Source organism: Triticum urartu, chromosome 4A (genome assembly GCF_056163025.1).
Source record: "Triticum urartu cultivar PI428250 chromosome 4A, HENAU_Tu73, whole genome shotgun sequence".
Classification (NCBI taxonomy): Eukaryota; Viridiplantae; Streptophyta; class Magnoliopsida; order Poales; family Poaceae; genus Triticum; species Triticum urartu.
In genome coordinates this window covers 544599486-544671574 of record NC_141876.1, presented here as the reverse complement: position 1 = coordinate 544671574, position 72089 = coordinate 544599486, and the positions used below count along the sequence as shown (strand labels likewise).

At 45.9% G+C, this 72089-nt stretch overlaps 1 protein-coding gene across 1 annotated transcript; it reads left to right on the top strand.

Annotated features, from left to right (window-relative positions):
- The first annotated feature begins 27843 nt into the window (after positions 1–27843).
- LOC147976516 (serine carboxypeptidase 1-like) lies at positions 27844–29961 on the top strand. The gene is made up of 6 exons (XM_087518838.1): positions 27844–28220; positions 28361–28468; positions 28555–28829; positions 28903–29154; positions 29240–29454; positions 29529–29961. The coding sequence occupies exons 1-6, from the start codon at positions 27944–27946 to the stop codon at positions 29797–29799; spliced, it is 1398 nt and encodes a 465-aa protein (XP_087374964.1). The 5' UTR covers positions 27844–27943; the 3' UTR covers positions 29800–29961.
- Positions 29962–72089: the final 42128 nt, after the last annotated feature.

The following is a 72089-nucleotide window of genomic DNA, read 5'->3' as shown; positions in this document are numbered from 1 at the left end:
ACTCTAAAACTCGCAAGATAAGTGTGAGTGCTATGGATGGCCTTCTCGTAGGGAGACGGGAGCGGTTCCATAGTGGTGTATTGAATGGTGAATATGTGGACTCGTGTGCGCCACCTCAAAAGAGTTGCTTGCAGTCGTAGTTCAGGTTAGCCACTAAGTCAAAGATTGCTTGCTGCAGTTAAACTCCACCACCCCCCCTTGTTGATACCGATGCATATGTAGCTAGTTCTGATGTATGTCTTGCTGAGTACCTTTGTACTCACGTTTGCTTAATTTATGTTTTGCAGAGAGAGACTTCAGTCTCGCTAGTAGTTCCGCATGGACTTCGACGTTAGCTTGATACCTCAGCTACGATCTTGTGCCCTCGGACTGCTTGATTTGTATGCTGTGATTGTTGGGTCATGAGACCCATGTTTGTAATATCTCGCTCCTCGGAGCCTAAGGAATAAATACTTGAGTTGTTGAGTTATGTTGTGATGCCATGTTGTATTTACACATATCGAGCATATTGTGTGTATGATTGAAATGCTTGGTATGTGTGGGATCCGACAATCTAGTTCTTTATCCTTGGCAGCCTCTCTTATGGGGAAATGTAGTCTAGTGCTTCCATGAGCCATAGTAGTCCGCTACAGCCCAGTTCACCGGAGTCCTGCTAGCCCAGCACTACTGCTCAGGACACTTGATTAGTCCCTGATCTTAGATTAGCCATAACTTTTTAACCGTAGATCCAAACTCGATGAAACCAACGGCAAATTCTTCGTATTGTTTAGATCTATCTAGTAGCATAGTTTTTGCAAACTTTTGTCAGATTCAAATTTGAATTTATTCAGATTTGAATTCAAACTCCAAATAGTCATATCTCCCAAACCGTAGCTCCGATTAAGTTGATTCCTTTTGCATGCTGTCACCGTAGCAAAGCCCTATCACGTGGACCTTTGTCACAATAATTTTCACACACTAGAATCTGCCCTTTAATATTTTTACTAGTATGCATAGTATGCACTATATTTCACATCGATCTTTGAACCATAGGCCTATGTTGTTTTGCACTTTGAATATTTCTGTAGTAGCTTAGTGTGTTGTATGTTCATTTGGTTTTTCCGAGACTTTTTGTTGTGTATGTTCTTTTGGTTCTATGGAATGTTTGCTTACGTTTGTTTATCTTCTTTGCGATAGATTGCCCGGAGTGCGAAGCAGAATATTATCAGTCTTTAGAATTCAACCAGCAGTACCAAGGCAAGTTGCATCTTGATCATGTTTCATTACCTATGTTTTTATTATGCACTTAGTTCTTTGCGGTAGGACTGCATGGTAGGAAACTGGTGCCGCATGACTTTGCTTTTCACCCAGTAGTTCATTGAGCTAGGTCTGAACCATATAACTTTGTCACCATCGTTTTACTTTATGTTGCTATGCTAAGTAGACGTGGATTGGCGAGTGATCATTGTAAAGTTTGAGTGACAATGTAGTAAATAGGACCTAAGTTAAATAATGAACTACCTGGGCGGAAACTTGTGGGAATGGTGGCGAAGTACAGTGGGGCACGCATGGGAAATCCATGGTGGTGCACCACTAGTAGACCGTCCGCTCAGGCTCAAAGAGATCAATCGTATTCCCATGTCTAGAAGCTTACGTGTGCAGCCACAAGCCAATATGGGCTCTGGCTTAGTTCAGTAGTTAGTGTGACCCCTTCCGGGATGGGCTAGCAGATGTAGAATGATGTAGGTGTACCGGCCTATCCGTGGGTTAAGGGGGAACATTTTCGAAAGGCTATGTCTCGATATTCCGATCATGGAGGTGGTCGAGTCTTATGGGTAAAAGTGCGCAACCTCTGTAGAGTTTCAACCTAATCGATTAGCCGTGTCCCCGGTTACGGACAACTTGAGCATCTAGTAGTGGAAATGCCGGGAGATCTCCTCACCTTTAAATTAAACAGTTGGGTTTTAAATGAAACTTGGGAATGGATGGAGTTGGGTTTGCCAACTCATTCTATGCAAATGTGTAGTAGTAGAATAACATCTTCTATACCTACTAATAAAGCAATGTGCGTTTCGCCAATTTTTTCATCCGTTCACCGCTGAAATTAATTTTTTTTCCTATCTGAGCTGGTACTAAATTTATATATGTTTGTCTGGTCGAAAAAGAATTTTGTATGTGAGCCGCATGCTATGGCCCAGCAAAGGTAGCCCACGTATTTTTCTGCCCAAACACTTGGGAAAATTCTATTTTCCGCACAGGGCGAGAAATAGTTGAGCTTCAAACAGGGCACCAATATTGGGCTGGCAAATTTTTCTTTTTTCTATGTTTTACTTCTATTTTTATTCTTATTTAAGTATGTCTTTTTCCCTTCCAATTTATTTTTATTTTATAATTTATTTCTTAAATTTAAAATCCTGAAAAAACGTTTAGAATTATTTTTTCGGAAAATGTTCAAAATTCTATAATGTTGTTGCTATCTCAAAAAATATTCCGAACTTGCAAAGAGTTTCCCATTTTTCAAAAAATATTGTTTTCAAAATTTTTCAAGATGTCTAAAAATCAAATAGCATTTAAAAAATGCTCCAAATTCAAAAAATATTCTTGTTTTAGTGAAATTTTCACAATAAAAATAATTTTCATTTAAAAAAGATGCACATTTTATATATTTTTTGAATTTTCAACACATGTTCCTGTTTTTAAAAATGTTCACAAATTTAAATAGTTTTCATGTTTTTAGTTGGAGTTTCGCACATGACAACCAATAATGGGCTGGCCCAGTTTTCTTTTTTTCTGTGTTTTACTTTTATTTTTATTCTCCTTTCTTATCTCTTTTTTCCCTTCCAAGTTTATTTTTCTTTTAGAATTTATTTCATAAATTAAAATTCTCAAAAAAAGTTCAGTCTTAAGATATGTTTTTTTGAAAATGTTAAGAATTCCATTTTTTGCTATTTTTCAAAAAATATTCGGAACTTCCAAAAAGGTTCCCATTTTTCAAAAACAATTGTTGTTTTTGAAAATAGTTTGAGATGTCTAAAAATAAAATAGCATTTAAAAAATGCTCCAAATTCGAAAAATATTCTGTTTTACTGAAATTTTCATAATTAAAAATAATGTTTTGTATAAAAGCTACACATTTTCTAAAAATCTGTTCCCTTTTTGAATCTGTTTTACTGAATTTTGAACATATGTTCCCTTTTTAAAAAATGTTCACAAACTCAAATAATGTTAATGTTTTATAAACAAATGGTGTTTTCAGAAAATATTTGTGAATTGAAAAAGATGTTTCCTTTAATATTTTGTTTGCGTTTTAAAAAGTGAACATTATTTTCAAAAAACTATTCCAGATTTAAAATATTGTTCATGTTTCCTAGAATATTTAGAAACTTCACACCTTAAAGTCCCCTTGATTGGAAGGATTGAAAGAAAAAGTAGATTGAATAACTCATGGGTCTTCCCCGACGTAAGATGACATAACAAAACTCTTAAACACCATCGATCAATGAATGGAAAAAATAGCGGATTGATTCATCCACACGCTGCGAAACCGAAAAGCTAATTGTTTCTTTTATTCGTGTGCACATAGGGTTTTGCTTGCATATATAATTCTCACTGGCTTTAAATGCATATTATTTTATCTTCCGTTGCAACGCACGGGCATATGTGAAATCTAAATATGATGTTAATTTTACCTGTTAAATATTTTTAAAATGTTGTTATGGAAGCAAACTTATAATTTATAGCGCAAGATCCGTTTTTTTCATACCGGCGGTGATCCAGTTTGCAAATAAACACCCCACTATAACCATATAGGGAAAATAAAACATCAATAACTACACCTGCATACCTCAGGGGAAAACAACAGATTTCTCATTGCGCGCGCGAGAGAGAGAGAGACAGAGAGAGAGAGAGAGAGAGAGATGGAGAGAGAGACGCCTTAGGATTAACCATATTCAACACACGTTGTTTGTTGTTTTGGGTGAACACCGAGGCCATCGCCTGCGAGGGTGAGAAGGAGGATAAGCGGCAACACAAATATGATGCCTCGCAAAAATAAAGGAGATGGACCTATTGTCGTCTTGAGCGATGGTTGTTGAGTTAAGAGCGTGTGTTATGTTTTCTCTCCCGTTGCAATGCACGGGCTCTTTTACTAGTCTTTCTAATAGGGAAAAACTAGCTTTATGCAAAAACTAAACTTAGAGCTTTCCACCAGCCAAATTGCATGTAAAAGTAGGTTCATTACACTATGATGTGACTTGCCAGTACATTCAATGTACTGACCCATTTGGCTGCAACTTGTCACGTTGCAAATATATCCGACGAGGATTAAGGTGCGATAGGTCGATGTTCTACACTCAACCTTGCTCGTGGAGTTGGACTCATTTACTTCTTTGCTTCCGTAGTATTTGCTTATTGGCTCTATGCCCTATTTTGTAATAATGTATTGCTCCTGGACTATCGATGTAATAAAGAGATGTGTGTTATTTCTGTTATTTCATCGAGTACTGTGTGTGCTAGCAAGTCGATCCAGGGACTAGCACGGTAAGCACAGAGACTTCGACTCTTACCGAGTCGGGTCGCTACACATACCGAGGATGAAGCCACCTGGAAACGAGAGGATGATCTTCGTAAAGACCACCCACACCTATTTTCTAGCCAACCCGAATCTCGAGGGCGAGATTCATCTTAAGGGGGTAGGTTTCTAACATCCCAAATTCTCAATTTGGAATGTTATACATAGATCATTCTTGCATATCATATTTTAATGCATTTCGTCTTGCGATCATCGAAATCCTAAGCAACTCAAGGACCCTCAGAGAGAGTTGGGGATTTCCCCGGTTTTCAAATTTGATTTTATCAAATTTTGGAACGAGGATTTTGGTTTTAATTATTTTCTCTCCGAACAATATTTCATATTAAAATATATGAGAGGAGATAATATGACTTCTCCAAAATAAATGAAATATGGGAGGAAAAATATTAAAATCAAATATTTGTTTTTATTTGGATTTTATTGCAATTTTATTTGCATTAGAAAAATTGTAAGTTTTTCAAAGTTGCATTTTAGGGCCAAGAAAATGTCCATCTCGTTCTAAATATTTTATTTAGACGGTGAAAATTTGTTTTGGCATTTTAGATTTTTATTTTATAATTTAGGATTTTTTTTGTTCGGTGGAATTGTTTTAAAAAAAATCGCGCAGTGGCCAGCTGGGCCGAAGCCCAGCCGTCAGCCCGCCTCCCCGCGCGCCGTCTCCCCAAGGAGACCGAGCTGCTGCCGCCTCGGACGAGGAGTCCGGCTGGGACTCCTCCTCCTCGCCGCCGCCTTGGCCCCTCCCCCAAGCCGCTGCCCCCCTCCTTTAAATACCCCGCCACCGCCACCACCACCCACCCCGCCGCCGCGCCTCGCGGCCGCCGCTGCTGCACCTCGCCGCCGCGCCGCCGCCGCCCCGCCCCGCGCCGGAGCCGCCCATCGCGCCGGACTTCGCCGAAGGTAGAACCATTCGGTTTTTTCTGAAAAACCCGGTTCAGTTTTTTTAGAAACCTTAGTTTTTTGGATAGATCGGCTCGCCAGTTTTTCTCGATTCTTCTCTCTAGCGGACGTTCGTCCGTACGTTCGTTTTAACGAACGGTATTCGCCCGTTAGTAACAGACAACGAACGCTCGTTCGTTAGCCTGTTCGTCAGTTTTCTTTTATCGGATTTTTCCGTGATTATTTATGTTCACGATTTCTGATCCTATCATCGTTCTAGTTTATCTTTTCGCTCGTTTGTCGGAATCAGGCGATTCAAGCGCCTAGATCTTCGTCTCGAGTCCCTTTTTCTGTTTAACCAACTTGAACAAGCTTTTGCTACTGTAAAATTTGACCTTAGTCCAGATTAGTAAACAAATCTTGTTTCTTTCGCAGTTTGAGTTTCGTTGCTCCGTTTGATTTGATTCTTTTTGCTAAACGGAGTTCTTAAGTTGAACTTTCTGGTAGATCTTCTTATTTGAGTTTTTCCCGCGTTTCTTTTCTTGTTTGCTTATGTATGCTATTTTTTTTGCGATAGAATTCCCGGAGTGCGAAGCGTGTTATTTGGAGTCCCTAGGTTTCGCGGATCGTCAGCAAGGCAAGTAACACTTTGATCATATCCTTCTATCACCCAGTTTTTATGCATTAGTTCCAATCCTCAAACATTGCATGGTTAGGATGTCATTAACCTGTGGGTTGGGAAGTAGTTGATGAGGTAGAACCTATTGCCCTGTTATATTCAAACCTTGGGAGTTACTTATACGAATTGCTTATACTGCTATGCTATGCTCGTAGACTTGGTTTGGGTGAGTGAAATCCATGACAGATGTGAGATTGTTAAATAATGGTTTAACTTAAGGTGGCAACTTGAATACACATCTGGGTGGATTCAGGCACCTGGAGTACCAAGTGTTGCCTATATTTTTGGAGATCCCGGGGTTCTGTGTGATTTTCCTATGGACCGCCACCCAGGCTCAAAGGGAACTGAGATGATTCATGCTAGAAACTTCCGTGTGCAGCCACAAGCTATTATGGCCTCTAGCATAGTTGAGTAAGTTGCGTGTAGCTCTTGAAGAGGTGGATCAGCAGGTAGTGGGTTGTAGGTTTCGTATGGTCTGCCTGGAGTAGAGAGTTAATGTTTCTGAAAGACTGTGTCTCGGTCATCCATTTCTCAAACATCATGTAGTGCGAGAAATTTAACGAAGGCGATCGAGTCTTGTGGGGAAAATTGCGCAAACCTCTGCAGAGTGTACAATCTAATCATGGTTAGCCGTGTCCCCGGTTATGGACATCATGAGTATCTAGTACTTGGAGTATCTTAAGTATCTCATCACTTTTAACTTAATACTGTTGGGTTGATAACTACTCTAATTGGGATTGAGTTGGAGGAACCTTCTCAATGATGTTTCAACTACCATGATAGTTAAATTATAATCTATTCCTTTTTTGTAGGAAAAAATGGCTTTTCAGGAAAACTATAACCATAGAACTTTCCACCAGCCAAATATGCATGTAGTGATAGCATTATTCTGTTCTTGCTCTACTGTGTTACTTTGCCAGCATATTCCATGTGCTGACCCGTTTTCGGGCTGCAACGTATTATGTTGCAGACTTTTCAGACAAGGAGTAAGGTTCGTTAGGTCGTTGCCGTGCAGCTCAGCTATGCTGTTGGAGTTGATGGGCTCACTTTATCTTCCAAGCCTTCCGCTGTTATCGTATTAGATGGCCTTAAGCCATATTTATTGTAATAAGTTCTCTTTGGAGACATTCGATGTAATAAGTGTGTGATTGCTACTCTGTTATAAATCCTCGAGTATTGTGTGTGTCAGCATTACCGATCCAGGGATGACACTGAAGCACAGAGGCTTGATCGTTTGAGGTCGGGTCGCTACACAGGAAGACCGGCTAGTAACATGAAGTTGTTGCAACAATGTGTGAAAGCAGTTTGTGCGGGTCCCAACATCCATTTGTTGCGTTAAAGCAGAGTACAATATCCACAAGTGCAACAATGCGTGAGAAGCATTCTTGTTAGTGAGCCCGGGAGTGGGAATCATAAATAAATGAGTAGGATTTTGATGGCATAGCCGTGTAAGTTTCTTATTATGAATGTTCGATGAACATGAATTCTATATTGGTGCCAATTTTTTTATGTTGAATTCCTAATTTCTCAAGTTCATTCTGCGATTTCCATTTAGAGCAGATGGCTACTGTTGAGTCATTTGCATCATGCACTTGGACCGACACCAAAGCTCCATGCTTCTTGGCTATAATACAAACCGTGCAGGCTACATGTAAGTCAAGTAAAAAAATTGAGATGTAATTCATTTTTGTGAAACGCGAGGACGAAGGTGGGGACAACGCAAGGACAAGTCGTGGACGAATTGGAGCCGATGATAGCCGGTGGAAGTGAGTCCGAGACTTGACAGGTGCGCAGGGGGGAGGGGGTCACCAGAGCTATTCATCCTAGGAGGCTTAGAGAGATGGCCAAGGCGGCGACCAACACGATGGTGACGGTAGGTCGAGGGGAGGGTGAGGCGGTCCTGGAAGCGCCGCCGGCCGCAGGTGGCGGATGCCGATGGTTAGGGAGGCGGTGCGGGAGGAAGACGACTGAGGAAGAAGATGAACAGAAGCCCCAAAAAAGAGACTTATAGACCACAAAATTACTTACTGATAGTTGGTCCCAAACAAAACAACATACACACTACATGTGAAAATTGTAAAAGCCTCTATTTTTTTTCTCGAAAAGAGATAAAGGTGAAAGAACCCTACTAATAGTTTTGCTCGAATCTTTAGAGGTTAACGAGCAATCATCAACATTCTGAAAGGGAAACATTAAAGCACCCGACAGTCCCCCCTTCTACGCAAAAAGGACACGGCGAAGCAATGCCGGAGCAAATTGTTTTCGATGCGTTCTTCTATGATTCTATCGCATTTACTTTTCATCCTTGTTATTGCTTGACGACACGGGCCCATGGCAAAGTGCAACACCCACACACTGACCCACGGCATGAAATTTAGTCCATCGACGAAAAAAACAACACCCGGCGATTTGTGTGGACTGAACCTACAAAACCAGCTCATAACTTTTTTCTTCATGGTAATACGTGCCTCATTTATATTATAAGAATTATAGTACAAGTCATATATAACCGATCTGACAAAAACTAAAAAGACACCAGAACGTTAGTATTTACACAGAAAAACACCAACTAAGAAAGAAAATTACAATCAAGACCGAACAATCCTATGGGCTTCACACCAACAACCATCACCTGCCTCTGGTGCCACCATAGCAGTCATCAAAGAAAAAAAATGACGGTCACCTTCTCACCGACCTCGAGGCAACTCCATCGCTGATATGCATCTTTGCGGACCTTTGAGCTGGCTCACCAAAGGCGAAACCGTTACCGTTGAACGAATCAGACCGGGGCATAACTTCGGACATGTCATCGAACTCCAGATCTGACACCCCCACACGACTAAGACATCGGAGGAGGTAACCATACCCGCCATCCACGAATCATGAACCCAGCACACCAACCATCATCTTCTTAATGTTGTTGATGCGGATCACAATCTGCATCCGCTCCTGAACTACCTCCCAAGCTCACTGCAGCAAACACCGTCGCGACTGCGGAGCTCGAGGACACAGGTCCACCACGTGGATGCCGTCGCTACGCCATCCTTGCTTGCACATACTGGTTCTCAAATCCATCCCCAACCATAGGACCGATCGGCTCATGGGGGAAGGATCTGAAAAATCTTTATTCAACACCGCCATCGCCACCGCCGAAGCAAGACGACGGACAGCCTAAAAACCTAGACTATGAAGGCCTAAAAATATCCACACGCATGGATCCAGTGACCCTCCTCACCACCAACGAAGCTACGTTGTGGCTGAATGGGCCATGGCCTGCCTAATTTTCAAGCAAAATTATAGAAATTTACATAGGCCCCAGCCCATGAATACACAATGCTATAACGGAGCAGCCTAGATTTCGCATCAAATTCAGTCGGACCTTCCCATTTTTTTAGCTCCGCCACTGCCACGAATGACCGAGGTCTTCGACGGAGGAGAGCCGCAAAAGGACGACAGCGGTTGGTGATGCACTGGCTGTTGCCGCGAGATCGTCTGGTCTTTCTTCTTGCAGATATAGAATTGTTTCATGGAAAAAGAGTTTTTTTTAGCTCGGAACATTTCATTCCATTAAGCAGTGTGCCAGGCAGAGTTGCCGGCAACAAAAGACTGGGCAAAGGTAGGGGCAAGGCTGATAACCCACAAGTATAGGGGATCGCAACAGTTTTCGGGGGTAGAGTATTCAACAAAAAATTATTGATTCAACACAAGGGGAGCCAAAGAATATTCTCAAGTATTAGCAGCTGAGTTGTCAATTCAACCACACCCAGAAACTTAATATCTGCAGCAAAGCATTTAGTAGTAAAGTAATATGATAGTAGTGGTAATGGTAGAAAAAGGTAACGGTAGCAAAAGTAATATTTTTGCTGTTTTGTGGTGATGATAACAATAAGCAGACCAGGTGGTGATGTCAATGACATTTTCCTCTTTAATGAGATCATTGGCCATTTCGGTTTGCTGGAATTGCCATTAAATGGCATAAGTCTTACTTGGTCCAATATGCAAGCGCAGCCATTGCTCGAACATCTTGATTGGTTTTTTACCACCTCAGACTAGATTTCTATCTATCCCAACATTGTCATTCTACCCCTGGCAAAAACGTCGTCTGATCATGTCCCCTGCGTGGTTTCAATTGACACCAATATACCTAAATCCAGAGTCTTCAGGTTTGAGAATTACTGGGTGGACATGCCAGGGTTTTTGGACTGTGTCAAGCTTTCTTAGAACCAGCCAGTGTTTGCTGATTTGTCTCCTTCTGCGGTCCTGACAACCAAGTTTAAGCGCTTGCGTTCTGCCCTCAAGGCTTGGAGCAAGAACCTGTCGTTCCTTAAACGACTGACAATGGATTGTTCTCGAGTAATCTTATTCTTTGATAACCTGGAAGAGTTGAGGCCTCTCACCACACCTGAATTGAACTTTCAGAAGATTGTTAAATTACACCATGAGAATCTGCTTAGAATCCACCACATTTATTGGAAGCAGAGGTGTACAATCCGTTATATTAAGGTGGGAGAGGAGAATTCTAAGTTTTTTCATGCAATGGCTTCTGAACGTCTACACAGAAATACGATTGCTAGCCTCTCTATTGCAGGTGCTGACCCAGTTTCTGATCACTCCCAAATGGCGGGAATCCTTCGGTCCTCTTTTAAAAATAGAATGGGCCAGGCCCAAGGTATTAATATGGGATTTGATTTGCCCACTCTTATTCAACCTGTTGATGGCCTGAGCAGTCTGTCTGAACCGTTTTCTGCTGAGGAAATCAACACTGTCCTTAGAGAATTGCCGACTGATCGAGCTCCAGGGCCGGATGGTTTTAATGGTCTTTTTGTTAAGAAGTGTTGGCCCATCATTGAGAAGGATTTTTTGGCTCTCATTCAGGGATTTTATGATGGGAGGCTATCTTTGGAAAATATTAATGGATCCCTTATTACCTTAATTCCAAAGATGTTGTCTCCTGAAGGACCTGATGATTTTAGACCAATCTCTCTCAGTAACACATGCCTCAAGTTCCTTACTAAGCTTTTGGCAAATAGGCTTCAGAAGGTCATTCTGCAATGCATCCATAAGAATCAATATGGGTTTCTAAAGAGCAGAGCCATTCAGGACTGCCTGGCTTGGGCTTTTGAATATATACATCAATGCAATCAATCAAAAAGGCCAATTGTAATTTTGAAATTGGATTTTTCCAAAGCTTTTGACACAGTGGAGCATGATCTCATCTTGCAAGTTCTTCAGCACAAAGGTTTTAATGCCAAATGGATTTCTTGGATTAAAGAGATTCTCTCCTTAGGATCATCATCTATTTTGCTTAATGGGGTGCCTGGCAAATAGTTCAAATGTAAATGTGGGGTCGGGCAGGGGGATCCACTATCCCCTCTTTTATTTGTCATAGCTGTTGATCTACTTCAAACAGTGGTCAATGACATGCTGACTAAGGGAGTTCTAAAACTTCCAATCCCATCTCAGGACCCTGATTTTCCTATCATTCAGTATGAAGATGACACAATAATTATCCTTTCTGCAGTAGAGGACTAGTTGGTGGCTCTCAAGAACATGCTCCATATTTTCCAACAGTCTACTGGCCTAAAGGTAAATTTTGGAAAGTCTTCAATGGTGCCACTAAATGTTGATCCCACAGAGGCACAGAGGTTGTCTACCATCCTGGGATGTAATCTGGAGCAGTTACCTTTCACATATTTGGGTTTGCCTCTTGGTACAACAAGACCTAGAATCATTGATTTCATGCCTCTAGTGGATAGTGTTGAAGAAGACTGTCTGTTAGCTCTGCCATGCTCAACCAAGGATCCATGTTGCAATTGCTCACATCTATCCTTACTTCAATGCCCATATACTTCCTCTGCAGCTTTCATATCCCACCTGGTATTATCAAACAGTTGGATAGGATTTTCAGGCAGTGTTTGTGGAGAGGGAATTCTGATGTGCCTAAGCAATCCCTAGCTGCCTGGGATTTAGTTTGTAGACCAAAGTATAAGGGAGGTCTTGGCATCCTAAACCTCAATGTTCAGAACCAAGGTCTGCTTCCCAAACAAATGCATAAGTTCTATAACAACAGCAGGTTCCTTGGGTCCAGTTGATTTGGGATAGTTATTATCATGAAATTGGTGATGGAGAAAGGTTGATGATGACGATGGTGACGGACTTCCCTCTCCAGAGCCCCGAACGGACTCTAGATCAGCCCTCCTGAGAGAGTTTAGGGCTTGGCGGCGGCTCCATATCGTAAAACGCGATGAATCCTTCTTCCTGGCTTTTTTCTCCCCGAAAGTGAATATATGGAGTCAGGGTTGAGGTCGGTGGAGCATCAGGGGGCCCACGAGGCAGGGGGCGCGCCCAGGGGGGTAGGGCGCGCCCCACCCTCGTGGACAGGTGGAGGCCCCCCTGACGTGGATCTTCCTTCTAGTATTTTTATATATTCCAAAATAATTCTCCGTTGATTTTCAGGTCATTCCGAGAACTTTTATTTCTGCACAAAAATAACACCATGACAATTCTGCTGAAAACAGCGTCAGTATGGGTTAGTTCCATTCAAATCATGCAAGTTAGAGTCCAAAACAAGGGCAAAAGTATTTGGAAAAGTAGATACGACCGAGACGTATCAACTCCCCCAAGCTTAAACCTTTGCTTGTCCTCAAGAAATTCAGTTAATAAACTGAAAGTGGTAAAGAAAAACTTTTACAAACTCTGTTTGCTCTTGTTGTTATAAATATGTAAAGCCAGCATTCAAGTTTTCAGCAAAGATTATGTACTAACGATATTCACAGTAACATTTAGGTCTCATGTTTAATCATATGAATGACATAATAAACTAGCGAGCAATAATAATAAATCTCGGATGACAATACTTTCTCAAAACAATCATGATATGATATAACAGGATGGTATCTTGCTAGCCCTTTCTGAGACCGCAAAACATAAATGCAGAGCACCTTTAAAGATCAAGGACTGACTAGACATTGTAATTCATGGTAAAAGAGATCCAGTCAAGTCATACTCAATGTAAACTAATTGTAATGGATGCAAATGCGGTGCTCTCCAACTGGTGCTTTTTAATAAGAGGATGATGACTCAACATAAAAGTAAATAGATAGGCCCTTCGCTGAGGGAAGCATGGATTTGTAGAGGTGCCAGAGCTCGGTTTTGAAATGGATGTGAATAATATTTTGAGCGGTATACTTTCATTGTCAACATAACAACCAAGAGATGGTGATATCTTCCATGCTACACACATTATAGGCGGTTCCCAAACAGAATGGTAAAGTTTATAGTCCCCCTCCACCAACAAGCATCAATCCATGGCTTGCTCGAAACAACGAGTGCCTCCAACTAACAACAGTCTCGAGAGAGTTTTGTTTGCAATTATTTTGATTTGATTTGCATAAAGCATGGGACTGGGCATCCCGGTGACCAACCATTTTCTCATGAGTGAGGAGCGGAGTCCACTCCTCTTGAGAATAACCCGCCTAACATGGAAGATACGGACAACCCTAGTTGATACACGAGCTATTCGAGCATACAAAACATAATGTTTATTTGAAGGTTTAGAGTTTGGCACATACAAATTTACTTGGAACAGCAGGTAGATACCGTATATAGGTAGGTATGGTGGACTCATATGGAACAACTTTGGGGTTTATGGAATTGGATGCACAAGCAGTATTCCCGCTTAGTACATGTGAAGGCTAGCAAAAGACTGGGAAGCAACCAGCTAGAGAGCGACAATAGTCATGAACGTGCATTAAAAATTAATCAACACCGAATGCAAGCATGAGTAGGATATAATGCACCATGAACATAAATATCGTAGAGGCTATGTTGATTTTGTTTCAACTACATGCATGAACATGTGCCAAGTCAAGCCACTCGAACCGTTCAAAAGAGGATACCACCTTATCATACCACATCACAACCATTTTAATAGCATGTTGGCACGCAAGGTAAACCATTATAAGCTCCTAGCTAATTAAGCATGGCATAAGCAACTATAATCTCTAATTGTCATTGCAAACATGTTTATTCATAATAGGCTGAATGAGGAACGATGAACTAATCATATTTACAAAAACAAGAGAGGTCGAGTTCATACCAGATTTTCTCATCTCAATAAGTTCATCATATAATCATCATTATTGCCTTTCACTTGCACGACTGAATAGTGTGGATAATAATAACAGTGCACGTGCATTGGACTAAGATGGAATCTGCAAGCATTCAATTCAAGAGAGAAGACAAGGTTGATCAGGTCTTATTAACAAAATCATTCCGAATAACATGAAACCGGAGAATTTTCGAATAACACTAGGTTACCTCAATGGGGATATGCACATCCCCAACAATAAGAATATCATATTTCTTCTTGAAAGTAGGAAGAGGAAATTCAAAACCTCCAATAGTAATTGTTGAAATTTTTCCAATAGAATTGATACTGTGGACTTGAGGTTGTTTCCTTAGAAAGTGTACCGTATGCTCATTACCATTAACATGAAAAGTGACATTGCCTTTGGTGCAATCAATAACGGCCCCTACAGTATTCAAAAAGGATCTTCCAAGAATAATAGACATACTATCGTCCTCGGGAATATCAAGAATAAACAAAGTCCATTAAAATAGTAATGTTTGCAACCACAACTGGCACATCCTCACAAATACTAACAGGTATAGCAGTTGATTTATCAGCCATTTGTAAAGATATTTCAGTAGGTGTCAACTTATTCAAATCAAGTCAACGATATAAAGAGAGAGGCATAACACTAACACCGGCTCCAAGATCACATAAAGCAGTTTTAACATAGTTTCTTTTAATGGAGCATGGTATAGTTGGTACTCCGAGATCTCCTACTTTCTTAGGTGTTCGACCCTTAAAAGTATAATTAGCAAGCATGGTGGAAATTTCAGCTTCCAATATCTTTCTTTTATTCGTAACAATATCTTTCATATACTTAGCATAAGGATTCATTTTAAGCATATCAGTCAAACGCATACGCAAAAAGATAGGTCTAATCATTTCAGCAAAGCGCTCAAAATCCTCATCATCCTTTTTCTTGGATGGTTTAGGAGGAAAAGGCATGGGTTTCTGAACCCATGGTTCTCTTTCTTTACCGTGCTTCCTAGCAACAAAGTCTCTCTTATCATAACATTGATTCTTTGATTGTGGGTTATCAAGATCAACAACAGGTTCAATCTCTACTTCATTGTCATTACTAGGTTGAGCATCAACATGAACATCATTATTAACATTATCACTAGGTTCATGCTCATTACCAGATTGTGTTTCAGCATCAGAAATAGAGATATCATTAGGATTCTCAGGTGTGTCAATAGTAGTATCACCTGAAGCATGCAAAGTCCTATTATTTTTCATTTTCTTCCTTTTAGACGGACTAGGTGCATCAATATTAGTTCTCTGAGAATCTTGCTCAATTCTCTTAGGATGGCCCTCAGGATACAAAGGTTCCTAAGTCATTTTACCACCTCTAGTCATAACTCTAACAGCATTATCATTCTCCTTACTATTTAATTCATTGAGCAAATCATTCTGAGCTTTAAGCACTTGTTCTTCTTGAGTGGTAACCATAGAAGCATGTTTTCTAATAAGTTTTAGTTCACCTTTAACATTAGCCATATAATCACCCAAGTGTTCAAGCATATCAGCATTGCGTTTTAATTCCCTACCAAAATAAGCATTGAAGTTTTCTTGTTTAACCATAAAGTCATCAAACTCATCCAAGCATGGGCTAGCAAACTTAGTAAATGGGATTTCAGCTTTATCATATCTATAGAGAGAATTTACCTTTACTACCTGTGCCGTGTTATCAAGACCATGTATTTCTTCAATAGGAGGTAAATTCTTAACATCTTCAGCTTTAATACCTTTTTCTTTCATAGATTTCTTTGCCTCTTGCATATCTTCAAGACTGAGAAATAGAATACCCCTTTTCTTCGGAGTTGGCTCAGGAGTTGGTTCAGGAATTGGATCAGGGATTGGATCAGGAAGTGTCCAATTATTTTCATTAGTAAACATATTATTCAAGAGAATTTCAGGTTCATCTGGTGTTCTTCCCTGAAAACACAACTAGCACAACTATCCAGGTGGTCTCTGGAAGCATCGGTTAGTCCATTATAAAAGATATCAAGTATTTAATTTTTCTTAAGAGGATGATCAGGCAACGCATTAAGTAATTGGAGAAGCCTCCCCCAAGCTTGTGGGAGACTCTCTTCTTCAATTTTCACAAAATTATATATTTCCCTTGAAGCAGCTTGTTTCTTATAAGCGGAGAAATATTTAGCAGAGAAAAAATAAATCATATCCTCGGGACTACGCACACAACCAGGATCAAGAGAATTAAACCATATCTTAGCATCACCCTTTAATGAGAACGGAAATAATTTAAGGATATAATAATAGCGAGTTTTCTCATCATTAGTGAATAGGGTGGCTATATCATTTAATTTAGTAAGATGTGCCACAACAGTTTCAGATTCATAGCCATAGAAAGGATCAGATTCAACCAAAGTAATTATGTCAAGGTCGACAGAGAATTCATAATCCTTATTGAAGGAAATATGCCCTAGAGGCAATAATAAAGTTATTATTTATTTCCTTATATCATGATAAAAGTTTATTATTCATGCTAAGAATTGTATTAACCGGAAACATAATACATGTGTGAATACATAGACAAACAGAGTGTCACTAGTATGCCTCTACTTGACTAGCTCGTTAATCAAAGATGGTTATGTTTCCTAACCATGGACAAAGAGTTGTCATTTGATTAACGGGATCACATCATTAGTTGAATGATCTGACTGACATGACCCATTCCATTAGCTTAGCACCCGATCATTTAGTATGTTGCTATTGCTTTCTTCATGACTTATACATGTTCCTATGACTATGAGATTATGTAACTCCCATGTGCCGGAGGAACACTTTGTGTGCTACCAAACGTCACAACGTAACTGGGTGATTATAAAGGTGCTCTACAGGTGTCTCCAAAGGTACATGTTGGGTTGACGTATTTCGAGATTAGGATTTGTCACTCCGATTGTCGGAGAGGTATCTCTGGGCCCTCTCGGTAATGCACATCGCTTAAGCCTTGAAAGCATTGCAACTAATGAGTTAGTTGCGGGATGATGTATTACGGAACGAGTAAAGAGACTTGCCGGTAACGAGACTGAACTAGGTATTGGATACCGACGATCGAATCTCGGGTAAGTAACATACCGATGACAAAGGGAACAACGTATGTTGTTATGCGGTCTGACCGATAAAAGATCTTCGTAGAATATGTAGGAACCAATATGGGCATCCAGGTCCCGCTGTTGGTTATTGACCGGAGACGTGTCTCGGTCATGTCTACATTGTTCTCGAACCCGTAGGGTCCGCACGCTTAAGGTTTCGATGACAGTTATATTATGAGTTTATGCGTTTTGATGTACCGAAGGTTGTTCGGAGTCCCGGATGTGATCACGGACATGACGAGGAGTCTCGAAATGGTCGAGACATGAATATTGATATATTGGAAGCCTATGTTTGGATATCGGAAGTGTTCCGGGTGAAATCGGGATTTTACCGGAGTACCGGGAGGTTACCGGAACCCCCCCGGGAGATATATGGGCCTTAGTGGGCCTTAGTGGAAGAGAGGAGAGGTAGCCAGAGATGGGCCGCGCGCCCCTCCCCTCCCTTGGTCCGAATAGGACAAGGAGAGGGGGCCGGCCCCCCTTCCTCCTCTCTCTCCTCCGCGAATCCTATTCCAACTAGGAAAGGGGGGGGGAGTCCTACTCCCGGAGGGAGTAGGACTCCTCCTGGCGCGCCTCCTCTTGGCCGGCCGCCCCCCCCCCCTTTGAGCCTTTATAGGCAGGGGCACCCCCTAGAGACACAAGTTGATCCACGTGATCATATTCTTAGCCGTGTGCGGTGCCCCCTTCCACCATAGTCCTCGATAATATTGTAGCAGTGCTTAGGCGAAGCCCTGCGATATTAGTACATCAAGATCGTCACCACGCCGTCGTGCTGACGGAACTCTTCCCCGACACTTTGCTGGATCAGAGTCCGGGGATCGTCATCGAGCTGAACGTGTGCTAGAACTCGGAGGTGCCGTAGTTTCGGTGCTTGATCAGTCGGGCCGTGAAGACGTACGACTACATCAACCTAACGCTTCCGTTGTCGATCTACAAGGGTATGTAGATCACACTCTCCCCTATCGTTGCTATGCATCACCATGATCTTGCGTGTGCGTAGGAATTTTTTTGAAATTTCTACGTTCCCCAACACTTATCAGTAACAAAGATAGGTGAAGTAGCATAAGCAGGATCATATTTCATTCTAGCATTCAGAGTTTTTTGTTTCAACTTAGCTAATAATTTCTTAAGATCACTCCTATCATTCCAAGCAAGAAAATCTCTAGCAGTTTCTTCATCCATAACATAGCCCTCAGGGACAATAGGTAATTCATATCTAGGGGGAGAATCTTCATCATCATTTTCATAAATATTATTAGTTTCAACAATTTCATTCTCTCTAGCCCTAGCAAGTTGTTCTCTCTGTTGGAAAAGGCAGTGCCTAGGAGGCGCTTAGGCACGCCTAGGCGCTAGGAAATGGCCAAACGCCTCACATAGGGCATAAGCAGAAGTCTAGGCAGAGCAAGAAAATTTGTCTACCCAAACGAGAAATCATGCCATATTGCACTAATATGACAAAAGGGCCATATTCCAATCGTAGTAGCTGGTCGTTAACATACTTATATGCCCTAAATTAATAAAATACACATATAATAACCACATATACACCCTAATAGTAAAAATTATATAACCGCCTAGGCTGTGCCTAGCGCGCTTAAGCACCGCCTAGGCACTAGGCAAAGGCCAACCGCCTCGCTTACGCCTACCGCTTTTTCCAACCTTGGTTGTTCATCAAGAAATTCACCAAGTGGCACAGTAGTATCAAGCATAGAAGTAGTTTCATCATAAGTATCATGCATAGCAGAAGTGGCATCATCAATAACATGCGACATATCAGAATTAATCGCAGAAGCAAGTTTAGGTGTCGCAAGCTTACTCAAAACAGAAGGTGAATCAAGTGCAGAGCTAGATGGCAGTTCCTTACCTCCCCTCGTAGTTGAGGGATAAATCTTGGTTCTTGGATCTTTCAAGTTCTTCATAATGATAAGCAGATATAAATCCCAAGTGACTCATAGAATAGAGCTATGCTCCCCGGCAACAGCGCCAGAAAATAGTCTTGATAACCCACAAGTATAGGAGATCGCAACAGTTTTCGAGGGTAGAGTATTCAACCCAAATTTATTGATTCGACACAAGGGGAGCCAAAGAATATTCTCAAGTATTAGCAGCTGAGTTGTCAATTCAACCACACCCGAAAACTTAATATCTGCAGCAAAGCGTTTAGTAGCAAAGTAATATGATAGTAGTGGTAACGGTAGAAAAAGGTAACGGTAGCAAAAGTAACATTTTTGGTGTTTTGTGGTGATGATAACAATAGCAACGGAAAAGTAAATAAGCGAAGAACAATGTATAGAAAGCTCGTAGGCAATGGATAGGTGATAGAGAATTATGTCGGGTGCGATCGATCATGTAACAGTCATAACCTAGGTGACACAGAACTAGCTCCAATTCATCAATGTAATGTAGGCATATGTATTCCGAATTTAGTCATACGTGCTTATGGAAAAGAACTTGCATGACATCTTTTGTCCTACCTTCCCGTGGCAGCGGGGTCCTAGCGGAAACTAAGGGATATTAAGGCCTCCTTTTAATAGAGTACCGGACCAAAGCATTAACACATAGTGAATACATGAACTCCTCAAACTACGATCATCACCGGTAAGTATCCCGATTATTGTCACTTCGGGGTTAACGGATCATAACACATAATAGGTGACTATAGACTTGCAAGATAGGATCAAGAACTCTCATATATTGATGAAAACATAATAGATTCAGATCTGAAATCATGGCACTCGGGCCCTAGTGACAAGCGTTAAGCATAGCAAAGTCATAGCAACATTAATCTTAGAACATAGTGGATACTAGGGATCAAACCCTAACAAAACTAACTTGATTACATCATAAATCTCATCCAACGCATCACCTTCCAGCAAACCTACAATGGAATTACTCATGCACGGCAGTGAGCATCATGAAATTGGTGATGGAGGAAGGTTGATGATGACGATGGCGACGGATTCCCCTCTCCGGAGCCCCGAACGGACTCCAGATCAGCCCTCCCGAGAGAGTTTAGGGCTTGGCGGTGGCTCCGTATCGTAAAACGTGATGAATCCTTATTCCTGGTTTTTTCTCCCCGAAAGTGAATATATGGAGTCAGGGTTGAGGTCGGTGGAGCTTCATGGGGCCCACGAGGCAGGGGGCACGCCTAGGGGGTAGGGCGCGCCTCCCACCCTCGTGGACAGGTGGAGGCCCCCTGACGTGGATCTTCCTTCCCGTATTTTTTATATATTCCAAAATAATTCTCCGTTGATTTTCAGGTCATTCCGAGAACTTTTATTTCTGCACAAAAATAACACCATGGTAATTCTGCTGAAAACAACGTCAGTCCGGGTTAGTTCCATTCAAATTATGCAAGTTAGAGTCCAAAACAAGGGCAGAAGTGTTTGAAAAAGTAGATACGACGGAGACGTATCAAAGGCCCGGCCATACGGCTTGGGGCTCAAGCTCCATCTTCGACCCATGCAGCGCTAAAACGGCTGCTACCTTATTACAGGCCCGAGGTGTAACACCCTCGATGCGACTATAGCTCCCACGTGTCGAGGCACGACTTAGAGATATAATCGCATTGAAGGCATGTGTCGCAAGTTAGGATATCTTCACAACATCCCATGTAATGTAAATAATAAAGGGGAGATAACATAGTTGGCTTACACTCGCCACGTCAATCAAGTACATAAATAACATTACATCATCCAAACACTCATGGACCGACTACGGTGCCAAAATAAAAGAGAACCCAACACGCGACTCGGTCCCAATCACCCCCAACTGGGCACCACTACTGATCATCGGGAAAGGAAACATAGTATCGTTGAGAGTCTTCGTCGAACTCCCACTTGAGCTCATACGCGTCTCCTGGAGCGGAATCATCAGGCCCTGCATCTGGTGTAATAGTAATCTGTGAGCCACAGGGACTCAGCAATCTCGCACCCTCGCGATCAAGACTATTTAAGCTTGTAGGTAAGGCAAGGTAAAATATGAGTGGAGCTGCGGCAAGAGACTAGCAAATATGGTGGCTAACTTATTCGCAAAAGAGAGCGAGAAGAGGAGGCCAAGTGCGAGCGAGAAACTAGAGAGCAACCTGCGCAAACATTACTCCAACACCGTGTCGACTTCCCAGACTCCGCCGAGAAGAGGCCATCACGGTAACACACTCAGTTGATTCATTTTAAATAATTAAGGTTCAAGTTATCTACAACCGGACATTAACAAATTCCCATCTGCCCATAACCGCGGGCATGGCTTTCGAAAGTTCAATCCCTGCAGGGGAGTCCCAACTTAGCCCATGACAAGCTCTCACGGCCAACGAAGGAATAGACCTCCTCCCAAGACGTTCCGATCAGACTCGGTATCTCGGTAATTCAAGACACTTCGACAGGTTAAAACAAGACCAGCAACACCGCCCGAATGTGCCAACAAATCCCGATAGGAGCTGCACATATCTCGTTCTCAGGGCACACTCAGATAGGTCAAGCTACGAGTAAAACCAACCCTCAAGTTTCCCCGAGGTGGCCCCGCAGGCTGCCCGGTTCAAACCAACACTCAGAGGGAGCACTGCCCGGGGAGGGGGGTTAAAATAAGATGACCCTTGGGCTCCGGTAACCCAAGGGAAAAAGAGGCTAGGTGGCGAATGGTAAAACCAAGGTTGGGCATTGCTGGAAAAGCTTTAATCAAGGCGAACTATCAGGGGGTTCCCATTATAACCCAACCGCGTAAGGAACGCAAAATCCGGGAACATAACACCGATATGATGGAAACTAGGGTGGCAAGAGTGGAACAAAACACTAGGCGAGAGGCCGAGCCTTCCACCCTTTACCAAGTATATAGATGCATTAAGATAACAAGGCAATATAATGATATCCCAACAAGTAAATAAAAGATGTTCCAACAAGGAACGGCCTCCAATCTTCACCTGCAACTAGCAACGCTATAAGAGGGGCTGAGCAAGCGGTAACATAGCCAATCAACGGTTTGTTAGGACAATGGTGGGTTAGAGGTTTGACATGAAAATTTGGGAGGCTTGCAAGCAAGTGGTAGGCATCGTAGCAATGGCATAGCAAAAGAGCGAGCAAACTAGCATAGCAAAGATAGTAGTGATTTCGAGGGTATGATCATCTTGCCTGCACAGTTGTCAGAGTTGACTGGATCCTCGAAAGCAAACTCAACGGGCTCCTCGTTAGCGAACTCGTCTCCCGGCTCTACCCAAACAAGACAAACAAGAAACAAGGACACAATCAACCACGTGCAAGAACAAGCAATGTGATGAAATGATGATATGCTATGCGGGATGCGATGCGGGATGCAAAATGCAAGATATGACAGGAAACGCATGAACCTGGCCTCAACTTGGAATTCCAAGTGTGCCACTGAAAAGATGAGATGAAACCGCTTGAAAACGATATAAAGAACGCCGGAATCGGAGTTACGGTTTGGAAATGGCAAGCGATTCAAAAATGACGCCGGTCTGCGATTTACAGCAAGTAGGCATCTAAATGCAATGAGATGAACATGCTACAGTATTCAAACATGGCGTCCAAGTATATGGCAGGTAAGCATTCAAGATGCTTAACAAAAGTCTAGCACTGAGCTACGGCCAATTCATCCATTAACAGGTTCAAACAAGCATGGCAAAAATGCAAATGGTAAAACAGATCTCAGACTTAGTGAAATTAACACTTGTCTGGAATTTCAGATCATATAGCCCTCTTCGGAGCAACAAAATAACATGCTACAGGACTTGAACATGACAAAGAAATACATGGCATGGAGCTACTCAATAAGCTTAACAAAAGTCCCTTAGTGACCTTGAGCCAAAAGGGATCACAAAATATACTAACAAGCATACGAACATAGCAAAAACATAATCAGTTTTCAGACTTAGTGAAAACTGGGACATGCTGAAACATAACTCACGAAGGCATGTTTACGAGCTCGATGCACTCACCATGGTGGAAGTCATGGCAATACAAGCATACATCCCTTAAGAAGGCACAAAAATCAAGCTAGAAATGGCAAGAAAAATGGCATAGCATGCACGGATCAACTACAATAACATCGGCAAAACCGCAAACAAGTTGACGATCTACCCAGATTCGCAACGAAGCAAAAGTAGAGCTAGATTGACCCAAGCTAGGATGCTCCATAATTGCAAACAAAGACATGGATGGATAGAGCACTACAAGATTAACAAAACTCCCTTACTGATCATCCTCAAAAGAGGCACGGATCACTAGGAAACAACAAGAATATATGGCATCATGAGATAAACAATCCCAGGACTTAGTGAAGTCACTAAGTCCCTGAAAACAGAATTAGCAAGTGCACCACTTTGCAAGCTTGCACAAGTCACCACACACATCCTAAATATACATGGGTTGCACCTCTGGAAAGATGACAAAACCCTTAACAAAACATATGAAGAACTCACGAGCATATTATGCACACATTAATCATGGCAAAAATGACAAAAGTGCTAAACGGAGTAACAGATCTGACAATTAACTCAAGTAGCCCTCTTCTAACATCATTTCAGGCATCAAGATGAGCTCAAATGAAAATGATGCAATGGAATGAAATGATGTACTCTCTGAGATGAACATTTTGATATGCTATATGCCCAAATCGGAGCTACGATGCAAAGTTACAGGGCCCCGAACAGGAGCACTTGGACTAAAAATTCTGGGGACTTGGGAAAAAATTCAACCTCCGGATCTGGATCTAGGGTTTGCACGGAAACCGAGGCAAACTCCGGCGGCACTGTAGCAGCTCGAGGACCGCCGGAAATAGAGCCGTGGCGGCCGGATCTCTCACCGGAGAGGCCGCCGGCGACGAGGAGGCGGGGCGCCCGGAGCTTCACGGAGGCGGGGCGGCGGCCGCGGGGCGCGGGGCTACCGGCGACAAGCTTGGCGGCGGGGGCGGCGAGTGGCGAGGCGGCGGTCGCCGGCCGGTGCGGCGGGGCGGCAATGGCGCGCGGCGGCGCTGGCCACCGGGCGCGGGGATGAGGGAGGCGCGAGGCGCGGGGCGGCTCGGGCCCGATCCGGCCCGGGGCGGGCTCCCCGTGGGCCGAGCGGGCCGCGGCAGCGGTAGGTGGCGGCGTCCACGTGGCGCGTGCCGAGAGGGCGCGGGCGGCGGCGGACGTTGTCCGGCCCGCTCCGGACACGTCCGGCGGCGGCGGATCTGGGATTTTTAGGGTTAGGGAGGAGAGGATCCGCGAATTGGAATGGGGGGTGTATATATAGGCATAGAGGGAGCTAGGAGAGTCCAAATGAGGTGCGGTTTTCGGCCACGCGATCGTGATCGAACTCTCTAGGACATGGAGCAGAGTTTGGTGGGTTTTGGGCCAAATTGGAGGGGTGTTGGGTTGCAACACACACGAGGCCTTTTCGGTCCCTCGGTTAACCGTTGGAGTATCAAACGAAGTCCAAATGGTACGAAACTTGACAGGCGGTCTATCGGTAGTAAACCAAGGACGCTTGGCAAGTCTCGGTCCATTCCGGAAATGTTTAATCCCCACACACGAAAGAAAGCTAGAAATGGCCACCGGAGGAGAACGAAGCGCCGGAATGCAAAACGGACAACGGGGAAAATGCCCGAATGCATGAGACAAACACGTATGCAAATGCAATGCACATGATGACATGATATGAGATGCATGACAACGATAACATCACATGGAGACACAAACCCGAACCCGAGAAAAATAAATATAACTTAACGCCCGAAACGGCAAGAGTTGGAGTACAAATAGGGAAAGTTATATCCGGGGTGTTACCTGAGGGCAATGAACAATATCAAAAGAGCTAAAATTTAACGAGGCAAAAGGCTTGATCTCCTTAAACAAGACACCATTTGGAGCGAGGTCATAACTCGAGAACTTGATCGCCTGGACCAGCAACATCGCATCAGTTTCCACGACTGCGTGGCCAATGCCCATTTCTTGCGCCTTGTAAATTGCATGGATGCAGGCTTCCGCTTCCGCTTGTAATGCATCAGAGACATAGTTCAGGCGCCCAGTAGTAGCACTCACAACATCACCATCATGGTCCCGTATGACATATCCTGAGGCGCCAGATATTGTCTCCTTGTTAAAACTGCCATCCACATTTATCTTGAGTATGCCCTCGGTAGGTTTTGTCCAACCTTCCGGTTGTTTCACTGTCTCCTGTTTCTCCCTCCCAAAAAAGTTTTTATACTCCTCCGTTGTACTCTTGATCTGCCACAACAAAGCATTGATCTCAATTTTTTCTTCTTTTCTGCTCGATGTTTGTTTCTGGCGTTCCACCAAAACCACAACAGGGCTAATATACTAGTAGTTTGATCAAGACTTCCTTGAAGCAGAGTCTTCACAACTTCCTTTGGGTCATGTAGAGCCATACACTCAGTTCGGAACTTCGAATATGCTCCAAATCCATCTCTCTCCAGTGACCTCGTACCATTGTGCATTGAAATAACAGGTGGCTTCCATCTTCATCCCATCTATGGCAGACTGGGCACAACGTATCAACACCAATACCTCTTCTCTTTAGATTGACGCGCACCGGCAGACTATTAGTTGCTATTCACCACATAAACTATTGGACTTTCATAGGGCATGGCGCTTGCCAAATAGACTTCCAACTGAAACTATCAAGTTCCTGGTTTGAGCTACCTTCCTCCCCTGCGCGGACCAGCTCCATCCGTTTGCAAAGTTTGTATGCAGATTTCACTAAGAAGCATCTGCGATGATCCGGGTGCCAAGCCCATCCGTCCTCCATTTCATCCTTAATCGGGAGTGCCAGGATAAGGTTGGCGTCCGGAGCCCAAATGATCGATTTTACGAGTTGTTCATCCCACGTCGCTGTGTATGGGTTCATGAGTTCCGCTGCCGTTGTAACGACGATGTTCCTCCGTGGCGTGAAAGGCTTTCTATCCCAGTTCCGTGGGAGCCATGGGTCCTCCCAGATTTTTACTGTTGTGCCATCCCCCACTCGCTTGATAATTCCTTGCTTGAGCACCTCCATTCCTTGCAGAATGCTCATCCATGCATATGATATCCCATCTTTTTCTACAACATGGAAGATGTCTGAATCTGGGTAGTGCCTAGCCTTTAAAACCCGGGCACAGAGTGAGTCCAGGTTATCGAGCAACCGCCAAGCCTGCTTAGCTAGCATGGCTAGATTAAAAGTGTGGATATCCTTAAAACCTAACCCCCCCCCCCCCTCCTTTTTTGATCTTGTGAGTTTTTCCGCGGATAGCCAATGTATCTTCTGATCATCCTCCTGTTGCGCCCAGAAAAACCTACAGATCATCGCTGTCATTTGCTCGCAGATCCCCTTTGTGATATCAAAAACCGACATTGCAAAAATTGGAATTGTTTGGGCACACGCTTTTATACGGATCTCCTTCCCAACCTTAGTTAGCAGTTTCTCTAGCCATCCCTGTATACATTTCCATATTCTATCCTTCAAGTATGCAAATGATTTTGTTTTGGATTGGCCGACATAAACCGGAAGCCCCAGATATCTCTCGTTTCCAAGTCTCCCTAGTCAGACCCATGCGTTCCATCATCCTTTTGCGAATCTCTATTTTTGTGTTCTTACTGAACATGATGGTTGATTTATCCACATTGATTGTTTGCCCCGAGCAGTCTTCATATAGTTTCAGGATATTTTGCAGGTGAAGTATACTATCTTCTGAAGCTTTCAGAAGAGTTAACGAGTCATCTGCAAACAATAGATGATTAAAGCTCGGTGCATTGCGACATATCTTTACTCCTTCCAGCAGTCCACCTTGTTCGCCACTATTTAGCAGACAAGAGAAGGCTTCCGCACAAAGCAGAAATAGATACAGCAAGATTGGGTCTCCTTGCATTAGTCCTCTCTCCGGGTTTAGCTGCTCTGTGAGAGTATCATTAAATCTGAATCTGTAGTTCACCGTGGTACAACATTTCATGACCAGCCTCACCCAGTTCTCTGCAAATCCCATTTTTTCATCATTGCTTCCAGAAAATGCCACTCAACTCTATCATATGCCTTACTCATGTCGAGTTTGATGGCCGCATACCCCCTGCGCACCAGACCTGTTGTTCTGCATAAAATGAGTTACTTCATAGGCTAACAGTATGTTATCCGTGATAAGTCTTCCGGACACAAAAGCACTCTGATTGGGGGCGATCACTTCGTAGAAAAAGAGATGATGAACCGTACCTGGTACTTCCTTTGTAAACTAATCTAGCGTTTAGATCTAAAAGTTTTTATATTAGTTTACAGAGGAAGTAGTAATTTTCTCTACCGAATCGGTTAATAGCAGAGACAAGTAATGTCGAAAAAAAAATACAGCACAGAGAAGTACGCGGCTAAACGAGCGGGGTAAATTGTCCACTCCTAATCAAAAGCATATCCTATTATAGGCGAAGGCTCCCCCAAAATGGGCAGATCAACAGCCCGCGATAGTACAGCCGAGCTCAAAACAGAGCGCGGACACCCAACCGACGAACCAGAGAGAGCGAAATAGGCCGGTCTCCTGCCTATAAACACCCGGCGGTCTCCGTTGGGAGCTCCGCCATTTTTCCTCCCGCGAGCAAAATGGCGCTGAGAGCGCTGCGCCTCTCCGTCGTCGTCGTCGCGGTCGTCGCCCTCTCCGCGCTCCCGCGGCGGGCCGACGCCGCCCCGGGCATCCGGCCAGGGCACAAGGAGGCGGACGTGATCGTCGCGCTGCCGGGGCAGCCGCCGGCCGTGCAGCTGTGGCAGTACTCCGGCTACATCCACGTCAACCGGGCCGCGGGGAAGTCGCTCTTCTACTACTTCGTGGAGGCGCCCGTCGACCCCGCTCACAAGCCGCTCGTCCTCTGGCTCAATGGAGGTAAAAGAAAGAACATATACATTTCTTCATAGGGGAGGAGGAGAATCTGTACGTAGCCAGGATGCTTTCTAACGTGCAATCGGATCAATGCATGTGGTAAGAGTTACGTTCATCGATCGGTTAATTTTATTGATTGACAGGGCCTGGCTGCTCTTCCTTCGGGATTGGAGCGTTCCAGGAGGTTGGCCCCTTCCGTGTCGACACGGAAGGCAGGACCCTCTGCCCGAACCCCTACTCCTGGACCGCCGGTCAGTCCCCCACCCTCAACAGCTTGCCGGTCGATGGCATTTCAACTATGCTAACAAAATGGCCGGCGTGGTGTTGGGTGGTGCAGCGGCGAACCTGCTCTTCCTGGAGAGCCCCGTGGGCGTGGGCTTCTCCTACGCCGTGAACGAGGAGGTGTACAAGACCATGGGGGACAACATGACCGCCATCGACTCGCACATCTTCCTGCTCAGGTGGTTCGACCGCTTCCCGGAGTACAAGGGCCGCGAGTTCTTCATCGTCGGCGAGAGCTACGCCGGCCACTACATCCCTGAGCTGGCCGTCACCATCGATGTCCAGAACAAGAACCCCAAGCTCACCCCCATCAACCTCAAAGGAATCTCCGTGAGTACTGCCCATCAGAGCCAACAATTGTCCGTCAGCTTGAGATCGATGAGTAGTAACACGTGTGTCTCAGATCGGGAACGGCATACTGGAGTTCGCGGAGGAGCAGGCGGAGCTGTACGAGTACCTGTGGCACCGCGCCTTCATATCGGACGCGGCGCACGACACCATCGCCAAGCACTGCAAGGGCCCCGACGACCTGTCCACCGTCTGCCAGGCGGCCAGGGACACCGCCTACGGCAACACCGGCGACATCAGCGCCTTCAACGTCTACGCGCCTACTTGCCACGACAAGAAAGTCAGGCCAACAGACTCCAAGTGCACGGTATGTACCACTGTACATGCTACTTGAACTACTGGTTGATATGAGCGGCAGCTGCACTGAACGGAGTACATGCATTGGTGTGCAGGACATTGCTGGTCCGTGCCTCGCACACTTTGTGGAGGCGTACTTGAACCAGCGCCAAGTGCAAACGGCGATCCACGCCAACACGGCGCTCAAGTATCCGTGGGTCGGGTGCAGAACCCGGACGTACAACCTGAAACGCTTCGGGGACTCGCCGACGTCGATGCTGCCGCACCTCAAGGCCCTGGTCACCACCGGCATCCGCATCTGGCTATTCAGGTCAGCAGCACTTCTCTTCAGTCGATCCTACCGGTGTGCAGATCACTAGTGAGAGCATTGCCGTGGCGGTGCAGCGGCGACTTCGACGCGATGGTGCCGGTGACGGCGACGAAGCGGTCGGTGGAGAAGCTGCAGCTGGGCGTGGAGAAGGACTGGCGGGCGTGGTCGCCGGGGCCGGGCAAGGACGTGGCCGGGTACGTGATCGCGTACAAGGGGCTGGTGCTGGCCACGGTGCGCGGCGCCGGCCACATGGTCACCGTCGACCAGCCGGAGCGGGGGTTCGCGCTCTTCACGTCCTTCCTCCGAGGCGAGCCGCTGCCGTCCGCAGCGCCGCAGACCGACTGAGGCTGTTGGCAGGGCGTGTGCGTGCCTCGCGTGTGTATGATGATGATCGATGGTTGGCTTGGCTTGTGCTGCTGCCAGTGGTGGGTGTGGGGAAACTCCTGTACGTACGTAGCCCTTTGGCGCTGACTGATATTACTCACACTTGATTGGCTTCTCTCTCCACCCTACTCGTGTACCCCCGTGGATTGTTTATCATGCACACGGCGGCGCCATGGCGGCGGCACAGCGCATACGTATGCTTCATGGATGACTAGAACGTGAAGGTTGTTGACAACAGTTTTTGACACAGAAGAAAACGTAATCAAGATGGCCTCAAATGAAAGAGTGTCCAATATGAAAACATTCCGTATGGTCAAAATGAACATTTTTGATGTTTGGGTCATCACCATCCGATCTCATCTCGCGGGCCGAAGATGTGCTCGGAGTGCTAATATTTGGCATTTGGAGTACTGTTTAGCTGATTACACGTCCAAGAAAACCTCAGATGAAAAACTATTCTACATGGATTGTCTTCGCCTTGTTGAGGCAATTGATTTTTGAATTTTGAATCATTTCAATCTAAGGCCATATGCAAAAGTTACAGCCACAACTACGCGATGCAACGGTAGATGGTTGGATTGTTCGGGTTGGAAACCGGGTGATCCGGCCGCCAAACGTCGGGGCTATTGTCCAGGCAAACAACAGAAGGTTCGAATTAAAGTCGGACGATCCGGGATGAAACCCGGACAATTCTGATAAACGTCTGGCTCGGAGTCCAGACATCCGGCAATGATTCACGTTTTTCTCTGTTGTTGCAGAAGTGATGGCCTTGAATTGAAAAACGTTCAACATAAAAGTTGTCCGTCTCGTCAAAGCGGACAAATTTGCTCTTGGGAGTATCTCCATCAGATGTCTTGTGCGCCCTGTGGGTCCCAAAAACCGATCTGATGTCTTATACCTATCTAAATCCAAGTTCGGTTAATTTTGGAAGGATTTGGAGTCCTTTTAGTGTACGGAAAGTCCAGGCGTCTCATAAATAGATGACAGGTGATGGCCGATTAAACAACACGCAATCGATCTATCATATACCAATCACAGCGTTAATGCCTTTTGCTGGTTGGTTTCATTATCACAAAGCCGCTCCCAAATTGGCATCCTCTATGGCCGTCATACAAATGAAGGCCACCATCTTCATCCACATATTGTTTGCACCACATCCTTCCTTCCTAGGTGAAAGGATCGATATGGTTGACTAGAGGGGGGGGGGGGTGAATAGGCAACTACCAATTTTTAGCATTTCTTTACCAAATTAAACTTTGCATCAAAGTAGGTTGTATAGATGTGCAACTAGGTGAGCAACCTATATGATGCAATAACAACACGCATGCAAGCAAGCAAGGGTAGAAACACTAAAGAGCTTGCACAAGTAAGGGTAAGAGATAACCAAGAGTGGATCCGGTGAAGACGAGGATGTGTTACCGAAGTTCCTTCCTTTTGAGGGGAAGTACGTCTCCGTTGGAGCGGTGTGGAGGCACAATGCTCCCCAAGAAGCCACTAGGGCCACCGTATTCTCCTCACGCCCTCTCACAATGCGAGATGTCGTGATTCCACTATTGGTGCCCTTGAAGGCAGCGACCGAACCTTTACAAACAAGGTTGGGGCAATCTCCACAACTTAATTGGAGGCTCCCAATAAGACCACGAAGCTTCACCACAATGGAATATGGCTCCGAGGTGACATCAACCGTCTAGGGTGCTCAAACACCCAAGAGTAACAAGATCCGCTAGGGATGAGTGGGGTAATCAAAAATCCCTTGGTGGAAGTGTAGATCGGAGCCTTCTCAACCACCCCCGAGCAAATCAACAAGTTTGATTGGCTAGGGAGATAGATCGGGCAAAATGAAGCTTGGAGTATTTAATGGAGCTTGGGGGAGGAAGAGGTAGGTGAGAAGGAGGAAGGGGACTCCCTTTTATAGTGGGGGCAACAATCCCGTTGCCCCCCACCAACCAGCCCCGCACAGGGCGGTACTACCGCTGAGAGGGGGCGGTACTACCGCCAGGCGACGGTACTGCCGCGCCAGCCAGCGGTACTGCCACGCTGAGGAGACTTAGTAGGGAACGGACCCAAATGCGGTACTACCGCGGTGGTAGGGCGGTACTACCGCTCCTGGAACGGTACTACCGCCACTACAACTGTGACTAGTGCCGCAAAACCCGACACGAGAAAAAGACCTCTCGAATCGAGGCGGTAGGAGCCAGACTACCCAGCGGTACTACGGTAGTGGGGTCAAGGGCGGTAGTACCGCTGTGGAGCGGTACTGCCGCTTGTGACCCTTCGGCCGTAGTACCGCAGGCAGTGCGGTACTACCGCTGGGGCGCGTGAGAGAGAGAGAGAAGGGATCTCTCAAATATGCTGAGGACAAGGCGGAGGTGCCAGGCCCCCAGCGGTACTACTGCTATGGAGCCAAGGGCGGTACTACCGCTGCGGAGCGGTACTGCCGCTTGGCTCCTCAGCGGTACTACCGCTGGGTGCGCGGTACTACCGCTTAGACCCAGACAGGACAAGGAAGAGAGGAGAGATCTCTTCAATGGAAAGGAAATGTTCGGAGGGTGAGAAGCTGATGTGTACGTGATGATTCCACCAATGCAAAACCCCAGCAGACCCCCTCTTGATAGTACGGTGCCCTCTACACAACTAGTCCACCGAGAAAGAAACGAAAGAGCTACACCGTCTTGAAATACACTACGAGGGGAAGAAGGCGTCTCGTGCCAGGGGAGAATCTGTGAATTATTCAAAGCACAAGATTAGTCCGCAAACATGTTGTCATCAATCACCAAAACTACCTTGAAAGAGATATGTTGTAACAATCTCCCTCTTTTTGGTGGATTGATGACAACTAGGGATTTGCGCAAGGAAAAGAAATAAAACGAAGAAAGCTAAGACCTACAAAATATAGACGGGCTCCCCCAGAATGTGTGCACCAAGAGATGGCACGACCCACACATTCGGATCAACACTCCCCCTATATTTTATAGTCCAACAATACTAAGCACAAGATATATGAGAGAATTGAATAAACAGGACAAGCATGCATCGCACAATAAACTACAGTACTCAGACATGACATAAGTAATAAGGTAGCGATAGGGAGCATATGTCTCACACCATATGTCTAGAGCTTAGGTCTCACACCAAACCAAACCAAAGAAGGACACCAAGAGAACACACAAGAAACCATAAGACGACTCAAAACACGACACAAGAAGCAAATCCCTAAACTCTCTCCCCCTTTGGCAGCGAGACACCAAAAAGGGTATAGAGTGACACTACGACTCCAGGTGATGGGAGGTGGAAGAGCTCGAACATCACATCTCTGCATCTTCATCGTGGGTCGAAAACTGCTCGGCATCGGAGTCGGTCCAGTGGCAATTCTGATGAATCCAGTCCTTCTCTTCAGTGATCTGACCCTCAGACCCACTGGCAACTGTTGCTCCCATCTGACGCATGAGCTCCTTGTGGCGCATCCTGGCATGCTTCTCCGCCACATGAGTCATGTACTGACCATGAGACTCCATGCAGAAAAGCTTCTTCATCTTGTGCTTAAGCTTCTGTGCCCACGACGGTTCTGCACTAGAGGGGCCAAAGTTCTCCTCATGATCATCAGTAACAGCCTCACCCTCGGTCCCCATGGCAGCAGCAGCAGCATCAGCAGACGGACCCCCTGTGGCAGCAGTAGCAGATGGACCTCCTGTGTGAGGCGCTGTCCAGTTGTCCTTCTTCCTCACACGCTTGATCTCATGAGACACCAAGTCTCCAGTCTCTAGCAACACTCTGGGATAAGTCTGTGCCCAGGCCCTCTCAATGAGCCTCATGATGAATGGACCATAGATAGGACACTTGCGCTCAGACACGGCAGATAGAAGTTCAGACCACATGACATGAGAGATATCCAGGCTCTCTCCAGTGCTTGCTTCCTTCTCATGCTGACAGAAAAGGAGCATGTCCACGAGGTAAGAGTGGACCATATCAAGATTCCCGATCCGAGGGAAGAGAGTCTCACGGAATATGCGATGAAGAATGTCCAGATACGGAGACAGCTCATAGGTCTTCTTCTCAGTTACTGGGTGAACCTTCATAGTGCAGTAGGGCCAAAGGGCTTGCTTGTGGGTGGATATAGCATTGCGGTGAGGACGGAAACCGACAGGAGTCTCAAGCCCGTTGTGCACCACATCAAGTAACCCCATGAACGCCTGCCACTTGACAGAAAGCAGCTTGCCATTGGTCATCCATGTCAGAGTCCTGTCGACATCCGTCCCAAGATGGACAGTGGCATAGAATTGGGCCACCAAATCCGCATCGAAATCCTTGTTGAATTGCATGATCCTGAGAATGTTCAACTGAGTGCACATCTGAAAGGCTTTGCCAAAGTACTCTGGGTCCTTCTCCATAGCATCAGTATCAATGGAGAAAACATCAACAAAAAGATTCTTCTTGGCCTTGATCACATCAAAGTAGATGGCAAACTGAAAACGGTTCCAGAACGGGCGGTTGACCAAAGTGGGTTCTTGGGCCACCGCATAGGGGTTGCGGCGACGCTTCTCCCAAAACTCCTTGTTGGTCATCTCAGTCACAGTCTTCCCTTTGGGTTTGTGGGCGGCTTGCTTCGATTGCTGAGGAGGTGGAGGAACACTTGCAGATGCACTTGCTGGAGGCGGTTGGGTGCTCGAGGAACCACCGGCTGCCTCTGAGGTGCGGTAGCGTTTTGATGTGGCACGCCCGGGGTTGATACGGCGACCTTGCTGCTCGGAAGGGTCATCACCTGGATCCAAACACAAGAACACGCAAAACAACCAGAAAGAACGCGCATAAGCCAACAAACTCAAAAAAAGATCAAGGTAAGGCAGGAAAATGATGGAAATTGGCATGCAGCGGTAGTACCGTGACCTGCCCGCGGTAGTACCGCCCCAAGCGGTAGTACCGCCCCAAAGGGAGCGGTAGTACCGCTCTAGGTCAAGCGGTAGTACCGCTCGGTAGTACCGCTTGAGGCGGAGAAACAGCAGTTTCTTAGCACAAGGCGGTGAAACAGCGGGTTCCTACTACCGTGGTCAGATCCGGCACTACCGGCCTACCAAATTCAAAAATAATCCTACCAAACTCTAATCGAGATAGTCTAGTTGCTTTCTCCAACCAACTCAAGCCTAGATTTAGCCAAAAATCTAGAGATGCAACCACCATTGCCCCTAAGAAACAAGAACTGAAAAGGAGACAAAACGAAAGAAGGAACGGGGGCAATACCGGCATCCATGGCAAGAGGACGTGGTGGGGATCGACTCCACCAAAGGAAATGGAGAGGGACGCCCCGGAGACAGAGATCCGCCGGAGCCCTCCTGCAGCGAGAGGAGGCTGGAGATAGGAAGAGAAAAGAGGGGCGAAGTGAATGGGTATGGGGGAGAAGAAACCTCCCCCTGCCCCGACTTAACCCCCTGTTCTCGTCCCCAGCAATAGTACCGCGCTGGGGACGGTAGTACCGCTTATAAGCAGTAGTACCGCGCACCACTAGCGGTAGTACTACCCAGCACGCCACGGCAACTACACAACACGGCTTTAGCTCGACGAAACGACAAAAACGGCAAGAGAAAAACAAGCACACCAGCAAACGACCAAGACACACCTCTTCAAACGAGGGCGGTGGCCGAGGCCACCTATGTTTGAGTCAAAAGGTATGGCACCGCGAAGATTTTAACCTTGGGCCCATGACCAAAACTCGTCTTTGAAGCACAAGTGCCATTAACAATGGCTAACGTGAAAGACTTGATCAATTTATGCATAATGGGGGGAGGGAGAGTTCATTGAGAGAACAACACTCCCCCTATGTCCATGCCTACACCTAAACTAGACAACAAATTGAGCATGGTAGGGTGTGCACGGGTTCAAGACACATTGCTCGAATCAATGATATTTAGCTCATGCCTTAACTCGCGAAATCTTGCTTCATCCAAGGGCTTCGTGAAAATATCTGCAAGGTTGTCATGAGTGTTGACATAGTTGAGCTCGATCTCTCCTCACCTAATGTGATCCCGGATGAAGTGATACCGAATCTCAATATGCTTCGTCTTGAAGTGTTGCACTGGGTTGAGAGAAATCTTGATGGCACTTTCATTGTCACACCAAAGAGGCACTTTGTCACAAGTGACACCGTAATCCTTTAAAGTTTGCCTCATCCATAGAAGTTGTGCACAACAACTACCGGCGGCAACATACTCCGCCTCAGTGGATGAGAGAGACACACAACTTTGCTTTTTGGAAGACCAACTTACCAAAGAGCAACCAAGGAATTGGCACCCTCCGGAAGTGGACTTCCTATCCACTTTGTCTCCCACCCAATCGGAATCCGAGTACCCTACAAGCTTGAAGTTTGATCCTCTTGGGTACCATAAGCCAAAGTTTGGGATATGAGCCAAATATCGAAAGATTCGTTTGACCGCCACATAGTGACTTTCCTTAGGTGCGGCTTGAAACCGTGCACAAATTCCCACACTCAACATGATGTCCGGTCTAGATGCACAAAGGTAAAGCAAGGATCCAATCATGGAATGATATACCTTTTGATCCACCACTTTACCATTGGGATCTAAGTCAAGTTGGCACTTGGTGGGCATTGGAGTGGAGGCCGGCTTGATGTCACTTAGCTTGAATCTCTTGAGCATGTCTTGAGTGTATTTGGATTGATTGATGAAGGTTCCTTCTCTTCTTTACTTCACTTCGAACCCTAGAAAGAACTTCAACTCTCCCATGGAGGACATCTCGAACTTTGAGGTCATGAGAGCGGCAAATTCCTCATTGAAAGCTTTGTTAGGAGAACCAAAGATAATATCATCAACATATAATTGGCACACAAACAACTCCCCTTTGACCTTCTTAGTAAAAAGAGTGGGGTCGATTAGCCCAACTTCAAAACCACGGTCTTGTAACAACTCGGTAAGGTGGTCATACGACGCACGTGGGGCTTGTTTAAGGCCATAGAGTGCCTTATCGAGTTGATACACATGATCGGGAAAGTAGGGATCCTCGAACCCGGGGGGTTGCTTGATGTAAACCAATTCATTAATGGGACCATTAAGAAAAGCACTCTTCACATCCATTTGTTGTAACTTAAAGTTATGATGAGAAGCATATGCAATCAACATGCGGGATGGATTCAAGACGAGCAACAGGAGCAAAGGTTTCACCGTAGTCGATACCCTCGACTTGGGAGTAGCCCTGTGCTACCAAACGAGCCTTGTTGCGGATGATAATCCCATGGGCATCTTGCTTGTTCTTGAATATCCACTTGGTTCCAATGACATTGTGGTTCCCCGTTGGCCTTGGCACCAATCTCCACACTTTGTTGCGCTCGAAGTTGTTGAGTTCTTCGTGCATGGCATTGAGCCAGTCCGGATCTTCTAGCGCCTCATAGACCTTGTGGGGTTCCACACAAGAGACAAACGCGTGATGCTCACAATAGTTTGCTAATTGTCTATGAGTTCTTACCCCCTTTCTTAAGCTTCCAAGCACATTCGTCATGAGATGATCCTTGGTGGAGAGCTTGGAAGCAACATTGGCGGCACGACGCTCTAATTCCTCCTCGGTGGTGAGTTGAGGAGAGGTTACTTGATCATCTTGAGCGCCGTCATGAACTTGTTCTTGATCTTGAACTTGCTCGGGGGAGAGAACTTGACCTTGGGCATCACTTGGTGTGTCAACACCGTCTTGAGTATGATCTTGGCCTTGGTCTTGTTCATGAGGTTGAGGGCCTTCACTTTGTTCTTCGGAAGCGTGTGAGCCTTGGGTTGGTGATGGCTCCACTTGAGTGGAGCATTGTCCTTCTCCTTCGGCCACAAGGGTTTCCTCAATGGGTAGGATGAAACCAACACCCATTCTTCTTATGGCTTGAGGAGGAATTTCATCACCTACATCACAAGTGCCACTTTGCTCCACTTGGGATCCGTTATTCTCATCAAACTCCACGTTACACGTCTCCTCAATAAGTCCCGTGGATTTATTGAGGACACGGTAAGCATGAGAGTTTGTAGCATAACCAACAAATATGCCCTCATAAGCTCTAGCCTCAAATTTAGACACCGAACACCTTTCTTGAGAATGAAACACTTACACCCGAATACCCGGAAGTACTTGAGATTGGGCTTGTTACCGGTGAGTATCTCATATGGAGTCTTGTTCAAGCCCTTGCGGAGGTAGAGCCGATTGGATGCATGACAGGCGGTGTTGATGGCTTCGGCCCAAAAGTTGTATGGAGACTTGAACTCCGCCATCATGGTCCTTGCCGCATCCATCAACGTCCGGTTCTTCCTCTCCGCAACACCATTTTGTTGAGGGGTGTATGGTGCGGAATATTGATGCTTGATTCCCTCATCACTAAGAAATTCATCCAAGGTGTAGTTCTTGAACTCGGTGCCGTTGTCACTTCTTATTGTCAAGATCTTTGCATTGTGTTGACGTTGTGCTTCATTTGCAAAGTCAATGACGGTTTTTTGGGTCTCGCTCTTCCTCTTGAAGAAATACACCCACGTGTACCTTGAGTAGTCATCCACAATCACCAAGCAATACTTTCTACCTCCAAGACTATTGAAGGATGGGGGCCCAAAAAGATCCATGTGAAGGAGCTCCAAGGGCCTCTTTGAATAAATGATAGTCGTGGGAGGGTGAGCCTTCTCATGTAGCTTTCCTTCGATACAGGCACTGCAAGCACGATCTTTAACAAAACTAACATTCGTTAGTCCACGGACATGGTCCCCCTTGAGAAGACTTTGCAAAGATCTCATATTGACATGGGCTAAACGGCGATGCCAAAGCCATCCCACATCAACTTTAGCCATTAGGCATGTCGCAGTCTTAGTGGGTCGCTCCGAAAAGTTAATCACATATAGACCGTTCTCGGCATGCCCAACAAAAGCTACTTTAAGAGTCTTGCTCCACAAGAGGGCCACGGTATCGATATCAAAGAAAGTGGAAAAGCCCATGATTGCAAGTTGACGAACGGAAAGTAAATTGTATGCAAGGAACTCAACAAGCATGACCTTCTCGATCGTGAGATCATGAGAGATGACCACCTTGCCAAGTCCCAATACCTTAGAGGATGAGGCGTCACCCCACTCGACATTGGTGGGCATAGATGGAACTTTGTGCATGTCCACCACCAAGTCCTTGCTTCCGGTCATATGATTTGTAGCTCTGCTATCGAGCAACCATGATCCACCACCAGAAGCAAACACCTACAAGAGATCAATGCTTGGTTTAGGTACCCATTTTGTAATGGGTCCTTTGATGTTAGTAACAAGGGTCTTAGGAACCCAAATAGACCATTCAATGTACTCATGAAGAGAACCAACAAATTTGGCATAAACATACCCATCACTAGCACGGCATATCACATAAGAAGGATTAAAATCGCCGGCTTTGTTGGGAGGGGTGACATTGCCCTTCTTGACATTGTTATTCTTCTTCTCCTCGGGGACACTCTCTCCCTCCCTCACAAAGGTTTGCATGAGGGGAGGAGGTCGTTTGGTCTTGTCATTCTTCTTCCTGTTCTTGGAGTCGGGCACGTACCCAACCCCTTCCTTGGCCACACCGCCCTTTTGGTTGATCAAGAGATCGTTGAGGTTCTTCTTGCCTTGTATGCAAGTCGCAAGACCTCTCTCAAGTTGCTCCTTCAACTTAGCATTTTCCTCAACAAGATGTATATGCTCACAACACGGGTTAGTAGCATTTGCATTATCAATTAAAACCATATGAGGAAAAGTTGCTTTCTCCTTAGTTAGCTTCACTTGGAGTTGATCATGAGACTCCTTGAGACTAGCGTGAATACCCTTCAAGGCCTTGTGGGCCTTGTCAAGTATATCAAACTCCTCTTTGAGTCTAGCAAGATCAACCCCGAGTTTGGCCTTATCGGAATTTAGCACACGAGAAACAATGAGGACATGATCATAATCTTTCTCTAACTTAGCATGATCAACGTTGTATGACTCCTCAAGAGCCAAACGAAGACCACGCTCTTCCTCAAGAGCATTGGAAAGATCCGAAATCTCATCGGCATAGTCACGACTATGCCCTTCCATCTTAGAGATGGTGTCTTCGTGAGCCTCGATCATGTCATTGGCCTCACCAAGTTGTTCCAAGAGAGCAACAAAGTGCTTCTTGGATTTTCCCTTGAGTTTGCCCATAAAGGCCTCAAACTCTTTAGCCTCCACATTAGCTCCCTCAAGTTCATTAATGCTATCCATTTGGGAAGGATGAGTGATGATGGTAGTTTTGATGTTGGAGGTTACCTTGTTGGTGGCTTTAGCCATGAGGCACTTGGCGGTGATGCTATCGTTGGGTGAGTCGAAGAGAGACACCCGTGACTTTGTTGCAATGGCAACGGAGGCCATGGCAACTGACTCATCATCTTCATCATCGTCATCATCCTCATTGTACTCTTCTTGCACAACCAAAGCCTTGGGAGGAGTCTTCTTGGTGAAGTTGTTCTTGTTGGGGAACGACTTGGCCTTGTCCTTTCGGATGAGTTTGCCACCATTGTCTTCCCTCTTCTCATACGGGCATTCCGCAACGAAATGACTCACATTGCCGCAATTATAGCAAGTCCTTACACGTTGCTTGCCCCTTGTGCCACTCGAGTTGTTTTTGCTAAAGTTGGGCCTCGAGTTTTTCTTGCTCCAAAATTGCCTTGAAGCAAGTGCCATGTGTTCATGATATGCATACTTCGTATCTTCGGGGTTGCTCTCCTCTTCTTCCTCTTCTTCTTCTTCCACGGTGAGCTTGGCCTTCAAAGCAAGGTTAGGCTTCTTTGCCCGTTGAGAACGAAGCACCGCATTGTTGGCGGTCTTGTCCAAAATGTTCATGGCCACAAACTCATCCAACACTTCGCTTGAGGTCAAAGTGTGGAAGTCCGGTCTTTGACGAATGACGGAGGACATGGCCTTGTGGTAGGGCATCATTGCCTTGAGGAATTTGCGCTTTATCCAATTGTCATCCGTGTCCTTGCTCCCGTGATCTCGTAGTGAGACCGTGAGTTTGGTTACTCTCCGATAAAGCTCACGAGGTTCTTCATCTTCCTTCATTGCAAACTCATCGGCCTCATCTTGTACCACTTCATAGTTGGAGCGTTGAATGCTTGCGCTTCCCCGGTAGAGAGACACGACACAATGCCATGCATCTTTGGCCAAGGCGAAGGGACGAAGATGAGGTAGGTCTTCGGGTGGAATTGCATCTTGAATGATGAAGAGAGCATTCTCATTGAATTGATTGTCCGCAGCTTCTCGAGGAGTGAAGTTGCTTGGATCATGTGGATAGAAACCTTCTTCAATGATTCTCCAAAGGTTAGTGTTCACATGATTTAAATGACGTTTAAAGCGGTAAACCCAAGAATCAAAATCCTCATTTTTCACAATCTTAGGGGGAGGACCGGCATGATTCAAATGAGTGGAAGGAACCGGTCCACCATAAACAAGTGGTGGTTCCACATGGGCAAAGATGCCGGTGCCATTCTTGCCACTAGAAGAAGGAGCCTTTTCACTACTAGCTTCCCCCTTGTCGGGGATAGCATCTGACACCTTGTTGGCGGGATCACCCACTTTCAACGGTGCGGTGGATAGTTTAAGCCCCTCAAGAAATTTAGTAAACACGCTTTCAACTTCGGTCATCATGGAGGTTTTCAATGTCTCCAAGGCTACATTTAACTCCTCACGAGAGACCGAAGTTCCCCCATCTCCCGTAGACGAGATCGGATTCACACTGGAGTGTTCCTCCACACCGTCTACGGTATCAACCATACTCTTTGGACGGTAAAGTCCTTAATAAAGAGACGAGGCTCTGATACCAATTGAAAGGATCGATATGGTTAACTAGAGGGGGGGTGAATAGGCAACTACCAATTTTTAGCTTTTCTTTACCAAATTAAACTTTGCATCAAAGTAGGTTGTCTAGATGTGCAACTAGGTGAGCAACCTATATGATGCAATAACAACACGCATACAAGCAAGCAAGGGTACAAACACTAAAGAGCTTGCACAAGTAAGGGTAAGAGATAACCAAGAGTGGATCCGGTGAAGACGAGGATGTGTTACCGAAGTTCCTTTCTTTTGAGGGGAAGTACGTCTCCGTTGGAGCGGTGTGGAGGCACAATGCTCCCCAAGAAGCCACTAGGGCCACCGTATTCTCCTCACGCCCTCACACAATGCGAGATGCCGTGATTCCACTATTGTTTCCCTTGAAGGCGGCGACCGAACCTTTACAAACAAGGTTGGGGCAATCTCCACAACTTAATCGAAGGCTCCCAACAAGACCATGAAGCTTCACCACAATGGAATATGGCTCCGAGGTGACCTCAACCGTCTAGGGTGCTCAAACACCCAAGAGTAACAAGATCCGCTAGGGATGAGTGGGGGAATCGAAAATCCCTTGGTGGAAGTGTAGATCGGAGCCTTCTCAACCACTCCCGAGCAAATCAACAAGTTTGATTAGCTAGGGAGATAGATCGGGCAAAATGAAGCTTGGAGTATTTAATGGAGCTTGAGGGAGGAAGAGGTAGGTGAGAAGGAGGAAGGGGACTTCCTTTTATAGTGGGGGCAACAATCCCGTTGCCCCCCACCAACCAGCCCCGCACAGGGCGGTACTACCGCTGAGAGGGGGCGGTACTACCGCCAGGCGACGGTACTGCCGCGCCAGCCAGCGGTACTGCCGCGCTGAGGAGACTTAGTAGGGAACGGACCCAAATGCGGTACTACCGCGGTCGTAGGGCGGTACTACCGCTCCTGGAATGGTACTACCGCCACTACAACCGTGACTAGTGCCGCAAAACCCGACACGAGAAAAAGACCTCTCGAATCGAGGCGGTAGGAGCCAGACTACCCAGCGGTACTATGGCAGTGGGGTCAAGGGCGGTAGTACCGCTGTGGAGCGGTACTGCCGCTTGTGACCCTTCGGCCGTAGTACCGCAGGCAGTGCGGTACTACCACTGGGGCGCGCGCAAGAGAGAGATAAGGGATCTCTCAAATATGCTGAGGACAAGGCAGAGGTGCCAGGCCCCCAGCGGTACTACTGCTGTGGAGCCAAGGGCGGTACTACTGCTGCGGAGTGGTACTGCCGCTTGGCTCCTCAGCGGTACTACCGCTGGGTGCGCGGTACTACCGCTTAGACCCAGACAAGACAAGGAAGAGAGGAGAGATCTCTTCAATGGAAAGGAAATGCTCGGAGGGTGAGAAGCTGATGTGTACGTGATGATTCCACCCATGCAAAACCCCAGCAGGCCCCCTCTTGATAGTACGGTGCCCTCTACGCAACTAGTCCATCGAGAAAGAAACGAAAGAGCTACACCGTCTTGAAATACACTCTGAGGGGAAGAAGGCATCTTGTTCCAGGGGAGAATCTGTGAATTATTCAAAGCACAAGATTAGTCCGCAAACATGTTGTCATCAATCACCAAAACTACCTTGAGAGAGATATGTCGTAACACTAGGGCCCTCCTAATGACCCTTTCCTTGAATGCCCGATCTACCTCCCCCTTGAGCTTCCACCAGTTCGTTCTAGCGAATTCAACATGCTCATCCTGCTGGACACGAATCAAAGGATGCAAACAGAAAAATCAAGCCCGAATATCCAATGTCATTAAAACTTCCAAAACATAGTTAAGGGCAAGAATGCCATGATTGGGCGAATCCAACATAACCTAGGCACCACAAGCAAATCCCTACACTGAATGCCCCTAAGCCCAAAAGCAGCCATGGCGCATGAGAAATTCAAATGCTAGGGCGTAGAATCTGCTTGAGGCAGCAGAGACTCACCTGTTTTGACAGTGCAAATCTGTATAGGTCTCCTTATTGTCACCATTCTCTTCTTCGGCCTCTCAAGATCACATGGCACCGGTTTTGTTAGTTCAGGTGTCACAATAATGATGTTGGAGCATTAATATGGCCATGATCCTCAGAGTGGATTGGGAAGGGAGAGGAGCTCACAGGAGGGATTTAAGATGAGGAACCGAAGGGGAAGGAAGAGTGAGGGAGTCCTAGATTAGGGGGTCTCCGGACAGCCGGACTATCTCTATTGGCCGGACTGTTAGACTATGAAGATACAAGATTGAAGACTTCGTCTCGTGTCCGGATGGGACTCTACTTGGCGTGGAAGGCAAGCTAGGCAATACGAATATGGATATCTCCTCCTTTGTAACCGACCTTGTGTAACCCTAACCCTCTCCGGTGTCTATATAAACCGAAGGGTTTTAGTCCATAGGACAAACAACCACAACATACAATCATACCATAGGCTAGCTTCTAGGGTTTAGCCTCTCCGATCTCGTGGTAGATCTACTCTTGTACTACCCATATCATCAATATTAATCAAGCAGGACGTAGTGTTTTACCTCCATCAAGAGGGCCCGAACCTGGGTAAAACATCGTGTCCCCTGCCTCATGTTACCATCCAGTCTAGACGCACAGTTTGGGACCCCCTACCCGAGATCCGCCGGTTTTGACACCAACATTGGTGCTTTCATTGAGAGTTCCTCTGTGTCGTCGCCATTAGGCTTGATGGCTCCTACTATCATCGATAGCGATGCGATCCAGGGTGATACTTTTCTCCCCAGACAGATCTTCGTATTTGGCGGCTTTGCACTGCTGGCTGATTCGCTTGGCCATCTGGAGCAGATTGAAACCTACGCCCCTGGCCATCAGGTCAGATTTGGAAGTTTGAACTACACGGCCGACATCCGCGGAGACTTGATCTTCGACGGGTTCGAGCCACAGCCGGGCGCGCCGCACTGTCACGATGGGTATGACCTAGCTCTGCCGCCGAACAGTACCCCAGAGGCCGCGCCCGCATCAGCTCCGACCCTTAGCTCGGAGCCAACTGCGCCAATCGAGGACGGGTGGCTAGACACCATCTCAGGGGCTGTAGTCTCAACAGCGATCGAGCCGAACACCAGCCTAATCCTCCGCGAAGCCCGTGACTCCAAGGTGTCAGACTCTTTTCCGGACTCTGAACCGCCCGCGCCCCTGCCAATCAAATCCGATTGGGCGCCGATCATGGAATTCACCGCCGCGGATATCTTTCAGCACTCGCCCTTCGGCGAAATTCTGAATTCACTAAGGTCTCTCTCTTTGTCAGGAGATCCCTGGCCGGACTATGGCCAACAGGATTGGGATGCGGACGACGAAGAAATTCGACGCCCACCCACCACCCACTTCGTAGCCACTGTCGATGATTTAACCGACATGCTCGACTTCGACTCCGAAGACATCGACGGTATGGACGATGATGTAGGAGACGATCATGAACCAGTGCCTATAGGGCTCTGGAAAGCCACCTCGTCATATGACATATACATGGTGGATACACCCAGAGAAGGCAATGGCAATGAGATAGCGGAGGATGACCCCTCCAAGAAGCAACCCAAGCGCCGACGTCAGCGGCGCCGCTCTAACTCCCGCCAAAGCAAAAGTGGTGATACCGGCATACGAGATAATAACACTCCGGATAGTGCCGAAGACAACAACAATCCCCTCCAGGAAGATTTAGAGCAAGAGGATGGAGGAGCCAGCTCTCCTGAGAGAGCGGCGGACGGAGAGGAGGAGGATGACAATTACATGCCCCCCTCCGAAGACGAGGCAAGCCTCAGCGACGATGAATTCGCCGTACCAGAGGATCCCGTCTAACAAGAGCGCTTCAAGCACCGGCTTATGGCCACGACAAATAGCTTGAAGAAAAAGCAGCAGCAGCTTCAAGCTGATCAAGATCTGCTAGCTGACAGATGGACTGATGTCCTCGCAGCCGAGGAATATAAACTCGAGCGCCCCTCCAAGAATTACCCAAAGTGCAGGTTACTACCCCGACTGGAGGAAGAAGCGTATGATACGGCTGATCGGCCACCTCGTGGCCGCGATAGAGAGGCATTCCAGCCAAAAGCTCAGCCTCCACCCCTCTGCCATTCAAACAAAAAGGCATGGGGAGATATGCCAGACCTGCGAGACATATTGGAGGGTAAAGCAAAGCATGCAAGATCGATCTACGGATCACGAGGGCGCACCACTCTGCGAGACGATAAACGTCACGCCGAATACAGTAAAAGCAAATCCGGCCGGGCCGAACACAGCGGGCAAGACCCATTCGAGCTGCATCGCGATATAGCCCAATACAGAGGCGCCGCACACCCCTTATGCTTCACAGACGAAGTAATGGAACATCAATTCCCAGAAGGTTTCAAACATGTAAATATTGAATCATACAACGGCACAACAGATCCCGCAGTATGGATCAAGGATTTCCTCCTCCACATCCACATGGCCCGCGGCGATGACTTACACGCCATCAAATACCTCCCGCTAAAGCTCAAAGGACCAGCGTGGCATTGTCTTAACAGCTTGCCAGCGGACTCCATTAGCTGTTGGGAAGATCTGGAAGCCGCATTCCTCGACAACTTTCAGGGCACTTATGTGCGACCACCAGACGCCAATGACTTGAGCCACATAATTCAGCAGCCAGAAGAGTCGGCCAGGCAATTCTGGACTCTGTTCCTTACAAAGAAAAATCAAATCGTCGACTGTCCGGATGCGGAGGCCTTAGAGGCTTTCAAACACAACATCCGAGACGAGTGGCTAGCCCGGCACCTTGGTCAGGAAAAGCCAAAATCTATGGCAGCTCTCACGACGCTCATGACCCTCTTTTGTGCGAGAGAAGAGAGTTGGCTGGCTCGCAGTAATAACATATCAAAGAACCATGGTACCTCGGATACCAAGGACGGCAATAGCAGGTCACGTCACAACAAACATAAGCGCCGTATTAACAGCGAAAATACCGAGGATACGACAGTCAATGCCGGATTCAAAGGCTCTAAACCCGGTCAGCGGAAAAAGCCATTCAAACTAAGTACGCCGGGTCCGTCCAGCTTGGACCGTATACTCGGTCGCTCGTGTCAAATACACGGAACCCCAGACAAGCCAGCCAATCACACCAACAGGGATTGTTGGGTGTTCAAGCAGGCCGGCAAGCTAATTGTCGAAAACAAGGACAAGGGGCCAAATAGCGATGACGAGGAGGAGCCCCGGCAGCCACACACCGAAGGACAGAGGAGGTTTCCCCCGCAAGTGCGGACGGTGAACATGATATACGCAACCCACATCCCCAAGAGGGAGCGGAAGCGTGCGCTCAGGGACGTATATGCGTTGGAGCCAGTCGCCCCAAAGTTCAATCCTTGGTCCTCATGTCCGATCACCTTCGATCGCAGGGACCACCCCACTAGTATCCGTCATGGCGGATTTTCCGCACTGGTCCTAGACCTAATCATTGACGGATTCCACCTCACTCGAGTCCTTATGGATGGCGGCAGCAACCTGAACCTGCTTTATCAGGACACAGTGTGCAAAATGGGTATAGACCCCTCAAGGATCAAACCCACAAACACGACCTTTAAAGGCGTCATTCCAGGTGTAGAGGCCCATTGCACAGGCTCAATTACATTGGAAGTGGTCTTCGGATCCCCGGATAACTTCCGAAGCGAAGAGTTAATCTTCGATATAGTCCCGTTCCGCAGTGGTTATCACGCGCTGCTTGGGGAACCGCATTTGCTAGATTCAATGCGGTACCGCATTATGCATACCTCAAGCTCAAGATGCCAGGACCTTGCAGAGTTATTACAGTCAATGGAAACACAGAGTGCTCTCTCCGAACAGAGGAGCACACCGCAGCCCTCGCAGCAGAAGCGCAAAGCAGCCTCTCAAGGCAATCAACCAGTTCGGCGCTTCAAAGCCCGGACACCTTCAAGCACGCTCGGAGCAGTTGGCAAGTAGACCGCCTGGCACGATCTGAGCTTGCGTAGCAATGCGGCGGCCACCCCAAGCCCAGCCCAAAAGTGAAACTCATGCCGCGCGTACATAATTACGCATTAAAAATACCATGGGCACAGGTGGGGAGGGGGGCACAACTGTGGCACGCCCCAAGACGCGGCCTAAACCGCACTAGGGGCTTCCCGTTTGGTCATTTTTGTTTTTTTTCAGGACCTTAATCTCTGGAAACACTGTCCGGCAGCACTATTGCCGAACACATGATGCAGCAACCAAGGAGGCAGACAGCTACGTCATACCACGGAATTCCCAGGTGGATTACAGTAACGAGCGAAATATTCGATTTAATATCATTCCTCAGTTTGCCCTTGGAAGGGACATAGTACTACTCTTTTCTTATCGCACTATCTGTATCACTCTGCTTTAACGCAATTTTTTGAATAAACAATGCATGACATTACGACTATTACTGCATTCTTGTTATATATATATATATGCATTCATTGATGACGCCTTACAACCATACACTTTGGTACGGCCAATACACCAGGGGCTTACGTACCCCACAATATGGTGTGAAAAGTCCGAACACTTTCACAAGTGTGGCACCCCGAACTTATAGCATTATATGCATCAGCTCCGAATCATGTCTTTGGTCAAATGTTGGGTTTGCCCGGCTCCTATGTTTTGGTACCTTACGTTCCGCTCTATCGGCTAAGGTAGCGCTAGGAGAACTACTGTGATTGTGCCCCGGTTCTGCTGGATTCAGCACCTCAGTAGAGAAAGCTAAAACTGACTGTCATGATAAGGCGAGAGACTGGTCGCTGTTCGGCGAGGTTTTCAAGTCCCTAAAGACTTATGCCGCTTAGAGCGAGGGGCCGGCCCTATCCGGCTTAAAGGCGTATATCGCGCCCCGAATTCGGCCTTCCGAATACCAGGGGCTTCACCGAAATTTAAAATTATAGAATTCTATGGCTAAGTGAGAGTGATAAAGCATTATTAGTCTGGTTTCCTTGATCGCTATGCTGAGCACCTCCCTCGAAGGACCCAAACATGGGAACAAGAGTGCCCAGGTTTATCCCGAACACCCCAGCACTCGTGGCATGGGGGTAGAAGCTGAGGACTAGCCATCTCTCAGATCGGATAAACAGCCAAACAGAAGTTAATATTTTAAATTCAAACAAGCGTTGCATAGTGCATATGAAACAAGTTTTCATAAATACAGGATAAAACGAGCAAGTCTCACTCAAATATTACATCTTTTGAATACTCGTCCGCGATGAGAGAGGCACCCGGCAGAACACCCTCGTAGTACATCTCGGGGTGGCGGTGCTCCTTGCCCTCCGGCGGCCCCTCCTTGATCAGCTTCACGGCGTCTAGCTTGACCCACTGCAATTTCACACGGGCGAAAGCCCGGCGTGCACCTTCAATGCAAACAGATCGCTTGACGACCTCCAGCCCCGGGCAGGCATCCACAAGCCGCCTCACCAGGCCGAAGAAGCTGTTCGGAAGGGCATCGCCAGGCCACAGCCGGACTATAAAGCTCTTCATGGCCCGATCGGCCGCCTTATGTAGCTCGACCATCTGCTTCAGCTGGTCGCTCATTGGCACCGGGTGTTCGGCCTCAGCATACTGAGACCAGAACAGCTTCTACGTTGAGCTTCCATCCTCGGCCTGGTAAAATTGTGCGGCATCGGACATGCTGCAGGGCAAATCTGTGAATGCTCCTGGAGAGCTCCGAATTCGGGTAAGTAATCAGTAATTTACTTTTACATGCTTGCTTTGCATATAGAAAGCCTTACCCGCCGCTATCTTCTTCATCGCGTCGATCTCTTGGAGGGCCTTTTGGGCTTCGGCCTTGGCACTTTTTGCACTCTCGAGGGCTGCGGCAAGCTCGGACTCCCGCGTCTTTGAGTCAAGCTCCAACGCCTCGTGCTTCACCACGAGAGCCTGGAGCTCTTGCTGCACCTCGCCCACCCGAGCCTCGTGCTTCTCTCGCTCGGTGCGCTCCTTGGCCGCTTTATCTTCGGCCTTGGTTAGCGCTTGCTTCAGGGTCGCCACCTCGGTCGTGGCCCCTGGCAAAGATACGATGATCCTGTCATTTTGCAATCGCGTCCTCTTTTATATATACATATCTATAGACAGGGTATTACTTACTCTTGTTCTCCTCGAGCTGCCTCTTGGCAAGGCCGAGCTCTTTTCTAGACCTCTCGAGGTCCTGCTTCAGTACGGCGACCTCCGCAGTCAGTGCGGCGGACGCCAGCAGCGAAGCATGCATATGCATATTGACACACTTATATTAGACTCCTCCGATATTATTTGATCCTTTGTTCGGCTTTTCTTTGTGAACACCGAACAAAGCATCAGGGGCTACTGTCTGTGCGGTAATATTTCTACTACATTTTAAAACACTTACCTCGAAGCCTGTTAGAAGGCTGGCACAGGCTTCAGTCAACCCGCTCTTGGCGGACTGAACCTTCTGGACCACCGCACTCATAACAGTACGGTGCTCCTCGTCGATGGAAGCGCTGAGCAGATTGTCCGGCGCCTCTGGATGGACAGAGGTCACCGGCACAGGCGTCTTACCCCTCTTAGAAGGAGGCCGCCTGCCCGAGCCTGGAACCGCTGGAGGTTCCGGCGTGGTGTTCGGCTGAGGGCTGAACTCGGAGTTCTTAGGGGCTCCGTCCCCTCAGCTCCCGAAGTCCGGAAGGTTGCCTTGGGGCGCCTCCGGGACTGTCTCCCCTCGATCCGGTGCCTCTTGAGATAGCACCTCGGCGTCGTCGGCAGGATGAGGGGAAGTGGCGGTCGGGACTGGATCGCTATCCATGTCCGACGAGCCCAGGGAGCCGTCCGATGATACATCGATACTGGCTCGTGGCGGCCTGTATAATTACATTCGGCGTTAGGGAAAATAGGGCGACGAAGGAATCCTATGAGTTACTCTGGTATCCGAATACTTACGATCTCCCTCGGGGCTTGGCCCTGGGCAACCACTCGTCTTCGCCTTCGTCGGCGGCGGTGGAACTGTCCAGAAGGAGAGTCCTTCCCTTCTTGGACCCTTCGCCCCCCCAGTTGGGGCGGCCTTCCTTTTCTTGTCTCCCCCGCCTGGAGGGGGAGCATCTTCTTATTCCTCCTCGTCTTCGGGGGAGGAGTGTGCCGCAGAGTTATCGGACGATGAGTCTGATAACACCTGGCGCCGGGAACTCTTTCGGGTTCCCTTGGCCTTCTTGGTCTTCTCCGGCACCTTGTAAGGAGCCGGAGTCAGCATCTCCGTCAGGAGAGCGCCCGCAGTAACTTCGGGCAAAGGGGCCGGGCAGTTAATCTGCCTCGACATCTCCACCCAGTCCTGTCAAAGGCATGGAGATTAGACCCCGCACATAATTCAGCTAGGGAAAATAAATGTCCTACGGGACATACTGTACTCACCGAACGCGCTAGGCGCTTTGCGCTTAGTCCGTGGTCCTCGGCGAGAGAAGGAGGGACCTCGGCGCCCTTGAACAACACCTTCCAGACGTCCTTGTGCGTCGTATCAAAGAGCTCGCTCAGAGTCTGGTGCCGGGTCGGGTCGAACTCCCACAAGGTAAAATCCCGTTGTTGACACGGGAGGATCCGGCGGATGAGCATAACTTGGACTATGTTGACGAGCTTGAGCTTCTTGCTTGCCATACTCCGGATACATTTCTGGAGTCCATCCAGCTCCACCGATGAACCCCACGACAAGCCCTTCTCTTTCCAGGAAGTGAGCTGTGTAGGGAATCCGGATCGAAACTCGGGGGCTGCCGCCCATTTGGCGTCGCGCGGCTCGGTGATGTAGAACCACGCCGATTGCCATCCCTTTATTGTCTCCACGAAGGAGCCTTCAAGCCATATAACGTTGGGCATCTTGCCCACCATGCCTCCACCGCATTCTGCTTGTTGGCCTCGTACCACCTTCGGCTTGATATTGAAGGTCTTTAACCACAGGCCGAAGTGGGGCTGGATGCGGAGGAAAGCCTCACACACGACGATAAATGCCAAAATGTTGAGGACGAAGTTCGGGGCCAGATCATGAAAGTCCAGCCCATAGTAGAACATGAGACCACAGACAAATGGATGGAGGGGAAACCCCAATCCATAGAGGAAGTGGTGGAGGAAAACTACCCTCTCGTGAGGTTCCGGGGTAGGGACAATCTGCCCCTCAGCGGGCAGCCGATGCGCGATGTTCGCGGCTAAGTATCCGGCTCCGCGCAGCTTCTTGATGTCTCCCTCCGTGACGGAGGAGACCATCCACCTGCCTCCCGCTCCGGACATGGTTGGAGAAGGTTGAGGTGGGAAGTGCGGACTTGGGCGCTAGAGCTCGAGTGTGCGAAAACGGATGAGCAAAGGAGGAAGAAGGCATGGATAGAAAGGTGAATCCTTATCCCTTTATATGGGTAGACGAAGCTAAGCATCCCCACTTGCCTGGTAAAACTCGCTTATCCCCCAAGCGTCGTAATTGATGGTGCGGTTGGGTTACCCACGCCCGTATTGATGTGAAACCCGTAATAAGGGGACATGATCTCTGCTTTGACAAGATGTGTCGCAAAACTGCCTCGCGTTATGTGCGGGGCTGGTTAAAGGAAACGGTTCGAATAATCACCGGGCCATGACATAACGTCATGCTACCAAAACAAGCCTGCAAATTAGATCTGCAAAAATATTATTCTCTCTACGGTGGTATGTGGAACTTATTTTGCAAGGTCGGACACTATCCTCGTATTCAAATTCTTCTGTGATGTATTCAGAGAAGGAACCCGCCTTGCAATGCCGAAGACAATACTGCGCGCCGGACTCATCGTCATTGAAGCCTGGTTTAGGGGCTACTGAGGAGTCCTGGATTAGGGGGTCTCCGGACAGCCGGACTATCTCTATTGGCCGGACTGTTAGACTATGAAGATACAAGATTGAAGACTTCGTCTCGTGTCCGGATGGGACTCTACTTGGCGTGGAAGGCAAGCTGGGCAATACGGATATGGATATCTCCTCCTTTGTAACCTACCTTGTGTAACCCTAACCCTCTCCGGTGTCTATATAAACCGAAGGATTTTAGTCCATAGGACGAACAACCACAACATACAATCATACCATAGGCTAGCTTCTAGGGTTTAGCCTCTCCGATCTCGTGGTAGATCTACTCTTGTACTACCCATATCATCAATATTAATCAAGCAGGACGTAGGGTTTTACCTCCATCAAGAGGGCCCGAACCTAGGTAAAACATCGTGTCCCCTGCCTCCTGTTACCATCTGGCCTAGACGAACAGTTCGGGACCCCCTACCCGAGATCCGCTGGTTTTGACACCGATAAAGAGCAACAGACGCATGGAGAGGGGAGAATTCAATTTTGTTCCGTTGATTCTTTTCCGCCGAGGTGGCAGATTGGCTGACATGGATGGTTGAAATGTTGAGGGCCTCTTTGATTCGCATGATTTTGAAAATGTAGGAATAGAAAAAGTATTGGATTGGAGTGGCATGTCAATTTAAATCCTATAGGATTAGCAAGGAGTGTTTGATGCCACATGAAAAACAAAGGAATATTAAAAAGAGATTGGAGTGGATGCTAGATTTCCTATGAAATGTTGTGCAAAAGATTGCATAGGAAAAATTCCTATGGGATCCAATCCTATGAATCAAAGGGCCGACATAGGAAAAATTCCTAAGGATTTCAATCCTCTAAAAATCCTATAGAATTCGTTTGAATCAAAGGAGCCCTGATTGTTGATGTGGGTAGACTACATGCCAAGAGAAATAAGGCAGTGGGGAACTCCTATTTAGAATAGTAGATTGCCATGCGGGTAGAGGTAAACAAATCATGTTTTTTCATGTGAGCATTACAAAATTCATGGAATCTTAGTATATGGTCATGACAACTTATAGGTTTTTTCATAGCTATATACTCTGAATTTAAGGTGTATCAATTTTCGTGCAATTTAAACCTGTGTATGTTTGATCAAGATTATAGAAAAAAGTATTGACATCTACAATACAAAATAAATAAAACATGCAAATACTTTTCGTGATGGATCTAGTGATACAAATTTGGTACTATAGATATTGATATTTTTTTTCTAAAAAGTTGGTTAACCATGCACATGTTTGAGCTTTGAGAAAACTAAATACACCACATATTTGCCATCCTAATTCTACCTCTGTTGCCATGATTACAAATATTTTTTGCCATGTTGTCTTCTAAATACAGGGCAAATTTATTATATAAACCATGGGAACTAAAATCCCATGGAAAATTTTAATATGCATATGCAATGGCAATTTTATACTCAATATCATAAGAATTTTAATGTGCATTTTGCCATGTCAATTTCTGCCAGCGGAACAATTTTTTTGCCATGTTAATGAACAAATTTATTTTACATATATGACAAATTTACTACACAAACCACAGCAATTTCACTTAAAATATCATGACAAATTTAAATTTGCATATGCCATGGCAATTTCAGATTGCAAAACCCACGCTATAGAAAAATGGGTAAGTTTCGTTTGCATTTGCTATGGCAAATTCTTTTTGTCAGTGATAGGATGACAAAATTAGTTTTTCAAATTGTAAGAAGTCGAATGTTTTTAGTTCCATACCATGCAAACCCATACTATATCAAAGTGAAATGTAAGATGTATTTTTTTTTTGCCATGGCATTTTGCTTTGTCACTATTAGGGTGACAAACTAATTTGCCATGCGAAAACACAATAAAAAGTTGTTGCAGTGTAAAAATAAAGTAGGGACTTTTCAATAATTGCCATGCAGGTAGAGAAATCTTTTTTTTTCATGTTTTTCCATCTATGTGTTATAAAATTCGCCACGTGAGCATTATAAAATTTTATAAATATGTGGTCATGTATGAAAATAGCAAAACAGTCTGGAAAATTGCCATGTGAGTATTAGCAGAAATGCTTTAGTTAGAATATTTCTTCCATGCTTTTTTAGAAATGAAAATGTTGTAAACTTGCATTTGTAAATAAATAACATCATGGCAAATGGTAAAATAGGTTGTTCTACTCGCATGCCAATTTTTTCTGAAAATTTTTATTTCTAACAAAAATCGTGACAATTTTTATTAAATGTCTATAAAATAGTCACATGACAAAAAAATCAATTTTCTTACTGTTCTGTTTTATGCCTTGGCATTTTTTGGCTTAACAGATGGCAATTTCCCCCTGTACGTCATGGTTTTTGTTTGATTTTGTTATTAGCTATCCGAAATAAGGTCCAAAGTCCAAATACCAGTTTCAGGCCTTGACAGAGTGTCACAACAAAATTTGTTTTGGCCCAGCTAGAGGCTTAATTTTCAAAGCATACCATTTTTTAGCGAATAGGATTGAGGAGTTCGCGCGGGACGTTTTCTCACAATGAGCGATTTGTTCGCTCAACCTCCTGGGACGAAAGATTTGTTCGTTCTAGGAGTACCTCGATCGAACGTTCCTAGATATAAGGGTCCTATATTATTAGGTATAGATATAATCCATTTCAAAATAATTAAAGTTTCTAGGGTTTTTTTTCTAAATCAAATTTGATCATTTTAGAAGAAAAAAATGCTGAGATCTACAACACGAAATACACATAACAAACAAATATATGTCAATCGTAACAGGCTAATTTGATGGTCCACATGTTAATATTCTTTATAAACTTGGTCAAACTTTAACAAGTTTGACTTTGAACAAATCTACTACTTTAATTATTTTTGAATAAAAAGTTTGATTCTGGATATCCAGAACTTTAATTATTTGGGACGGATCTTTCTCCCCGGATGGAAATGCTAGAGCTAGTATGGTGTTGTTGAATGATGCAGGTGAGATCATTTTTCAGGATGCAGGAATCTATTCAGTTGCCGAGATGCATTGGAGGCAGAACTGAGCGCATGTATGGAGGGACTGTCTATTGCTATTCATAGGAGTGATTTTCCTATTACCATCGAGATGGATTCCCTTGCGGCGGTTGCCTTAATCGAGAGCCATGAGGTGGAGAGATCGGTCTACGCCACCATTGTCAATGAAGTTAGGCATTTGAGAGGTCTCCGTAATTCTTGTATTACTCATATAGTTTGTTCCTGTAGAGAATGATTTGATGCATCAATAATTATTGATCATGCACTAGGAACATATATATAGGTACAAGGGGTGCGAACGGTGTCTTGTCCCCAAGATACAAGTACATACAGGGGGAGAGAGACACTACAGCTGCGGCATACAAAACCCAGACCTATGTACATGTACACATGTTCAACACCCCCCGCAGTCGAAGCGTCGCCAGTGATGCAGAGACTGGACGGAAAGCCCTCAAACGTCGAGGTGGGTAGTCCCTTCGTCATCACATCGGCGAATTACTGATCGGTGGGCACATGGAGAACTCGAACACGACCAAGTGCGACGTGCTCCCTGACGAAGTGAATGTCGAGCTCAATATGCTTCGTCCGTCGGTGATGGACAGGGTTGGCAGCGAGATACACCGCGGAGACATTGTCACAGTAAACAAGTGTCTCCTTGGTAACCTCGCATAGCAACTCCTGAAGTAGCTGTCGTAGCCAAGAGAACTCCACGACGGCGTTGGCCACAGCCATGTACTCAGTCTCGGCGCTTGATCGTGAGACCGTGGGTTGTCGTTTAGACGACTACAAAATCGGAGAGGGCCCAAGGTAGACACAGTAACCGGAAGTGGAGCGGCGAGTGTCGGGACACCCAGCCCAGTCGGCGTCGGAGTAGGCGACAAGGCTGGTGTCAGGTGATGCCGTCAGGGTGAGACCCATAGCTGTGGTGCCACGTATGTACCGAAGAATACGTTTCACCAGAGCCCAATGAGTGTCACAAGGTGCATGCATATGAAGGCACACCTGCTGGACAGCATACTGAATGTCCGGATGCGTCAGTGTGAGATACTGAAGCGCACCGATGATGGAGCGGTAGAAGGGAGCGTCGGATGCTGGAGAACCCTCGACGGCGGACACCTTAGCCTTCGTGTCGACAGGCGTAGGAGCAGGCTTGCAGTTAAGCATGCCCGCTCTCTCCAGAAGCTCCTAGGCGTACTTCTGCTGGTGCAGGAAGAAGCCAGTGGCCCGGCGCACAACCTCGATGCTGAGGAAGTAGTGGAGAGCCCCCAAGTCCTTGAGGGCGAACTCGGTGCCGAGGCGAGCTATGATCTGCTGAAGGAGCACTGGCGAAGAGGCAGTCAGGATGATGTCGTCGACGTACAGGAGGAGGTATGCGGTGGCAGGACCCTGGTAATAAACAAACAGGGAGGCATCAGACCGTGTGGACCGGAACCCCTGCTGCTGAAGGAAGGCCGCGATCCGCTGGTACCAGGCCCGAGGCGCCTACTTCAACCCATAAAGAGAAAGGGAGAGCAAGAACACGCGGTCTGGATAGTCGGTGTCGACGAAACCAGTAGGCTGCTGACAGAACACCTGCTCGTCGAGATGGCAATGCAAGAAAGCATTAGACACATCGAGCTGGTGGACCGGCCAGGCGCGAGAAACAACGAGCTGGAGAACAGCGCGAATCGTGCCCGGTTTGACAACCGGGGCGAAGGTGTCGGTGAAGTTCACGTCGGCACGCTGGCGAAAGCCGCGCACCACCCAACACGCCTTGTAGCGCTCAAGGGAACCGTCGGGGCGAGTCTTGTGGCGGAAGACCCACTTGCCAGTGATGACGTTGGCACGGGGAGGCCGCAGAACAAGCTGCCACGTACGGTTGCACTGCAGGGCGTCAAACTGCTCACGCATCGCAGCTAGCCAGTTCGGATCCTGAAGGGCTACGCGAGCGGAGGTGGGTAGCGGACATGGTGCCGAGGTGGATGCAGCACACGCATACTCGTCCGACGGGGAGCACGTGCTGGGACAAGTGTCCCGGTCCGAGCCCGAGTGACCATACCGGTGAGGGGTGCGGCCGCAGCGACGGGGGCCGCGGGAGCCGCAACAGGGGCCGCGGCGGGGGCCGCCGAGGAGGACGCAGCATCAGGGGCCACAGCGGGAACGGGGGCCGCCGGGGGGACCACGGCGACAGGGCCCACGGGGGCCGCGGCAGGGGCGGCCGAGGGGGTAGCGGAAGTGGCCGCGGCGACTGGGGCCACGGCAGGGGCCGCAGCGCCAGGGGCCGCCGGCGCAGGGAGCGCACGCAGGGCCGACTCCGGGGCGCGGCTGGGTGATGAACCACAAGTATAGGGGATCTATCGTAGTCCTTTCGATAAGTAAGAGTGTCGAACCCAACGAGGAGCAGAAGGAAATGATAAGCGGTTTTCAGCAAGGTATTCTCTGCAAGCACTGAAATAATGGGTAACAGATAGTTTTGTGATAGGATAATTTGTAACAAGTAACAAAAGTAAGTAAAGTGCAGCAAGGTGGCCCAATCATTCTTGTAGCAAAGGGCAAGCCTGGACAAACTCTTATATGATGTAAAGCGCTCCCGAGGACACATGGAAATATGGTCAAGCTAGTTTTCATCACGTTCATATGATTCGTGTTCGGTACTTTGATAATTTGGTATGTGGGTGGACCGGTGCTTGGGTGTTTCCTTTACTTGGACAAGCATCCCACTTATGATTAACCTCTATTGCAAGCATCCGCAACGACAACAAAAGTATTAAGGTAAACCTAACCATATCATGAAACATATGGATCCAAATCAACCCCTTACGAAGCAACGCATAAACTAGGGTTTAAGCTTCTGTCACTCTAGCAACCCATCATCTACTTATTACTTCCCAATGCCTTCCTCTAGGCCCAAATAATGGTGAAGTGTCATGTAGTCGACGTTCACATAACACCACTAGAGGAGAGACAACGTACATCTAATCAAAATATCGAACGAATACCAAATTCACATGACTACTAATAGCAAGACTTCTCCCATGTTCTTAGGAACAAACGTAACTACTCACAAAGCATATTCATGTTCATAATCAGAGGGGTATTGATATGCATAAAGGATCTGAACATATGATCTTCCACCAAATAAACCAACTAGCATCAACTAGAAGGAGTAATTAACACTACTAGCAACCCACAGGTACCAATCCCATACTTGGAGACAAGAATTGGATACAAGAGATGAACTAGGGTTTTGAGAGGAGATGGTGCTGGTGAAGATGTTGATGGAGATTGCCCTCTCCTGATGAGAGGAGCGTTGGTGATGACGATGGTGATGATTTCCCCCTCCCAGAGGGAAGTTTCCCCGGCAGAATAGCTCCGCCAGAGCCCTAGATTGGTTCCGCCAAGGTTCTGCCTCGTGGCGGCGGAGTCTCGTCCGGAAAGATGGCTTATGATTTTTTTCCTCATCGAAAGACTCCATATAGCAGAAGATGGCCATCGGAAGGCCACTAGGGGGCCCACGAGGTAGGGGCGCGCCCCCCACCCTCGTGGGCAGGGTGTGCCCCCCTGGTGAACTTCTTGCGCTCAGTATTTTTTATATATTCTAAAAACGTTTTCCGTGAAGTTTCAAGACTTTTGGAGCTGTGCAGAATAGGTCTCTAATATTTGCTCCTTTTCTAGCCCAGAATCCTAGCTGCCGGCATTCTCCCTCTTTATGTAAACCTTGTAAAATAAGAGAGAATAGGCATAAGTATTGTGACATAATGTGTAATAACAGCCCATAATGCAATAAATATCGATATAAAAGCATGATGCAAAATGACATATCAACTCCCCCAAGCTTAGACCTCGCTTGTCCTCAAGAGAAAGCCGAAATCGAAAAATATGTCCACATGTTTAGAGATAGAGATGTCGATAAAAATAAAATACGGACATGAGGGCATCATGATCGTTCTTAGAACAACAACTTATATAATTCTTGTCATATGATCTCTTATGCTAGAGTAACAAGTCAATCAAAATTTCAAGTATGAATCATAAACTTCATTGAAAACTAACAAACTATAATCTCAGTAATTGGAGCAATTGCAATTTATCATAACATAGGAAAGAGTCAATATATAAGAGCTTTTCAGCAAGTCCACATACTCAACTATCATATAGTGTTTCATAATTGCTAACACTCACGCAATACTTATGGGTATGGAGTTTTAATCGGACACAAAGAAAGATAGGGGCTTATTGTTTTGCCTCCCAACGTTTTACCTCAAGGGTAATGTCAACAATAATAGTTCATGAAAAATCACATCCAATTAGCCATATATACCAGGATCCTTCCAACATGATGTGCTTGCCAAAAGATAAAATGTAAAATGGAAGGGTGAAGATCACCATGACTCTTATGTAAGGCAGGAGATAAAAGTAAAAGATAGGCCCTTTGCAGAGGGAAATAGAGGTTGTCATGCGCTTTTATGGTTGAATGTACAAAATCTTAATGCGAAAGAACGTCACTTTATATTGCCACTTGTGATACGGACCTTTATTATGCAGTCTGTCGCTTTTATTTCTTCCATATCACACGATCGTATAAAGCTTATTTTCTCCCACACTAATAAGTCATACATATTTAGAGAGCAATTTTTATTGCTTGCACCGATGACAACTTACTTGGAGGATCTTACTCAATCCATAGGTAGGTATATGGTGGACTCTCATGGCAAAACTGGTTTAAGGGTGTTTGGAAGCACAAGTAGTATCTCTACTTGGTGCAAAGAATTTGGCTAGCATGAGGGGGAAAGACAAGCCCAATCATGTTGGATGATCCAAGACTATAATTTATCTTAGATGTAAGAAAACATAACCCATTACGTTGTCTTCCTTGTCCAACGTCAACCCTTTAGCATGTCATATTTTAATGAGTGCTCACAATCATAAAATATGTCCAAGATAGTGTATTTATATGTGAAGACCTCTCTTTCTTTATTACTTCCTATTAATTGCAACGATGACCAAAACTATGTTTGTCAACTCTCAACAACTTTTATTCATCATACTCTTTCTATGTGAGCTCATTACTCTCCATAAGATCCATATGATCTCTTTTATTTCTTTTTATTCTTTCTCTTTTCTTTTATTCACTCAAGATCATGGCAAAATAATCAAGCCCTTGACTCAACACTAATCTTTATTATATATAGCTCACGGACTCGATTACATAGAAGGATCATAAAGCAAAACTCACAACTAGATCATACTAAAAAACTTTATGCTACTAGATCAAGGTATTATCAAAAGGATCGAACTAAGAAAAACGGTAAAGATAAAAGTGATGGTGATACGATACCGGGGCACTCCCCCAAGCTTGGCAGTTGCCAAGGGGAGTGCCCATACCCATGTGATTATGTCTCCTTTGTTGGTGAAGAAGTTGGTGGTTTTGTTGATGGCGTAGGCTTCTCGTCCTTCTTCCAAGGCATAGGCTCACCATCATAGAAGGATGATCGAGTCTCCTGGAACCTCAAATTTGCAGCCAAACTCATCCTCTTGTATCTATATTCATACTCACAGTTTTGAACTTGTAGGTCATAGATCTGGGCTTGGAGGTGCTCAATTTTCTCATGAAGCTTGAAGATGGCCTCCCCAATGTCCTTGACGTCCAGCTTGTGGTTGTTGGTGAACTCCGTGATCATAGTGTGATTGGAATCGAGTCCACGCTACACCATCTCCTGACACTTGAAAACTTCTTGCTCCAATGCCTCGAGCCTTGCCTCCGTGCTTCCGGTCTTCCTTGGTCTCTCAACATCGCGGATGTGCAACAACCCCTCACGCACCTCAATGGTTTGAGGGTGTTGCAGCACTTCCGCGAGGTAGGGGTTGATGACCTTCTCAAGGAACTGGTCCTTGGGGGCGCTTGAAGACAACATGGCGACCTGGATCTGTCAAAAAAACAGCTCGAAACAAAGACAGGAGATTTTTGCGTGATACCGGAGTCAAAACCTCCGGGAGAATATATATATAATGAATTTTTACCGACCAAAATATGTGTCGTGTATGAAAAACGGAGTCCGGAGAGCACACGAGGTGCCCACGAGGTAGGGGGCGCGCCCTCCACCCTCATGGAGCCCTCGTGTCCTTCCCGGACTGCTTCTTATTTTTCTATTTTTCTAAATATTCCAAAACGGAAGAAAATTGCCATTATAACTGTTTTGGAGTCGGTTTACTTACCGTACCACAAACCTATTCCTTTTCGGAGTCTGAAACGTTCCGGAAGGTGTCCCTTATGTATTCCTCCGGGGTTACGGTTTCAATAACATTGGTTTCAACATTTATAGGATTACCTGAGATATAATGTTTAATTCTTTGACCGTTCACCACTTTCGGATTTGTGCCTTCGAAGTTGTTGATTTTTATGGCACCGGAATGATAGACCTCCTCGATAATGTAAGGACCTTCCCATTTAGAGAGAAGTTTTCCTGCAAAAAATCTTAAACGAGAGTTGTATAGCAATACATAGCCACCTACATTAAACTCACGCTTTTGTATTCTTTTGTCATGCCATCTTTTAACTTTTTATTTAAATAATTTTGCATTTTCATAGGCTTGGGTTCTCCATTCATCAAGTGAGCTAATATCAAATAACCTGTTCTCACCGGCAAGTTTGAAATCATAATTGAGCTCTTTAATGGCCCAATAAGCCATGTTCTAGTTCGAGAAGTAAGTTACATGCTTTTCCATAAACCATTTTATACGGAGACATACCCATAGGATTTTTATATGCAGTTCTATAGGACCATAATGCATCATCAAGTTTCTTGGACCAATTCTTTCTAGATCTATTAACAGTCTTTTGCAATATTAATTTTAGTTCTCTATTACTCAATTCTACTTGACCACTAGACTGTGGGTGATAAGGAGATGCAATTCTATGATTAACATCATATTTAGCAAGCATTTTACGGAAAGCACCATGAATAAAATGTGAACCACCATCAGTCATTACATATCTAGGGACTCCAAACCTTGGAAAAATAACTTCTTTAGGCATCTTAATAGAGGTGTTATGATCAACACTACTAGTTGGAATAGGTTCTACCCACTTAGTAACATAATCAACAGCAACTAAAATATGTGTATATCCATTAGAGGCATGAAAAGGTCCCATATAATCAAAGCCCCAACCATCAAATGGTTCAATAACAAGTGAATAATTCATAGGCATTTCTTGACGTCTACTAATATTACCAATTCTTTGACATTCATCACAAGACAAGACAAACTTACGGGCATCCTTGAAGAGAGTAGGCTAATAAAAACCGGATTGTAATACCTTATGTGTAGTTCTATCTCCAGCATGGTGTCCTCCATAAGCCTCGGAGTGACACTTGCATAAGATCTGTTCCTGTTCATGCTCAGGTACACAACGTCTAATAACACCATCTACTCCTTCTTTATAAAGGTGTGGGTCATCCCAAAATTAATGCCTCAAATCATAGAAGAACTTTTTCTTTTGCTGGTATGTGAAACTAGGTGGTATAAATTTAGCAACAATGTAATTAGCATAATCAGCATACCATGGAGCAATATGAGAAGCATTAATGACATTTAATTGTTCATGAGGAAAGCTATCATCAATAGGTAGTGGGTCATCAAGAACATTTTCTAACCTAGACAAGTTGTCTACAACAGGATTCTCAGCTCCCTTTCTATCAATAATATGCAAATCAAATTCTTGTAGCAAGAGAACCCATCTAAAAAGTCTAGCTTTAGCATCTTTCTTTTCCATGAGATATTTAATAGCAGCATGATCAGTGTGAATAGTTACTTTAGAATCAACAATATAAGGTCTGAACTTATCACAAGTGAATACAACTGCTAAGAATTCTTTTTCAGTAGTAGCATAATTTCTCTGAGCATTGTACAGAGTTTTACTAGCATATTGAATAACATTTAATTTCTTATCAACTCTTTGCCCCAGAACAACGCCTACAGCATAATCACTAGCATCACACATAATTTCAAAGGGTAAATTCCAATCAGGTGGCTGGACAATAGGTGCAGAGATCAATGCTTTCTTAAGTATTTCAAATGCTTCTACACAATCATCATCAAAAACAAATGGTATATCTTTTTGTAATAAATTAGTCAGAGGCCGAGAAATTTTTGATAAGTCCTTAATGAACCTCCTATAAAAACCGGCATGACCAAGGAAACTTCTTATACCTTTGATGTCTTTGGGATGTGGCATCTTTTCAATAGCATCAACCTTGGCATTATCAACATCAATACCTCTTTCAGAAACTTTATGCCCCAAGACAATACCTTCATTAACCATAAAGTGGCAGTTTTCCCAATTCAAGACAAGATTAGTTTCTTCACATCTCTGCAAAACTCGATCAAGGTTGCTTAAGCAATCATCAAAAGAGAATCCATAGACGGAAAAATCGTCCATGAAAACCTCACAAATCTTTTCACAAAAGTCATAGAATATAGCCATCATGCATCTTTGAAAGGTAGCAGGTGCATTACATAAACCAAAAGGCATACGTCTATAAGAAAAAGTACCAAAAGGGCAAGTAAAAGTAGTCTTTGATTGATCATTGGCCGACACATGTATTCGAGAGAAACCAGAATAACCATCTAGAAAGCAAAATTGTGTATGTTTGGATAATGTTTCTAGCATTTGATCGATAAAAGGTAAAGGGTAACGATCTTTTTTAGTAGCTTTATTTAATTTGTGGAAATCAATTACCATCCTATAACCTGTAATAATTCTTTGCGGGATCAACTCATCTTTATCATTAGGAACGATAGTAATACCTCCCTTCTTAGGGAAACAATGGACAGCACTTACCCACTGACTATCAGCAACGGGATAAATTATATCTGCCTCAAGAAGCTTTAGTATTTCCTTTCTTACCAATTCCTTCATCTTAGGATTAAGTCGTCGTTGATGATCACGAACTGGTTTGGCATCTTCCTCCAAATTTATTTTGTGTTGACACAGAGTGGGACTAATGCCCTTAAGATCATCAAGAGTATATCCAATAGCGGCACGGTGCTTCTTTAGAGTTTTCAATAATCTCTCTTCTTCATGCTCTGAAAGGTTAGCACTAATAATAACAAGATGTATCTGTTTCTCATCAACATAAGCATATTTAAGAGTATCAGGTAACTGTTTAAGCTCAAACACGGGATCACCCTTGGGTGGAGGAGGATCCCCTAGGATTTCAACAGGCAAATTGTGTTTCAGGATGGGTTCCTGATTAAAGAATACTTCATCTATTTCCCTTCTTTCATTCATAAACATATCATTTTCATGGTCTAGCAAATATTATTCTAAAGGATCACTAGGAGGTACGGCAATAGAAGCAAGACCAATAATTTCATCTTTACTAGGCAATTCCTCTTCATGGTGTTGTCTATGAAATTTAGAGAAATTAAATTCATGAGACATATCACCTAAACCAATAGTAACAACATCCTTTTTGCAATCTATCTTAGCATTAACAGTGTTCAAGAAGGGTCGACCAAATATAATGGGACAAAAGCTATCTTGCGGGGAACCAAGAACAAGAAAATCAGCAGGATATTTAGTTTTCCCACACAAGACTTCAACATCTCTAACAATTCCAATTGGTGAAATAGTATCTCTATTGGGAAGTTTAATTGTGACATCAATATCTTCTATCTCAGCAGGTGCAATATCATGCATAATTTCTTTGTATAAGTCATGAGGTATAGCACTAGCACTGGCACCCATATCACATAAGCCATGATAACAATGATCTCCTATTTTAACAGAAATAACAGGCATGCCTACCAAAGATATAGGTTTATCTTCAGCACAAGGTTTAGCAATTCTAGCAGTCTCATCACGGAAATGAATAACATGCCCATCAATATTATCAGACAAGAGACCTTTAACAATAGCAATATTAGGTTCAACTTTAATTTTCTCAGCAAGTGTATAAGTTCTAATATTGCTTTTACGAACCACAGTTGAAGCTTTAGCATGATCCTTTATCCTAACAGAAAAAGGTGGTTTCTCAACATAAGCAATAGGAATAATAGGATCATTATAAGTGACAGTCTTTTCTTCAACTTTAATAGGTGTGGCTACTTTTACTTCTATGGGAGGATGTTATTTAAACCACTTCTCCCTAGGGAGATCAACATGAGTAGCAAAAGATTCACAGGAAGAAGCTATTATCTCATAGTCAAGTCCATATTTAGTGCTAAATTTACGGAAAACATTGATATCCATAAAAGATTTAACACAACCAAAATTAGGTGTCATACCTGACTCCTTACCTTCGTCGAGGTCCCAATCTTCAGATTTGCGTTTAATTCTTTCCAATAAATACCATTTGAATTCAATAGTCTTTGTCATTAAAGAGCCAGCACAATAAGTATCGAGCATGGTGCGATTGTTATCAGAAAGCCGAGCATATAAATTTTGAATAATCATTTCTCTTGAGAGCTCATGATTGGGGCATGAATATAACATTGATTTAAGCCTCCCCCAAGCTTGAGCGATGCTTTCTCCTTCGCGAGGCCAAAAATTATACATATAATTGCGATCACGATGAACAAGATGCATAGGATAAAACTTCTGATGAAATTCCAATTTCAATTGTTTGTAGTTCCATGACCCCGTATCATTACATAGCCTATACCATGTCAATGCATCTTCCTTCAAAGATAAAGGGAAGACCTTCTTCTTAATAACATCTCTAGGTACACCTGCAAGCTTAAATAATCCACAAACTTCATCCACATATATTAAGTGCTCATCAGGATGCGTTGTTCCGTCTCCTACAAAAGGATTAGCTAGCAGCTTTTCTATCATACCCGAAGGAATTTCAAAGCAGACATTTTCATTTTCAGTAGGTTCAGTAGGTTGAGGAGCAACTCTTTGCTCTACTGGTCGGGGTGAAGATACCCCAAACAAGCCCCTCAGAGGATTACTTTCCATAGTGTGACGCCCAGGTAATTAAGCTACAGTGACCCTCTGCTAATGATGCCACGTCACCTCGTTTATAGTTGCTAATCTTGAGTTAGTTCGAAACCGATTCAAATTCAAAATCAAAATCAAGCAAACAATAAAAGATTTTCAAATATTAAAACTAAAATGTTCAATAAATAGTAGATAAATCAGAGGCTATGATAAAATTGTATACAACATTATTGAAATTTGATAAGTGACTTAAACAACCTCAAACAGTGGCTGAAAACATTATTTACTAACCTTTTTATTAATAAAAAAAATATGAAATGATAATTACCCCAAACTAGTTTTTGGTGGTAGGATATATTGTGATGTGAATTGTGGGCCAACTCTCATATTTTACAAAACTCATATGGTGCCCAAACAATTAGCCAAAACAGAAGAGAAAATAAAAAAAGGAAAACAGGAAACAAAACCAAAAAAAAAGGGGAAACCCCCTCCCTCGCTGGGCCTTGGCCCAGCTAGCCATCGGGCCAACCAGGCCGGCCCACACCCCCCACCACTTAACCCCGGTCCACCCCCCCCCCCCCCGAACCCTAACCCTCACCCGATCCCCACTCTCCCCCACTCGCCCCCCCTCGCTCCCTCCCCCGATCTGGATCGGGGAGAGGCCCGACCCCGCCGCCTCATCCCTGCGCCCCGTTACCGGCCGGCGCCGCCCGTCTCCGCCGGCGCCTCCTCATCGCCTCCCCACACCGCCTCCTCAACCCGCCCCCCCCCGGACCGGCCTCCTGGCGCCTCTGCTTCCTCCCGGCGCCGCCCCGCCATCGCCGCCGCCGCTCGACCCCGTCGCCACCACCACCGTCGCCTCGCCTGGACCTCACTGGAGCCGCCTCGCCGGAACGCTCCCTCGCCAGATCTCCTCCCCGTCTCCGTGGTCGTCCCCGTCCTCCTCCACAACGGCTCCGTCGAGCCTCGCCGCCCCTGGTCTCTACTCGAACGTGAGGCCTGCCTCCCCTTCTCTTCCCTCTCCGACCGGCGCCACCTCCCGCTCGTCCCCGCGCGCTAGCACGAGCCGCTCCACCGCTGACCTTCCCCCTCGTGGCCGCGCCGTGTGCACGACGCGCCCGCACGCTCGTCGCATCACCGACGCCTGGCCGTGCCTCACGGCTCGTCGGAGGCCGCCAGCCCGCTCCTCCCGTCCATCCCACTGGCCCCGTGCTTCTCCGGCCACCTTCGGCGCCGGCGCCCATCCGCGCACCGCCCCGGCGCCCCACTGCTCCCGTAGCCCCGCCACGCCTCGCGCGGCTACTGGCCACGACGCGCCTCGCCGACCTCTCCTTGCTCGCCGCCGTTCGCCGAGCCCCCTCCTGCCCCCGCCGTCGATGGCCCCGGCCTCGCATCGCTAACGGGCGAGCTGTGGCTACGCTCGCTTGCCCGTCCCCAACGCCCGCTAGCAACCAAACCCGCTATGGCCCCTAGGGCCAATGACATGTGGGGCCGCCCCCTTTGAAACGTTAAAAATAATAATAATAATAATAAAATTAAAAAAATATTAAATAAATAAGTAAATAATAACTGAAATAATTAAAATATTAATTAATTAATTAAGTAATTAATTAAGTTAACTAATCCTGATTAGATTAACCTAATCACTAATTAAATTAACTAATCTGTAATTAACCTAAACAGAGAATGACAGGTGGGTCCCACTGGACCCACACGTCAGGTTGACCAGGTCAATGGTCAACGTTGACTGCTGACATCACTCTGATGTCATGCTGACGTCATCATTTACTATTCTGGATAATGTTGGATTAAATAATTAATTAAATTCCAGAAATTAATAAAATCTTTAGAAAATCATATCTTTTAATCCGTAACTCGGATTAAAATATTTTCAACATGAAAGTTGCTCAGAACGACGAGACGAACCCGGACACGCAGCCCGTTTGTCCGCCACGCATCCCTAGCATAGCAAACTCGCAACTTTCCCCCTCAGGCTCCTTTGCCCGAAAACGCGAAACACCGGGGATTCTTTCCCGGATGTTTCCCCCCTTCACCGGTATCACCTCATACCGCGTTAGGGCACCTCTAACGTCGTTACTTGTCATGTCATGCATCACTATGCATACGCTTGCTTATATATTTATTGTTTCTTCCCCCTCTTCTCTCGATAGACACCGAGACCGACGCCGCTGCTACCCAGTACGACTGCGGAGTTGACGACCCCTCTCTCTTGCCGGAGCAACCAGGCAAGCCCCCCCTTTGATCACCAGATATCGCCTACTCTTCTCTATACTGCTTGCATTAGAGTAGTGTAGCATGTTACTGCTTCCCGTTAATCCTATACTGATGCATAGCCTGTCCTTGCTACTACTGTTGTTACCTTTACCTGCAATCCTAATGCTTAGTATAGGATGCTAGTATTTTCATCAGTGGCCCTACATCCTTGTCCGTCTGCCATGCTATACTATCGGGCCGTGATCACTCGGGAGTTGATCACGGGAATATACTATATGCTTTATACATGATACATGTGGTGACTAAAGACGGGTCGGCTTGTGGAGCACCCGCGAGTGATTCACGGGTTGGGGGCTGAAAGGACCTTTGTCCCAACGGCCCTCTGTGTGGATCTTTGAGGCGGAGCGACAGGGCAGGTTCCGACCACCTAGGAGAGAGGTGGGCCTGGCCCTGGTCGGCGTTCGCGGATACTTAACACGCTTAACGAGATCTGGGTATTTGATCTGAGTCTGGCCATTTGGTCTATATGCACTAACCATCTACGCGGGAGTAGTTATGGGTATCCCGGTGTCGTGGTATCAGCCGAAGCCTTCGTGACGTCAGCGACTGAGTGGCGCGCGCCGGATTGGACTGGAAGGCCACTAGGCTAGGTCTGCTTTCGGCCGCGTTCGCAATGTGCAGGTGTGCTATGGGCGATGGGCCCAAACCCCTGTGCGCTTAGGTTTAGACCGGCGTGCTGACCTCTCTGTTGTGCCTAGGTGGGGCTGCGACGTGTTGATCTTCCAAGGCCGGGCATGACCCAGGAAAGTGTGTCCGGCCAAATGGGATCGAGCGTGTTGGGGTATGTGGTGCACCCCTGCAGGGAAGTTAATCTATTCGAATAGCCGTGATCTTCGGTAACAGGACGACTTGGAGTTGTACCTTGACCTTATGACAACTAGAACTGGATACTTAATAAAACACACCCTTCCAAGTGCCAGATACAACCGGTGATTGCTCTCTCACAGGGCGACGAGGGGAGGATCATCGGTTAGGATTATGCTATGCGATGCTACTTGGAGGACTTCAGTCTACTCTCTTCTACATGCTGCAAGACGGAGGCTGCCAGAAGCGTAGTCTTCAAAAGGACTAGCTATCCCCCTCTTATTCCGGCTTTCTGCAGTTCAGTCCACATATGATAGCCTTATTCCATTTGATACCAATGCATACATATGTAGTGTAGCTCCTTGCTTGCGAGTACTTTGGATGAGTACTCACGGTTGCTTTCTCCCTCTTTTCCCCCTATCCCTTCTACCTGGTTGTCGCAACCAGAGGTTGGAGCCCAGGAGCCAGACGCCACCTTCGGCGACGACTCCTACTACACCGGAGGTGCCTACTACTACGTGCTGCCCGCTGACGACGACCAGGAGTAGTTAGGAGGATCCCAGGCAGGAGGCCTGCGCCTCTTTCGATCTGTATCCCAGTTTGTGCTAGCCTTCTTAAGGCAAACTTGTTTAACTTATGTCTGTACTCAGATATTGTTGCTTCCGCTGACTCGTCTATGATCGAGCTCTTGTATTCGAGCCCTCGAGGCCCCTGGCTTGTAATATGATGCTTGTATGACTTATTTTATTTGTAGAGTTGTGTTGTGATATCTTACCGTGAGTCCCTGATCTTGATCGTACACGTTTGCGTGTATGATTAGTGTACGATTAAAACGGGGGCGTCACATGTTGGTATCAGAGCCAACTGCCTGTAGGAATCCCCTTTCCAACTCCTTGGCCGAAGTTGAGTCTAGTCGATGGAAACTGTTTTTCTAACATGGCTGTGTGGCCCATGGGCCCACGTCGCCATCTGGGTGGTATTAGGATCTTTTACTCCTCGAACCTTACTCTGGGACTCTGATCTCTCTTCTATTCGGGTTTAATAAATTTACTAAAAATCTAACTTAGGTTCTCGAAAATACTTTCTCCCGGAGAACCCCCTTCAGTCCAGACGATCGTCGGCTGCACTAGAGGATTTCGAAGATACTCTCCGATATTCTGTTGAAACCTTATGCCGTTGCTTTTGCAAGTCCCTACCACCGAAATATCCCTATGGATAAGTATTTAGACCTGACGTGCTTACTTTTATTCCCAGTCGATCTTGTTATTATAAGATACCCCGAGAATACTTTGTGCCTACTGCCTTGCAGTTCTTTGCCACATGCATACCACTACGGATAATTACTCGCATTTATCGAGTATCCGCTCATCCCCAGATATTCATGCAGTTCACAAAATTCTTCGAAATACCATTCGGTCTTCCGAAAATCCTGAGCAACCTATTGCTCCTGAAATTCTTGCTTGCTTGCATTATGGTTAATCCCATAAGTATAGTAATCTTATTGGCTACCTTTGTCAATATCATTTTGAGTCCATTGACTCAATATGTTGCGAATTCTCGCAATCCTCACTCAGATCGTAGAATTCATCCTTCCAGCTCAGATGTCATTTAAAACGTGAGCTGGTCCTCGGCCAATCAGATTGCCAATGATTGTACCCCTAAGTCTATTCAACTTGTCCGTCCTTGATCAGAGCGTTTGCTCCTGATCCCTTGATTTGAAAATCATAATTCCTTGTTATTTAAACGTTGAATTATTCAGGTGTTCTATAAAATGATGCATTTGCATTCTTTCTTCCTCTGATTGGGTATCGATACTCACATCAACTTCATTGTGGATCACCATATCCACTGTTGGATTATTATCCGACGATGTCCTTCATAATTAATCACCTTATGAGTTCTTTCTCCGATACATAATGCCTTTGGTAATTTGTATCCTCTCCTTTTGCCAACCATGCTCTGTTTTCGAGCTGGTAATATTTACTCTCAAAGCTTGTGGTGTATGTTTCCATGATACCCTGACGGGTTGAACCTATGCCTTCCTTTATATGTGTGAACTCGGAAGTTTTTACGAGTCATACTCATCTGGTATTTCACCAGATAAAACTTTCAACACTAATGCCTTTATCAAAGCGAAAAGTGAATGGAAGGTTATATATTGAAGAAGTGGGAGTCAACCTTGAACTTTGTGTTCATGCCCATGGACACGATGTAGATCTTATCATTAAAGCTTTTCTTAAATTAATTATTCCCTTGGTATAAGTTCATCTTATCTCTGGGGTCTGGCCTTTTGCAATCGTGGTTCTGACCATGTTCTCCTTTAGATAACATTTCTCGTGCAAGTTTAAGCATTTGTCTTCTACAGAGCAATACCCTAGTCCAATCTCTACTTTGATCTGTCGTCGAGCATTACCCCCTGGCATCTCGAGATTATCATGGAACTACATAACCTCTTATGAGTTCTTTATCAGGTATTACATTCTCACGGACTCCAATTTTTCACAGGCCTTGAGTTATGAAACACTCAAGGACAACGATAACGGAATCGATTCAACGAGGATTAGAGATCTTCATCGCTTACAAGTTTAATACTCC

Excerpts from the sequence above, each read along its gene's own strand:
- LOC147976516 (XM_087518838.1), top strand. The coding sequence starts at position 27,944 with ATGGCGCTGAGAGCGCTGCGCCTCTCCGTCGTCGTCGTCGCGGTCGTC. Across the intron at positions 28,830-28,902 it reads TCAACCTCAAAGGAATCTCC|ATCGGGAACGGCATACTGGA; the intron begins GTGAGTACTGCC and ends CGTGTGTCTCAG. Across the intron at positions 29,455-29,528 it reads ATCCGCATCTGGCTATTCAG|CGGCGACTTCGACGCGATGG; the intron begins GTCAGCAGCACT and ends GTGGCGGTGCAG.